A 72089-nucleotide genomic window follows, 5' to 3' on the forward strand; every position below is an offset into this window, starting at 1 on the left:
TTAAAAAACCAAATATTTTTTTACCAAAAAACTGCATGTAATCTACCTGTATATTTCGACATTGATACAGAAGGCTTGTAATGAAATTCCAATTCCAATTATGAAAATGGTTTTGATTTTCAAACATCGTAGATCACAAAGAGGGAACATGTATATAATATATATTTACATCAATGCACCTTAGTACTGTAAAGTCTGTACATTCTAAAATAATCTACCAATTTATGAAAGTGAGAAAAACGACCACTTACGGTAAATGCTGTACAAAATAAGAATAACAGTTAACATTTACATGATTCGGTCGATAATCTCCATTTACAAGGAGTATACTTAAAATATTACTTGGCAAGTTGATACTCTAAAAAAAAAAAAAAAAAAAAAAATTGATTTTTGACAGCAGAGGAATGAAAGACGACTCTATATTTGTTTATACAGAATGATAATGTTGGCTTTGGAAACTAATCCACTGAAAAAGCAGAACATTTTATGACAGGAATCTTTTGCACAATGTAAGCAGCAGCAATTTTCCTGGGCAAAAAAAACTTTTATGACTCACAAAAGTATGGTGTTGTACCATTTGGGATTCAATAGGACCGTTTTGGTAATGCTATCGAATTTAATCTTTTGTTAATCGTTGTTAAAGGTAAAGACCAGTATTGGAAACGCCCCAATTTCAAAAAATGAAATGGAAGCTCTCATTACCAATCATGTGAAAGAATATGTTTTGACTAATACATGATGATAAAAAATTTGCCGGGAAACCGCCTACTAATTCATATATTTGGTAAGTTTGTTTCTCTCATGGTCTGTGAGAGATATAGGGTAGTCCCATATACATCTTTCTGTGTATAGTGCTTGTAACTTTATGAAGAATGGGCCAAATTTCTTATCATTTTGATGATTCCAGAACCTTGCAGATGCTAGATGCTAGATGATAAACCTTTTCTGATCGATTCCACAACGTTTCTTTCACAATGCAATCGCATGACCATAACTGGTCTTTACCTTTAACAATTATTTCATTCACCCGTTGAAAATAATTAAATTTCAATGACAGAATGCAAATTGCATACATAACAAGTTGTTCGGTTGGAAAAGCCATAGGGTGGTATTCTCAAAAGCGGACTAACTTTAGTCCATGGTTTAATCCACCGACTAAGTATGGAATGCCAAGTGTCTATATGAATATGTTTTTGAATAATTTGATTTGTCCCTAAATCACCATGATAACATAATTATATTATAGTTATATTGTTGTTTATTAATTATGTTATTACATTTTATTTTAATTTAGTGACGGATTAAATTATAAAAAAACAATTCATATGGACACTTGGCATTCCATATTTAGTCGGTGGATTAAACCATGGACTAAAGTTAGTCTGCTTTTGAGAATACTACCCAAAATATTTGTCATACCTAGTACCTAGGATTCATAAAAGGTGAATGAAATAATTTTTAACATGGCACTTAACAAAGATTTATGCATAACATTTGATAATATTACCAAATTGGCCTATCACTTTCCAGCCTAAAACTGTAAACAATCTTCACCACCTGGGAAATTCTCGCAAATATTATGTGCGAGGGAATCATTGTATCTTAATATCCAACGAAGGACAATGCCAAGCGTTACGGAATGACATTTTCAGAGAATTCCCAATTTTTAATAAAGAAAGAATATTGTAGACATTTCAATAAAAATCCCCCAAATAAATGATATGATTACTAGATTAACTCATATTAGGTACTTTCTCAACATTAAAGGTACTTGGTAACATTGTTCAGATGAGAGAAAGTGGTGCTAAGGTAGTGACTTCAATGCTAGATGTACTATTAAAGATAATCTGAAAGATTGAGTGAAAACAGACCATTATTCATGATAAAAATTGGGAAAAACTGATCTGATCGATTCCTTGATTCTCCCAACTATATAATTACAATTTAATTAAATTTCAGGTGAATGTAAACCGTCATGAAGCAATGAATTGGCTCTATATATCACTCCAGACATTTAAGTGTTGACAGATTTTTAAAAGCCTGTCTTATGTCTTATTTTCATGGAAAAACTGTTGGGAAAACTCAAATATGGTTGGGAGAATTTACCGTTAGAGGGTGTCGCACAGTGACACCTTCAAAGAAAACCATAAATATCTTTGTGGTTTGAGAATTATTTTTCAGGATTTTTTGCATGTTAGAGGGTTAGTACAGTACAAGGGACATAATAAGTAACATTTCATCATACAAAAATGACATTTTTTTCATCAACCTTCAACAATGTTACTGAGTCCCTTTAAACAAAGCTATATGAAATTCAACGTTTTATTAATATGATGAATGGTTGATAAGAAACTCAGTGTTTGTAAAAGTACCTCATATTAGCTAATATATATCACATCATTCATTTGTAGATCATTATTGAAATGTCTATAATACTCTTTATACAAGTTTGAAAAACTTCTGGAAATGTCATTCCATAACACTTGGAATTAGCCTGAAGAAATATAGTTTGACAAAAACTGATAAACATGAGTGGGTAGACAACAAAAACATTATCACCCCCAAATGAACTTAATTACCCAAATATTTCAGGACAACCCACGCCTTTCAGGAAGCATACATATACCACAGAATTTGTTCAAACTTAAGACATGAACTTCATTTCATTTCATTTCAAGACAATCGTACAACTGTACAGATATTTTCGTTTTAAATAACAAAAGCCGTGAAAATCCCTGAACCATAATTATTCCATCGTTCACCAGCTTCAAATACTGGCGTGGTTTCCATCAATTTGATACATGTACGGGGACCCTGCATCCGCATCCCTTCATTGCAATATGATCCAAACTATATCTACCAAGCAACAGAGCCATATCTAAAAAGATTTACGCCAAGTACACATGTATGTACATGTAATAAATAAATGAAATACAGTTACCACACTTATTCAGAATATACACAAAATGGTTCTCCTTTTCATGTTATCAAAATTGGCAAGCCAAAGCTATTTTGTTCCATGCCTTACCGATCACACCTAATGTCTGAGTATATTTATAGTATAAAGATGATAGCCCTACAAGAGCTGGGTTCAGAAAAAAATAGCAAATCAAATGATATTCTTCTGTCAATCCATAATACAATTGAATAATGTGTGGTAGTGGAACGTACATTCTTTGCACTTTCCCTTGTATTTTAAGCCAGAAGGGCATAAACAGGGAAAAAATACATGGGGCTCGGGGCAAATTAGCCCCCAAAATGCCAAAAAGAGCCCACACTCAGGAGAAAAATGGAGACCTGGTAGGATAACGAGAGCCTAGGTGTTATAATTGTCATATGCCCTCATGGTGACCACATGGAGTGGAGATGGTACACATTATGCATGAATAAATTCAATGATCGGGGTAATAATATCTGTAAGCACTTAAGAGACAGTATTTTGCATTAAGCGCAGATAATAATTAACTCATTTAAAAGTATATGACTTGACGCCCTTCTGGCTCTGTACACATAACCTGTACATACGAGTGTGAAAAATGCAGCGATCGCAGACGTTAGCCAGACAGTCAGAGGTTTCGTGGTCTCGAGGATAACAGAGCAGACTGTGGGTCACAGGGTTCACGGTTCTAAATCCCTCCAAGGTACCAACATCCACTGGCTAGGCATTAATCTGCATTTGCCGCTTTCCGCCCAGTTGCAGTAAATGGCATTGCATGATCGAAGTGTTCAGAAATTGTGCCTTCTCTACAGAATGCGGGTAATCGAGCTGCATCTTGGAGTCTACTCGGCACAGTGTCAAATTAGCACAGCTCTAACGGAGCGATTGGAAATCAACGACTGGCCAGGCATTAATCTGCATTTGCCTCTTTCCGCCCAGGTGAAGTAAATGGCATTGCATGATCGAAGTGTGAAGAAATTGTGCTTCTACAGAATGCTGGCAATGGAGCTGCATCTTGAAGTCTACTCGGCACAGTGTCAAATTAGCACAGCTCTAACGGAGCGATTGGAAATCAACGACTGGCCAGGCATTAATCTGCATTTGTCGCTTTCCGCCTGGGTGAAGTAAATGGCATTTATTCTGTTCTGTTACCTTACAAAGAGATAGACTGCATCATTGCCGTAGCCAAAGGAGCACAGACACATCTCCACTGAATGAAAGACTGTCACCCTTTCTCAGGCATAGCGTGCATCATCGCCTGTAGCCGGGTGGTACGTGAGATGAGTTGAGAGAGTGGTAGCTCTGTGGGTGTGGCGCCTGCCCTGGAAAGTAGGAGTTGCTGCTACCAACCTACAAACAAAAAAACCATATGAAGAAGAAAAAAGGAAAAGACAAAAATAAAGGGCATGAATTAAACTGAATAAAACAAAGAACACTCAATAGATCACAACATATGTTTCAGAGCTCAACAAAACTCCTTTTCCAGGGCCCCGTTTCACAAAACTTGTCATCAGTGACAAATGACAGCTTTTGTTACAAGCTACTGAAATCCTTGCTTTTGATTGGCTATCAGCAGATTTGTCACTGATTTTTGTCATGTGCCATTGAAAAAAGGTTTTGTGAAACGGGTCCCTGGTTACACAACAGTAGAAATTTAAAATGTATCAGCTCACTGGTGAGGTTATATATACATATAATTCATGGAATCAGCAACGTGATCCGATCTTGTAACATTATGCATTTCTTGTAACTCTAATTTTGACATTGTGTTTTGTGTCGTCCTTTTGTTGCAATCCCCCCTATATAGAATCCTCTAGTAGCCTGCTAATGAAGCAAGCTGGAGTATATGGGGCCAAAATGTAGCCTAAATTTCCCATCAAAGACATAATGAAGTGAAAATACATTTAAATTTCCAAAAAAATTAACAGGTGTTACTGATTTTATAAACATTTCATACATAAGTATTTAAATGAGCTTTTAAAAAAAAATCATCATATTGGTTTCATGGTATTTTGCAAGGTTTACTTGTAGACATTTAAAAATTTTACAAACTTCAATTCTGATATTCATATGAACGAATTTATTTGTTATCGTAAAGTCCAAAATAATTCACAATGTATTTTTCATAATAGTACCCCCCCCCCCCCCCCCTCTTCGAAATTCCTGTTAGGTGATTGAAAATTCTGAGAATCTATTATTTGCGGTTTTTAATAGGATAGGGCTGTTGGAAATTTAAAGCGGGACTGCACTACTTGTAGCTATTTGTGCCCTCTACAAAGCTAACAATGCCTTAGCAGCTCCCATTGATCCCCCATGGTCCCCTTTTTTTAATGTTAATTGAGAGCTAATTTGATAAGATAACCAACCTGTCAGTGACCATGCATGGAGGTCTAATCCCTCCTGGCCAAACTAGTGCAGGTAGGCTTTAATGAGACCCTAAACACTGAAAATGGTCATGCGCTGAATCTTACCGGATATGGAACGCCGGATCCCATTGGCTGCTGTGTCATGCATGGGTTATACTGCTGAGAGTACATAGGAGAGTACCTGGGATCAATCCCAGGGGCAGCGCCATACGCTGACTGATCAAGGTACGGGTTCCTCTGCAGCATGCCGACATCGGTCTGGCCCACGCGAGCCATGGGGTCGGGAATAGATCCCTGACGCCCCTGCAGAAGGCTGCGCAAGTGAGATGGAGAGCTCAGACCGGGGTAAGACGATGGCAGCGTCTGACTGGCGGGTATGGTGTGGAGTTGGCTTGCGTACAGCGCTGACGTCTGTGGCTGGTTGAAGGCCGATGACCGGTGAGATGACAGCGACGGATGGATGCCTGCTCCAGGTGTCAGCCGGCCAGTTGCGTTGAAGATGTCCGGCGGCTTGGGGCCGGTTGTGGTCGGGAACGGAGAGGTATGTCCGGTTCTCATTGGATCAAAGAGGCCATCCTTGCGACTTGGAACCCCCTGTCCACTGTAGCCAGGGTAGGTGTTCGGATCCAATCCTGGAACTGGCGTTCCAAGATGTGGTGGCATACCTGGCGTTGGTACCCTCTGCATGGACATGTAGCCAGGGTAACCAGGCGGAATAGCATTTGGCATGGGGCTGTGCGATGGTAACTTGAAAGAACTGCCCGGTCTTGATGTATTGTCTGAGAGGGGATTTGATTGGGTACTCGAGGGATTGGAGACGTCTTGAGACGGCCTGGTAGGATTGGTCGCTACTTGAGTTGGAGATGCCATGCTGCGCAAGAGTTCTGTTGCTGTAGTACTGCTCCCATGGTGTGCGTTGGGGCTCCCTTGCGATGCTAATCGCTGCATTGTCTCTGACATGGGAGCACCCTGTGGTTGGGCAGACTGAGAGGGCGCTGTGCTCGGCTGACTTATACTCGGAGTAGTCTGAGGGTATTGAGGTGGACTCTGAGCTTTGTGCATCTGAGAGGTTTGCCCTTGGGTTGGGACTGAAGGAGAGTCTACTGCCAGAGGTCGCCAGAGTTTCGCAGGGAAAGGATCAACCTCTCTTGAAGGCACGCCCCACTGCGAGGGTGTTCCAGTGGTCTCTAGAGGACGTCCCATCCCATGGCTCCCAGGGTACGAAAGGTGACTTTGCGGATGAACTTGCGGATGACTTTGCGGATGACTATGCGGATGACTATGCGGATGACCTTGAGGATGACTTTGTGAATGACTCTGTGGATGACTTTGCGGATGATGACTTTGGAGATGACTTTGAGAGTTTCCTTGTGGATGATTCTGAGAGTGAGCCTGAAGGGGCCGCTGTTGCATATCCTCCGAATGAGGCATCGGAATGATTTCATGGGTTCTTTGTTCACTAGGGCCACTAGTTGGTGGCTGTTGCAGCATGGTTCCCTGAGTGCCTGCTCCATCCTGTATTAAGGGTGGAACAGCTTGTGTTGCACCAGATGATTTATTGCTTTGTTCTGAGTGTGTATTGTACCAAGGAGATTGCTGCAGGGGTGGAGGTCTCCTTGCATTAAGATCAATCATTTCCTGATAGGAACTACGATTGGGCTGAACAGCGGTGTTCCGTTCTATTATAGGTTGCACAGCCAGGGGTTCCGGTCCCTGTACAACCCCATGATGAACGACTCCCTTATGAAGCAACTGATCTCCTGAATACACAGTTTTGCCCACACCCCTATCAGCAATCGACTGTCCCGATATCTCCTGCACCGCAGGGTCCCTAGATGTCTTTGAGGTGGGCGAGAATTGCGCCTTCCTTTTATCGTTAGACGCAGAACTCTGTAACCGATTCTTATCTTCCCCACTGTTGCTGACCTGCAGCGGTTTCGGTTGATGGCTCGCGTTGGCAGAACTACTCTGTCGTAGTGGCGTTGCAACCATGGGCGGAACGTGCGCCCTTGGTTTATCAATATTATCAACGTAGCGGGTGGACGACATTGGCATGTAAGATGGACCTGGTCTCTGATCCGTCCCCGCGGGTTTCTCAGGGATACCAGAACCACTTATTGCACCACTCATGGAACCTTCTTTAAGAGCGTTTGTCTTATCACATTTCTTACTGGAGTCCTCATCCTCACTAAGAATTAATTCCCCCTTAGGAGGAGTTAATGTTGCCTTTTTTGTCTCATCACTACTTTGTTTTTCCACCACGCCCTTACTGGATGGTTTATCAATTTCAGCAATGTCGTCGTCATCGTCTTCCTCTTCATCATCCCCATCGTCATCATCTTCCTTCCATTTCTTAGGTGCTCCGAGATGTGATGATTTTGTACTCTTGAGCTCCACGTAATCCTCGGAATGGTACGAAGCCGGGCTGGGGCAAGGACTTGGGTCGGAGGAAATTGCTACTCTATCCTCACAACCTCCCTCCTCCTTCTTCTTCTCCTGCTCCTTCCCCTCCTGCTCCTCCTCCTTCTCCTCCTCCTCCTCCTCTTTCTCCGTCTCCTCCTCCTCCTCTTTCTCCGTCTCCTCTTCCTCCTCCTCCTCCTCCAGCTGGTCTTCGTCCTCCTCCTTCGGACCCATCTCCTTCTTGGAGAATCTGTTGGCTGTTCTGTTGTCCAATGAACTCTGCGAATCGGTCTCTCCCTCGTCCTGTGAGTCAGTGAAGACTGGTTTGGGCACAGGATGGTGGCAGTTGGCGTTCTTCTTGCGGAAGTTTGGGAACTGCTTCTTCAGGGCACGTCGGAAACAAGCCTCTACCTTGCGTGCCATCAGCGTGTATTCTAGGACAAAAACACAACATCAAAGAAAGAGGTTATCAATTTGATAGTGTAGAGATGTACATGTCAGTGTGCGTGGTCTTGGAAAACATCCCTTAAATCGGTTGGAAAGGCCCATGGGTCACATTTTTGTCATATTCCTTTTTTTTTTCTTTCTTCCACACAACTTCAGATAGCTCTTACTTTGCAATTATAATTAGGATACAGAAGATGAAAGATGAAACCAAATAAAGGAACAATCAACACAAATAGTTTTGTTCCACCAAAATCAATGGGTATTTTAAAAACAAGAAAGATAATCGAGGGATTATCAATTAAAATATTCTCTGTTGATAGTATAGAACTAATGCAAATTTATTCCCACAAAGGTAACTTTATATTTCAGGGGTTATAGTTAGCACTTTTCCTCAACCACCCCCTTGAGTAAAAAAGAAAAAAAAAGGATGGCACCTAACATCCCCCCTTTTTTTGAGAGAGAAAATTGGGAAACAATTTGGAAAAAATAGGGGAATATAGGGAAAATCAGGAAAAATCAGGGAGGGGGGAAGGAAAAAAATCAGGAAAAAAAATCGGGAAACCGATTTAAATCAGGTAATTATCAGGCCTGATATTTCAAATGTGCATTCATTCATTCAATTCATGAGAACAGCTTTCGCACAAAAAACAATTATTAATACCTGTCTATTATATTGGAATAACATACATATAGATCCATCTACCATTCTATACACATTAAAAAAAAAGCTGAAAATTAATTAATTTTTTTTTTAAACACATGTATGTGCCGTCACCAGTCAGCTGCATTGTTGACATTGCTGAAACGTTGTTATTCATGAATCTCGGTTTATTTGACTCTCGACTCATTCCCTTTCTCCATCATGCTGCTGATCTAACCTCCTTTTTCTAGAGCTTTTGCAATCATTCATTTCCTTTTTCTATCTTTTTTTGCCTACTACTCTTTTCCTCCATTTTTCCTTTCTCTTATTCTTTATATCTTCTCCCCAAGATTCATAATTTCTTTGCTACATATTTTTAATGATTAATTTTCTATGCACACTTTATTTTCAAGACGTATTGTAAAACAGCCTCTAAGGAATTAATACTCCAACAAGCTCTGCTTCTAGATAGTTCCTCTTTTCTTGTGCTAATACTTTTTTATTTGTTGTTTCATTGCATATTTTTTGTAACATACCTATTAATTGTATTTTGCTTTGCATGAGAAATAAAGTTATTTGAATTTGAATTAAATTTGTATTTTAATTTTCCATTGAATTTTCTGCACCTACGAAGTTAATTTTAAATTAAGTTGTTTTTACTTCTTTGGAAAAAGAAGTATAGCACTACGTACAAATGCTATGAATTATTTAACCTAAACAGAGAAAAAAAACATGATTTGGACTTGATTCTACTTGGAACAATCTTGGTCAAAAAAAAAACCCAGGGGGGGTGTTTCACAAAGATCCTTAGTGAAACTTATCTCTAAGTTGGACTTAACAATTATGGAAAGCTATTAACATATTTGAAAATATTTTTTAAATTTATTTTAAAAGGCATAAAAGTTGATTCAAATCATACATATTTTCTATTATCAAGGAGATTTCATGTTCTTCATGTGGAATTTATAAAAAGTCTAAAATAATTGATTTTTCGCTTTTGAATATATTTCATTTTAAGGCTACAAATGGCTCTCCATAATGTTTAAGTCTAACTTTAGAGTTAAGTTTGACTTTTGAAACACGCCCTAGATCTGAGAGAATATATGTACTCACCACTTTTCCTGCCATTGTATTGAACACAGTTCTGAAAAATCAGGTCCATGTCATTCACAAACTGCAGAGAAAAAGAGTAAAGCAAAAATATTTGCACCTGGAATAATTAATCAATTTAATAATGATAATGTGGATTTATATAGCACTTTAAGATAAAGTTGAGTTCTGGTCATGCGATTGCGTTATTAAGGAAACGTGGAATCGATCAGAAAAGGTTGATCATCTAGCATATAAGTATTGGTGTGTACTGCAAGGTTCTGGAATCATCGAAATGATAAGAGATTTGGCAGAGTCTTGGTAAAGTAACAAGCACTGTACACAGAAAGATGTATATGGGACTACACGAACATGTGGCGTAAAAATCTGTCCCGATTTTTAAGTTGTTACATGCCATATTTAGAATATTAAAGCATTTGAAGAGCCATGCTTTTCAAGGAACGTTTTTTATCTAATATACTTCCACACTTGCATGATACAATGATAACCCTCACAAATGATTTGTTCAACTCTTGCCAGAACTCAACCTTCTCTTTAATACAGAGTACTGTCTGTAAGAGCTTTACAGGTATTATAACCCCGGTCTATACAAAAATGTCTATTGCCAACATTTCCGCTGCTTTTCGTCATATTTCTAATACAAGGATACTTGAAAGCAATGATCCTTTTCAGGGGACATCTATATGGTGAAGTTCTTCAGAGCCGATGTTCAAAGAATTAGAAAGCTAACAAATTATTTTGACCATAACCAGAACCAAACCTACTCGTTTCGACATTTACGACAACTAACAATTTTTCACGTACAAAAAAGAATACAGCAAAAAATTAGAAATCTCTCAATGTAAATTAGGAATACAGGATAAGTTGCATATTTTTTCACATTGAATGTTTCAGAAAAAGAGAGGAATCTAGGTTTTAAACTAGATGGAATTCGACTGCGCGCAGTCGAAAATGATGCCTCCGTCATAGAGCAATTTTACAAACCAAAACAGAAGAAATTTTTCGGATTCAAGTTCAATTGTAATCCATTGACAGGTTCTCAGAATATCGTGATTACAAGCAATTTCTCATATACATATATGACCCTTTGATCTTTGACCTCATGACCCTAAAATCTACTCAGTTCATTGGCTCTGCAAGATGTCCTGAGTTAAATAGTAATCCATCTGTCAGTTCTAATGAGAATGCGTTCACAAGCTATGTTTGCATACATAATGAGCCCATGATCTTTGACCTTTGACCTTATGAACAAAGAATCTACTCAGTTCATTGGCTCTGCAAGTAACATACATGACCTAATTTTGGCAGGAATCCATCAATCGGTTCTTGAGATAACGCGATCACAAGCTGTTATTGCATACATAATGTGTGCTGTGGCCTTTGACCTTTGACCTCATGACCACTAAATCTAATCAGTTCATCGGCTCTGCAAGTAACATACATGACCTAAGTTTGGCAGCAATCCATCAATCGGTTCTTGAGATGACGCGATCACAAGCTGTTTATGCATACATAATAAGCCCTGTGACCTTTGACCTTTAACCTCATGACCCAAAATCTAATCAGTTCATTGGCTCTGCAAGATACATACATGACCAAAGTTTGGCAGGAATCCATCAATCGGTTCTTCAGATAACGCGATCACGAGCTGTTTTTGCATACCTAATGAGCCCTGTGACCTTTGACCTTTGACCTCGTGACCCCAAAATCTAATCAGTTCATCGGCTCTACAAGATACATACATGACCAAAGTTTGGCAGGAATCCATCGATCGGTTCTTCAGATAACGCGATCACAAGAACGGGACGTACGTACGTACGGACGGACAACCCGAAAACATAATGCCTCCGGCTACTTCGTAACGGAGGCATAAAAAAAGGAATGGTGGGCAGGTACTTGTATAGGTTCCTTTAGCACACGTTTCGATGAGAAACCGTTTCAAGGAATACCAAATAGTCTTTAAAGCCTATCTGTACTAGTTTGGCCAGGAGGGATTAGACCTCCCTACATGGTCACTGACAGGTGGTTATCTCATCAAATCAGCTCTCACTTAACATAAGAAAAAGGGGACCATGGGGGATCAACGTGCACCGCTAAGGCATTGTTGGCTGTATAGAGGGCGCAAGTAGCTACAAGTAGTGCAGTCCTGCACTAAAGACAGGTGATTATTCTATACAGTACAGACGGAAACGATCCAATATGATTCAAGTGTTCAGAATAATGCACCAGGTTGACAATCTTCAAGAAACAACACTTCTTCAGCAGAACAAAGTGCAGTCGCACCTGTGGTCACTCACTTAAGCTTTACAAGCTAAAATGCTGGAAGACACTTAGGAAAAACACATTCAGCCTGAGAATAATCAATGTGTGGAATGGTCTTCCAGGCGATGTTGTGGAGAGTACCATTATCAATCGCTTCAAATCTGGACTTGAGAAATGGTGGAAAGATGCCCCAGATAAATATGATGACAACCCCAACCAAAGGAAACCATGGATAGGAACAACAGTCTAAAGACTGAATAATCCTGGATCAAGTGAGTTACAAGTGAGTATACAGGTCTGAGCGTATCTTACGTCATTGATGGAGTGATACATCCTTTCCTCGACCTTGAGATCCATCGTGGCGATGTCCATGGGCACCTTGATGATACTGTAGTAGTTGGGTGCGTACGACTCCTGCACAGGGTCAATGAACGGCCATGCCTCGTAGTGGGTCTTTGTCGTGTCTAGCACTAGAAAGGTTAAGATAAGATAAGATAAGATATTTATTCTTCTTTCTTTTAAATGTCACATAGATCATAACATTAGATCATTACACATTTACAATGCAAAAAACAAATTAATAATTATAATAATAATAATTTAAGATTTGTAAAGCGCACATATCTGCCTATAATGGCACTCAAGGCGCACAAAAAAGATTCACTATTAACATGTCAAATACAAATAATAAACAAATTAAAGTTATCAAACTAATAATAAATCAACAAATCAAAAAACAAATGCAAATTACAGATTCAGTAAGAAATTGAAATGTTCATGAGACTTAATCATATTTTTCCTTCATAAGGTAGGTCTTTAGATTTTTGTGGCAATGATAAAAACAAACTTAACTAAAAGAAAGACGAGGAGACCCTGGTAGAAGCAGAGCTTGTAAGTTTTAGGGTCCCCTCTGGACCAAATAATTGGTTGGTGCATAAATAAGCAACAAGATAAACATGATGGAGTACATATTTGTGAATACCTAAAAACGGAGAGAGAGAAAGTATGAACTGTTGTAAGCTGTATGGAATAGGTGGGTTTCTAGTTGTCGTTTGATCATTTTTGAGTGATTAAGGATGGGGGGTTCCATATGACTAGGCTTATGACAGGGATATTGGTCTTCTAATGACAGTTGGGGTAATAATATGATTGCAGGGCCCTCAGGGAGAACAGTTTATATACTGAAGAGGCTACCTTGGGTAAACAAGACATATCATTATCAGTATCATGGCATTAAAACAACTTATTAACGTACAAAATATATTATATACCCTAACTTCCCTCACATTTAGCATAGCTTTTCAGCTCAGAGATTATTTCTATATATATATTTATATATATGGATTTTGAGTCCAGACTTGTCCAGACTCGCCTCTCACTAGCAATAAATGTTAAAGGGATATCAGTCTTCAATGACAGCTTGCTGGCATCAAAACAGATAATTTAAAGGGATTGGGTAACTGTCTCAGATTCTGAAACAAAATCGTGTATTTAGCTCATGCTACAATGATAATTATAAACATTTAGGTCAGTCAGGAACCCCATGACTTTTACAAGTCTAATTATTGTCTAATTATCAAGATATTTTTTACTAGAAATCTAAATCAAATTTTGTGTTTTTATAACACTACAGTCTATTGGGGAAAAATGAGAATGGTAAAAACCAGTCACTCAAAGATTTTTACTTTTTTGAGGCACTTCATGATAATTTTGAAGCGCAATTTTTTTAGGGCTTCAATATTACACCATACCACAGACACTGATAACACGTTGGGTCAAGCATCTCAGATTAACATTGTTAAATGATGCCTTTAATTGAAGATAGTGAGAATTTCTGGCATTAAAATTTTTTAAAGCTGAGCATACACAGTACACATAAGCTTTGTTTCCCCCACCTTTAGCAAAACTTTTCTTGAGCTTTTCTTTCTCTTGCTCGGCCTGCACTTGACTTCTGCTGCTTCTCGTTGTCCTGCCAAAGCCAAGGTCATAGGGCACGGAGCTCGACGAGGTCAGGTCGTCGGAGCTTGGTTCGGGAGAAGCATTCTTGGCACGTAGTCTGGCACGCAAACCTTGTTCTGCTAAAAGAAGAAAAAAAATGGGCAACAATGTCAAGGCAAACTATCATATGAAGGGAGGGCTGGGGGGGGGGGGGGGGAGGGTGTTGTTTTCAAGAATGTCACTGATCACAATCCGATATTTAACACAGGAGAAATATTGCTAAATGTACCCTTGCATTAAAAGTCAGTCTGCACTAGTTTGGCTAGGAGGGATTAGACCACCTAGGAAGGTCACTGACAGGTGGCTATCTCATCAACTCAGCTCTCAATTAACATAAGAAAAAGAGGATTGTGGGGGACCAATGGTCACCGATTAGGCATTGTCTTCTATATAGAGGGAGCAAGTAACTACAAGTAGTACGATGGGCCTTTAAGAGATTTTCCCTGTAGTGAGGTTTCCTCATTAAGCTTTAGAGATGCACTTTCCACATGTATAAGGTATCGGGTTTATTCATCAAAAGTTGCTGTATTTCCGTGCTATATAGTTTATATAATTTCTCTGTCTTCCATGCCAAGGTCGCAAAAGTGAAGGGGGGGGGGTTATCTGCCCTCCTAGCTGTTAAATCGCCAAAATCACGAGCCTTTCATGATTATTAAAAAAAAAAAAATCACCTCTTCATTCTATCTTTGTTTCTTTTTCTTCTCTATCATGTCCCCATCCCCCTATGTCTCTCTCTCTCTCCCTCTCTCTCCCCTCTTCCTCCTCCTCCCCCCTCCCCTCCTCCTCCTCCTCGTCCTCGTCCTCTTCCTCCCCTCCTCCTCCTCGTCCTCCTCCTCCTCTCCTCTTCTCTCCCTCCCCCTTCCCCCTCCCCCTGCCCCTCCACCTCCCCCTTCACCTCCTCTCCTCCTTCATCTGCCCCTTTTTCATCTTCCCCTATTTTTTCCTCTTTTGATAAGAATGAGAATTTAAGCTCATAGAGAAAAATACACTCACCTCTTTGTTGCTCCGCCTTCTTCTCTGTTTGTTCCTCGTCTCCCTCTCCCTCCTCTCCCTCGTCCTCTTCCTCTTTCTCTGTCTCCTCCTCGTCCTCTTCTTCTCCTTCCTCTTCCTTTATATCTTCATCTTCTACCTCATCCTCCTCTTCATCGTCGTCGTCCTCCTCCTCGACCTCCTCAGTATATTCTCCTTGTCTTCTGTTTCTTCTGCGTAGAGATATCTTTCTGACGGCCTCCTCTGCTTCCCTCTTCTGTGCTTCCTCGTACTCTGCCAGAGACTTCATATGCTCCTGAGATAGACAATGATTCGCAATTGTAATAATAATAATAATAATAATAATAACTCACATTTACCTACTTTTTTCAGCCATTATCGATCCACTGCAGGATGAAGGCCTCAGCATGCTGTCTCCAAATGACTCTGTTCAGCGCCTGTTGGTACCAATTAACCTTTCGCAAGTACTATTGCAGCTCATCTCTCCATCTTTTTCTTTGGAGTCCCCTGTTACCTTTTTCCTCATATGTTGTCCAGTGAGTGATTGCTGCACTCCAGCGATTATCATTTCTACGGCTGATGTGGCCCGCCCAATTCCATTTTCTTCTTTTCACTGTTTCAAGGATGTCCTGGACTTTTGTCTGCTCCCTGATCCATTTGTAATGCACCTAATCCTTTGTTTCTAGGCACAGCACATATAATTACCCCGGCCATCAGATTCAGGCTTACCCGCAACACAATGTATGCACATTTTACGAAATAAAGAAACTGCAACAAAGAATGTGAGTAGGGAGAAAGATATATAGAGAGATTATGATAGAGTGAGAGAGAGTAGGAAGGAGATACATATATATATATATAGATAGAGTGAGAGAGAGAGAAGGAGGGAGAGAGAGAAGGAGGGAAAGAGATATATAGATATATAGATATATAGAGAGAGATATATAGAGATAAAGTGAGAAAGAGAAGGAAGGAGAGAGGTATATATATATATAGAGAGAGAAAGAGAGAGAGATATATATATATAGAGATAGAGTGATAGAGAGAAGGAAGGAGATATAGAGAGAGAGAAAGAGAGAGAGAGAGTGAGAGAGAGAAGGAGGGAAAGAGCAAGAGGGGAGTGGAGAAAGAGAAAGTAAAGTACAGTTGACATCAGGAAGTATTAACCTTGTTTCAACTTACTTCTTCTTCCTGTCTGACCTTGATGTCAGCTATCCTCCCTGAAGTTCTCCTTGGAATCATGTCCTGCAGCTTCCGTCTTAGTGCTTGTTCCTGACGCGATTGAAAAGATATTCGTCAAATAAAAATAATATCATATTTATGCCTCATTGTGGAACGGTCTTCCCCAAATCCTTTGCTCTTGTCACCAGTTATCCACTTTCAGAACTCAACTATTAAAAGACATACCTATTTCAGATTGCTTACAATTAGTCACTGCTGTTTTGTCTTTCCGAGTTAGAATCATGAACAGACATTTTTGTGGTAGTTCCATCAGCGTCTTTGATTAGGCAACTAGATATTGGCGCTTTATAAATTCCTGGATTGGATTGGATTGGATCATTATTTTACATTTTTTGTAGTAGTAATATTCCTGACACGTATAGTCACTACTTACATAGGGTACATATATAATAATCATCAGGTGAATTTTGAACACGCCTTGTACTTTGCTTCTGGCGCCATGGTGCTATTGTCCTAGCAGCCATTAAAGATAAAGTTGAGTTCTGGTCATGCGATTGAATTTTGAAAGAAATGGATGTGGAATCGATCAGAAAAGGTTGATCATCTAGCATATAAGTATTCTTGTGTATTGCAAGCTTCTGGAATCATCAAAATGATAAGAAATTTGGCCCAGTCTTGGTAAAGTTACAAGCACTGTACACAGAACGATGTATATGGGACTACGCGATATCTATCCAGGCTGGATCGATATGATAATTTACCAAATATATCAATTAGTAGGTCGTTTCCCGGCACAATTTTTATCATCACGTATTAGTCCAAACATATTCTTTCAAATGATGATTGGTAACAAGAGCTTCCATTTCATTTTTTGAATGGGGGGCATTTCCAAAACTGGTCTATACCTTTAAGCCTTGCTGCATTAAGATGTTGGAAGTATTCAGGGAAGCATGCTTTATGGTATAGAGAGACCATGTCTCTAAATATGTCTGTAAGGACCACATATTTTGTTTCCCTTAAAATGTTGTTCCTCATCGATATTTGTTAAAGGAAACCTGTATATAAAGACCAAATGTTGTGTCCCCCTGGCATGGCTTCTCCACAGAGGTTTGACTGTACACACGTGTATGTATAATTCATTATCATTATTATTATCATTTATTCCGCAAAAACAAAGAAAATCATTGAATACAAAACAAGAGTACATTTGAAAAAGAGTCACATGGATGTCGGGAAAAGAAAAAGATGAACTAAATAACTATAAGTAAAAGCAGGTTTACCTTTGCAGCAAAGATTTTGTGAATCTCGGTTAAGAAGTCTTCCTTGAGGACAAGATACAGCGCCCTCTCAGCCTTGTTCCTGACTCGCTTGAAGGATTCGGTCAACCTCTCCCAGTCCTCTTCGGTGTGGCAAATCAGGTGCCATCGAGCCGTCTCTGGCTCCTCCTCGCTGGAGGTATCACTGGAGCTGTCGTCAGAGGCCACCTTCAGCATGTTCTCCATCAGAAGAAGAGACTGAAGCTCCTTCAAGGCCTCCCTCTCATCCAGGTCACTCTGCTCAGGGGCAGGTGCCTTTGAGGATTTCTTAGCAGGGGTCTGCTTCTTTCCCGGCGGAGCTGTTCTGCCCTTCTTTGCCGGACTGTCATTGGACGTCGGCTCTTCGCCGCAACCGCTTTCGTCGTCTTGGCCAGACTTCCTTGATGCCTTGTTTCCCTTTGTGGCTTTTGATGCTTGCCCGCTCTTAGCAAGCTTCTTGGAAGGGGAGACGGTGCTTTCTTCCGTCTCGCACCCTTCTTCTTGGCTCTCTTGAGATCCATCATTCCCTGATTTCTTGGAAGATTTCTTCAGCGTTTGCTTGGCAGTTTTCTGCCCCGCCTTGCTTCCTTTCTTAGATTTCAATCCGTTATCGTCCTCACTCTGTGAGCTAGCAGCATCCAGGACATTCTTTGCTTTTCCCTTAACAGCCTTCTTCCCTTTTGGCGTAGTACCCTTATCTTTGTTCTTGTCCTTTCGTGCCTGTTCTTTCTCAGCCTTTGTAGGCGTCACTCTCCTTGTCGCCCGACCTGGACTTGTCGACCTCTGGCCTTTCTTGTTGCCTTGACCAGGTTTGGACGTCTCTGGTTCAGCTTCTGTATCACTTTCTGTCGCAGTGATGATCTCCTTGCTCTTAATCTCTTTCTTTTTCCTTCTCTTCTTCTTGATCTTTCCATCTCCTGGTCCTTCATTCTCCGTCAAGTCCGTCATCTCCTGCTTAATTTTTGGCTTGCTTTTCGACTGATCTTCCTGGCTCTCATCTTGGGACGAGGCATCCGTCTTGACTTTCTTTTTCTTCGCTTTTAATTTCTTCCTGGTCTTACTGTCCAAATCACTCCCACTCTGAAGGTCTACAGACGATTCTTTCTTCAGCTTCTGCAACTTGCTCTTCTTTTTTCCTTTCCCTTTCAGCTCCTCTTTCCCTTCATCCACGTCGCAGGCTTCACTCTCCGTAGCGGTGTCTTTCCCTTTCTTACCCTTCCTTTTCTTGATTTTCTTCCCCTTCTTGTGCTCAGCGTCAGTCTCTTCCTGACTCTCTTCGCCTTTCTTTTTTCTCTTCTTCTTCCCAGCCCCTTTTCCCTTCTTACTTTTTGCCTCAGCCATGTCCATTTCACTCTCTGCACTGGTTGCCGTTTCCTCCTTCATCTTTTTAAGAAGACCTTTCCCCTTCTTCATTTTCCCACTTTTACCCTTCTTCCCGACATCGCTTTCTTCCTGGCTAGTATCCATGCTGACTTCTTCTTTCTTTTTTCCTTTCCCTCGCGGACTTGAAGGCTTCCTTCTTTTCTTATCCTCCTCCTCTTCGCACTCGGTCTCCGTCTCTAACTCCTCTTTCTTAATCATCTTTCTCGTTTTCTTCTCCTTCTTCTTCTTCTTACTCTTCATATTGTCGTCTTCCTCGCTCTCTGAATCCGCATCACTTCCTTGTTCCTCCTTCTTCAACTCCTCTTTCTTCACTTTCTTGGCAGTCTTCTTAACCGGCATCTTCTTCTTCCGTTTTCCATTCTCGTTGAGCTCTTCTGGCTCGTCGATCTTCTCCTCCTCCACCTCCATCTTCCGTTTTCCTTTGCCTCTCCCCGAGGGTGTGTCTTCCTTTTTGCACTCCTCAGCCTTCTTCTTGCACAGTTGTCTCAGAGGTATGTTGTCATCACTGCAGGTTTCACTATTAAAAGAAAAACAAAGGGAGATTCTCAGCATGAAAGAAGAGTCATCCGTCGTCAACTTATCTTTTTTTAAATCACAAGCTTTAAAGGCATCTTTTAAACAATGTTAAATCTGAGATGCATGGCCCTACGTGTTATCAGTGTCTTTGATATGGTGTAATATTGAAGCCCTACAAAAATTGCGCTTCAAAAAGTATTTCTTGATGGGACTACAGGTTTGTTGTGTGCGAGATTTTAACACCCATCAATAGCATGTCAATTGGCATTGGCGAATTATTGCTACTGCAAATGGAAACCGACAACCAGCTCCTATAAGGGGCTTTTTTTAGCAAGGCTATAAGGACTTGTTGTCACTAATATGTATAATACATATATATATATATATATATATATATATATATATATACATATACAGTGCGTCCTAGTAAAAACGAAACCGAGAAGTATCAATGTTTTATCATAACTTAATCACAACCATAATTAATGAATGACACATATTTAGAAAGCTTAGAGTCTCTTCTTTCAGTTGCTACTCAGATGATGCATATTTCATAATTCATAATTTCCATAATTTTAACAAACAAATTTGTTTTCACCGGGTGCCTGCCGTAGCAAAAAGCAGAGTTGACAAAAGACTTAACTCCGTTTCGTTGACAATCAGCCATGCATGAAGACTCTCGTCTACGGCTGATTGTCAACGAAACGGAGTGAAGTCTTTTGTTAATTTCGTTTATTGATACGGCAGGCAGCCAGTGAAAAAGAATTTGTTTAATAAAATTATGGAAATGCAAGCACTACTTTAAACAAACAGAACTTTGTTATTCCTCGCTCATTTTTCGTGAATGAGGTGTCATATGAAAGGGCAGAACCTCAGCTCCTCAGCGGAGAAAGGGAAGAGAAGAGATGAAAAAAGAAGATAAAATAGGGGGAAACACAGCAGTCATATGCTTACTTATCACTTTTGAGTGGCTTCATAAGTTTCTTTGCTTTCGATGGTTTCTTCTTGGCAAGTCGTTTCTCCAAGGCCTTTCTGGCCTTCACGGTTTCCTGGAGTCTCTTTTTTCGAGCCACTTCTTTCTCTTTCTTCTTCTTTATTTTCTCCTTTTCCCTAAAAAAAACACCAAAATACATAAAAGGAATCTCCCTTATCGAAGAGAATAATACGCCATGAATATTGGCTGCATCTGATAACGAGATGCCATTGTTACCAACCGGTTAAAAATTTCATTTCAATTCTTTGACAGAGCATCAAAATATTTGTCACTGTGAGGTGTTTTTTTTTTAAGAGTGGGAATAGTTGAAAGTTTTTTATAAATTTACTTCAATTTCTTTTTTGCTACCAGTAATAGCGATTATTATCTCTATAAGGCTTCCAAGTTATATAATAAATCAGTGTATTCAATATCTGTAGCACAGTACCCGGATGACTAACCAATGTTGTTTTTGTATTGCTCAGTCATCCAGGAACTTCAACTATCGATATTGATATCGAAATCGATATCACACACACAAAAATATACAAGAATATATTGCTCTCGCTATGAAATATTGGACTCATCTCCGACTTGTTCAATATTGCCATAGCTCGAGCAATATCACATTCAAAGCCATCCAATAAATAACTTATCATATAAATATAGCCAGCAAGTGTTTAAAAAAAAAAGACTGCCAATAGATAAATAATGAAGTCAAACCTGCAAGACACGCTGCATAAAATATATAAATGTTTCATACCCCTTGTAAATTTAATGTTTTTGTGTTTTCGGTAACTCAAGAATGAAAGGTGGAGTGATTAAATAGGGCCTTGATGTACATGTAAGCTTTAATATGTCATGTTCTCAAGAAACCTAAATGGGGACAAATAAATTGTTCACATACTAAAAATTTACAAACTAAGTAAGGGCATGAACTATCAAGCTGACTGACCTAAAGGTTTATAATTATGATTGCAGCATGAGCTAAATCTAGGATTTTGGGTAAAATCTGAGGCAAAGATACCCAATCCCTTTAAGACTTACATCTTCTTTCGTTTGGCTTCTTTTTCCTCCACAGTTTGGGTGGGGTCCTCCTTGTACAGTCTCGTGCTGTAGAAATACCAGTATTTGGCCCCTTTAGAGTCCACTCCCAGTGGTTCTACGCGCAGCTGCTCTCCGTGATATTCCTAAACGATAGCAACGCAAAGGTAAAGAGGAAGAAAGTTAGACTATGAATAATGTTCTATTAACCCTAGAGGTACATGTATGAGTATCTCTAGAAACTTTTCCTCCTCCTCATCATCATCATCATGATCAACATCATCTTTAATATCATATCACCATCTTCATCACCTTCATCATGCTCATGCCCATCCTCCTCATTGTTATCATCATCTTCGTCATCATCCTCATCAGCCTAATCATCATCGTCAATATTTTCATCCTTATCGTTCTATCAAGATAGTTATTATCATTATTACCAAAATTAATATCACTCTCACCCACATCGTCATCATAATCATCAATTCACCATCATCAGCATCGTAATTATCTCTATCACCACCAGCCAGCCTCCTCCTTCACTTCCTCATCATCATCACCATCCTTGGTTCCTCCCTCATCCCATCACCCCTATTCCCCTCCTTCTTATTATCATTATCTTCATCCTCCCATATCCCATCATCGTCAATCCTCCCCCCTCCTCCTCCTCCCTCCCCCTCCCCTTCCTCCTCCTCCTCCTCCTCCCCCCTCCCCCTCCCCTCCCCCTCCCCCTCCCCCTCCTCCTCCTCCTCCTCCTCCTCCTCCTCCTCCTCCTCCTCCTCAACAGCATCATCACAATCACCACCATCAACATAATCATCACCCCCTTCATCATCACCATCGTTACTTCTATTTACCTTCAACAGTGTAACATCTGCAGCATCGAGCCTGAAATCGCACAGCGAATGAAGAATCTCTACTTTGATCAGAGTTGGCAACCCCTTGAAGGTAGCGTCCTCAAGATTCAGTGGATTCACTCGCCCCTCCACCAACTCCCACTGTCGTTTCATGAAGGTTTGGAGACACTGATGATGGTTCCCTGATCTGCTGATCAAAATTAAGAGCAAACATTTAAAAAGCTAAATGTATACCTTACCTGTATATCATTGGCATATTATTAGCACTCCAGATTTCTTGTTCGTCCTAAGCCTTATATTACAATGTGGATAGGAATCTTCGCTGCGAAATGCTCTCCCTCTCAAGATTTGTTAATGTTAAAAAATAATTAAACAAATATTCCCCTTTTATATGGCATATAACTAAACGTTCATTTTTTAATGTTCCCTCTTACTTCTGCTCCTTTGTGGGGGGAGGGGGTTCACAAGTGTGCCTTGCAATGGCTACATGTATATACATGTACATACATACATGTACACTGCAGGGTCTACACTAAACTCATCTACATGTACTTGACTATCTGATAAAGTAATTTGAAGCTAAAACTAGTGAATCAGAATTCTAATGGATCATTATTCAAAGTTTTAAACTGTTTTAGTTACTTTTTTCAATACATCTATATACAGTACATTTACTGTACATGATAGTTGATACAGTATGTAAATAATGTATAGAGAAAATGTTCTTTTTTTTCTTTCTTTTGTTATATTTTAAATTGTCCAATGGAAATTCACTTTGTTAACATTTTTCATACAACAGTAGTGCTCCATACACCCAGTTATTGTTGGGTCAACAAACTTTCAGAACATGCAAGATATCGGCATTTCCTTCTTTCATTTGTATCGGCATTTCCTTCTTGTCTTGTAAATTACATGGACACGCATATTTTAAGTCACCTCGCACCTGCGATAGACATTCGTGGTCTCCATGGTTTGTTTTTCCTAGACGTCCAATCACAGCGTTCCATAGTTTCTTGTTTTTGGCTAGGTGAGTGTTTTTTGCCACTCTTCCGTTAGGTACTCATTAGAGACACACGTATACTACAGGATAGTCATTGTCAATGCATCATTCCGTCCTTACTTCATAGCGTACGACTTTTGCAACTATTTATTTTCGGCTTGTTAAATCGTCCGTGTTTGGATTTTCTTCTTCGCTGGATTGGCCACGGGTCTTTATTTGTTTAACACGCCAAGTAGGCTATATTCTTATTTTCTTTGGTTCACGCTTGGGCTAGCCAAAGGCAGCCATTTTGTTTCTGGACACATCGCGTTGTACATATATTTCCGGTAGATTCGTCGAAGCCTCCGACAAGATTTAGTATTGCTTTGTTGTATATATAGATACATGTAGTGTATTTTCTCGCTGAACATTTTCCTCGACGAAACAACATAGTTTTGGAACAAGTTAGTTCTTTTCAGCTACGTTCGTCGAGAAGACAACTTCTAGTTTGAATCACTTCCACTTTCCTACCTTATCGACGAGTTCAAACTAGATTCTACAACTTTCTTTTTTCTCCCGTCTTGATAATTGAACCTACACTTGGGTTCTAAACAACTTTATATAACATATACACTGTACATAGTATGTACATAAAAACATCATTAGATACTATAATAAGATTAAACAGAAATAATAATTCAGTATTTTCTTGTACTTGCAGAGCAGCATCATTTAGATATAATGCAGTTGCCGCTTGAGTTCCCTTTTGACTAGAAAAATTTGTTTTATCAGTATCACTCCATCGAGCGAGTACAAAAAAAGCTGCTTGTTTTGATAGGGTTTTCTAAAAGGGAGAGTCTGGGAGACAAGAAACAAGAATCTTTAAATTAATATTTTTAAATGGGATGTAGCATGGAAAATACTGGTTAAGGCCATCTACGACTTCTTTTGAACTATTGCACGTGAACGAATGGACTTGACTATAACGGTCAGCGCCCGCTAGCCTTTGCGAAAAAGACGTCACGCTTCGGTTTCGCATATGTTACACACAGGTGAATACTGCGGTCGCGTCGTCCGTAGTCGTATTATAACCGATTGGCCCAAAGTCAGGCCACATGAAAAACACATGGTCTCGTCATGCTACACCCCTTTTAAGATATTTGTACAAGTTTTACGAACTGTCGTCCTAGTACTTACGTAATGTCTTTACGTGAGAAGCATCCTTTCAACAGCGCCACCAACAGGTCTGGAAGAAATGGGACCGCTTCTTGACCGGCATCAAGGAAAAGGGCTTCCTCAAGATCCTGCAATACAAAACAGATAATAAACAAGTTCATAAATAATAATAATAATAGCTAATTCTTACATAGCGCTTTTCAGGACCAAAGGCCCTCTCAAAGCGCTTTACAGGTATTATTACCCTGGTTATCGGATTCAGACTTACCCGCACACAATGTATGCACATTCTCTACTCCCTGGGGAGCATTCCAGCCAGGCGTCATTTTTACAAGCGCACACTTGCTAATCTAAGCACATTAGCTTTCGCATCCTACCGGGTACCCATATAACACCTGGGTGGAGAGTAGCAAATGTAGATCAATGTCTTGCCAAAGGACGTTAGTGCCGCGGTGGGACTTGAACCACGGAATTTGTGATCCACAGTCCGGTGACATATCCACTCGTCCACAACACCTCTACAACAACTTTACAACTTTAAACATTGTTTAAACATATTTGTCGCTTACACCCAGTAAATAAAGATTGATGATCGATCTGTAAAGTGTAATTGAAAAACAAATCAGACAAAATCTTGGATCCAGCAGGATTTGAACCTGCATCTACTGCTTGCCGGGCAGCGACTCTTAAGATTTTTACTGAATCATTTTTCAATTTCAGATCGATTAATCTTTATTAGCTGGGTGTAAACCACAAATGTGTTTAAACAATTTAAATTTCTCCCCGGAAGCATTACATTTGTAAAAAAAAACTCTAAACATATACATCTAGCTATCTAACTTTAAGATTGTCGTTTTCAATCTCTCTCTCTCTCTCTCTTTTGCTTGTTGTCAGATGGTGCCCATAACATAGGCACTAATGTGGCCTTTACTAAAGCTATCTCTAGCTATATTTGTAGCTCTTCCCACACAATGTACTTCCACCTGACCATGACCAGGGACCCGTTGCACAAAGCCTTTTTTTAATGACAAATGACAATTATCAGAGACAAATCTGCTGATAGCCACTCAGGAGCAAGGATTTTAGTAGCTTATAACAAAAACTGTCATTTGTCACTGATGACAAGTTTTGGGAAACGTCCCCAGACCTTTATTTCATCTGTCTTAATTGATGCCTACCTTGAGGTCTTTCCACGGCCACGGCACCCTTAACAATTTGCTTCTCAATGCTCTTTTCCCTCCTCATGATGTGCCCATGATGTGCCCAAAGGGCCATAATCATGACACAAGGATACAGCCCCGGCCATGCAGGTCTAGACTAGAATCATTTATTGATTTAAAGGCAATAATTAATTAACAAAAGGTCCTATTCTTACACTCTTGACTTGTATGAAAGATTCATTTGTCTTTGCAGTTCTCACCCAGTATCTGAATCTATGATTATGATGACATATTGATGTTATTGATAGATTGGTAATAATTAATGTCGACAAAAACATGTCAACAGGGTCAATGCGACAGTGATCCCAAATCCATGACTTCTTTGTCCTAACGCCTTAACCAGGTTAACAGAAAGTTGTTTAACTTAGGCTCGAGTTTGACTCTGTCTGAAATAAAACCTCAAACTGTAATGGTTATTCTCACCTCGATTTCATAGTCTGGTAGGGCAAAAGTCGATCTGAAAAGCGAACAGAAGTGTGCTATGGCCGGTACCTTCCACCAGCTCCTTATGTCTTCAATAGAGACGGCAGCCGAGCCGCCGGGCTCAGTTTCTTCCCGTTTTAGCATGCCGACTGATTAGGGATTCCACCTTGTTTTCAAACGATTCTGTCCCTGAATTTGACGGCGATTGTACTTAGGAGTCTTACAGAACGTTGGTGTGATCACTTGCGACGAGAATGTCTCCCAAAAGGTGCTGACAATCTATCATTTTGGGGTGTACTATTATTAATTAATCCCAATCAAACGGCACTGCTCGGCATCATTATTTATACACACATACTTCAACACAGTACGTCCGCGTATACCCGCATAGTATACACCGTAATTGCATGTACTGTACAGCGCGGCGGCGCGCCTGGATTGCGCTCTGGATTGTGGCTGGCCTCGCGTTCGCTTCGGTGTCTGATATATGCGGGCATGCTCTAACACACTGCAAGTAAAACATATGAATCATTCAACGAAAACCACCGGCATCGCCTACTCTACAAGGCCTCTGCCGTATGGCACAGCTTAGCGGTCGCGGGCAGCCCCAACTTGCAGTGGTGATAAACGTGGCTATAATACACACACACAAGCCGCGTACAAATACACATACACACACACCACTGTGACCCCAGCATAGCTTGCTACATGCAGCGCGATTAGATGATAGATTTTAACTGCAAGCGCAAGCGGCATAATTTTTAAGACTAGATAAGGATTATTGGTACAGTGCTTAACAATTAGACCTAGACTAGACCCCTATGTCATTTTATTATATTTTTATTAAAATTTAATTATACTTATTTTTTACTTCATAATGTCCATGATACCATATAGACTAGCCTATAAATAATTTTCTCAAATATGCTTTTGGAAAAAAGTAAAGTTCAAGAGTTTGTATTTAAATTGGCAAAGTTGAATAAACATGATAAAACTTTTGACCTATCGGATGTAATCTTCACCCTTAGCCAAGGTCAGGTGATATCGGACAAAGCGCGCGCTTTCAAATCAGCTGTTACATAATTCCCCGAGCTTTGTTTACATGACTAACCTGAATCAAGCGCTGCGTGCATATGCGTGCTTTAGGCGGCTTGTTTAGCTTCCTGTAATTCCTGACGCACTCACCCTAACGTGTAAGGTCAGATCTAGATCTCAGCTCTGTCAGAGTACGATTAATTTACTGTGTGCTAGTGGAGCTGCCCTACCCTGCACTGCCACTGCATGCTGCACTGCTCACAATATATTCTCAGTTTCTCACTGCTCTGAACTACTGAAGTGCTTTGTCTGGATTTTTTTTTGCCGGGTGAACGTGAGTAGACTTAGTAAAATAGTTTTTAGAAGGCACTTGGCCAGCTAAAAATTACATCAATTTCTGCATGAGTATTGTAATCTTCTTCTTCTTCTTTGGGCCTCTACCTCCTTCACAGTTGTAGATTCTTGTAGACTGATGAGTGTGTGTGTGTGCTTACGAGAGCAAATTGTAAATGTAATATGTATTGCCTGTTGTCTTTGAATTAGTATTATTAATTTGCAAAGTAGATCTAAATGCTAGAAATCTAATACATCAACTGATGTAGCCTAGGTCTAGATCAAGTAAATATATAACTATAAAGTTGATAAAAATTCCCAACTATACCCCTACCGTACCATATGCCTACATCAAAATTGAATTCTGTCGGCTTGTATTTCTCTTTCTCAAGTACTATCTTTACCTTTACCTTTACCGCAAATACTGGAAGAATGCTGAGACAGCAGTCGAGCTTCCAGGTCTATCTTCTTGGTCTATCTTTGCCTTTCAGTTTCAGCCAATCCTCAGGGAGGTCATTGCAGGCTCAGGCAAGAGTGTAATTGTGTAGGGATTCACTAATTACAAACATGAATGACCAGAGATCAGACAGGAAATGGAGATTAAAACACCTTTAATCAGGCGACAACGGCCTCCAAAAACCACGACAACAATATCACAGACAACTGTCCATTTTACAACTCCCAATCACGATCATATCAGTATTGGCTGATGATAACAATCCCTATAAATCAATAACTCATCAATGGCTTTGATTTTTGAATATGAGAGGTTCCCCAATTATATTCTATAGAAGTTAACCTAAAATCAATAGTAAAAGTTTAGATTTTTAAGACTTTTCTTCATATGTTAAACATCAGAGAGGAGTTAAAGCTGTCATATTCCCCTGATTGCTTTCTTACAAGCATGCTTTCTAATTAGCAGCCCGGTAATATAAACCTTCAAATTAGCACATTTTGAGTTGAGAAACAATGTTCATTTTGTTGGTATCATAACATTTCGTATTATTCAGGAGTCTGTGATTTTTGAAGACGTTAAAAAAGGATGGAGATTCTTAATCAACAATCCTGGGGCACTCTCCTACTAGCCTGTGTGATAGGACTATTAATCTACTCGATGGAAGTTGATGGTGAACCCGTTGCAACGTACCTTGGCCAAAGGAACCAGTTCCTGAAGAGCGAAATCGGGGAGGGCGTTGGAGCCAAACTGGTCCTTAATGAGAAAGAGAAGAGAGTGGACGATATTTTGCTAGCAGCGAAGAGGAAAGAGGTCGCACAGGGTTTTTCAGAGACTTTTCCACCGACAGTGAACTTCTTAACAGGAAAACCGTTGGTTGAAAAAAGTGCTGTATTTGACATCATCAAGAGGATGCCAAAAGGTGAAGCTTTGTTTTATTTTGGGATTTTTTTTTCCCCCTCTTTTTATTATTGTATATGTATGGAATGATTCTTATTAGTAATGGAGTACTACCGGTAAAGGTAATGGAGTACTAAAGGTGTTTAAAGATAAAGACTAGTTATGGTCATGCGATTGCATTGTGAAAGAAACGGTGTGAAATCGATCAGAAAAGGTTATCATCTAGCATAAGTATTGGTGTGTACTGCAAGGTTCTGGAATCATCAAAATGATAAGAAATTTGGCCCAGTCTTCGTAAAGTTACAAGCACTGTACACAGAAAGATGTATATGGGACTAGGCACATGTGCGCGATGCATGCGTTTATCTCTCACATACCAATAGATAAACTAATTTACCAAATATATCAATTAGTAGGCAGTTTCCCGGCAAAATTGTTATCATGTATTAGTCAAAACATATTCTTTCGCATGATTGGTAGTAAGAGCTTCCATTTCATTTTATGAAATTGGGGCGTTTCCAATACTGGTCTTTACCTTTAACACGTTGCCTTCAAAAAACCAGAAATGCAAATGAGAGAATTCAAGAGTCAAAGGGTTAAGCTAAATTGATGGAGAAAGGGGAAGAAAAGATACGATCAGTTGATTCAGGAAGAAAAGGCTTTTTATATCAAGTGAAACATTGTTTTACTCTATAATGCTTCATACTTAAGAGATTAATTCCCCTTTCATGAGACATTTAATAATTTGCTGAATTGTCTAGATTACATCTAGCTGCTCAATACAGATCTATCTTAAAGATACTATGTCCCTTTTGCAGCCAACATCAAATTCTGTAGAACTTTGCAGGAATTATGAATATATATGCCATGTATGTCCTTTCTGTGAAATTTAAATGTTAGCAGTGTCCTAATATTCAAAGGATGCAAGGAAGCCTGTTAATACTTGGTAGACGTCACTGTCAGACACTATTGAGTGACTGACTGGGTTCTTTTCTTCTTTGGTAATAACATACATGTACATAAAATGAGCTGTAAAGGGTACATGTACATGAGCATTTGTCTGCATCAATAACCCACTAATTGTAATAGCCAAAATTAAACTGATTGAATCTTTGCGCAGCATAAAACGTACGACCATTCGGTACAATGGTCTGAAAATCCAGACTTTTACTTATTGGCTCTATAGCTCCTAACTAAGTCGATTTGACAACTAATAGTCATTATTTTCCCACTTAAAGACATTTTCAAGCCCCCTTTTTTTAGGGAAGTTTTAAATTAGTATTGTCTTTCAAATGCCGTTGGAATTTAACCTTTTCATTTTTTGGGCCTGCAAATGGAACATAATACCTTTAAAAAGGAAGCTCCAATGTAATGTTTATTCCAAAGGTAAAGTGAACCCTAATTTAACTATGAAACAAGCATTTTAACTCCAGAATTGAACACCTGAAAGTTCCTTTTTTTATAGTAGTTAGTATTGATTGATCCTGTCATGTGTAATTCTATTGTATTCATGTTCGTGTGCACAGTGACTGTACATTCAACAATGATGTGTAATCGTCCATGACCTAGCACTGTTTATCCATCCATGAATGAACCTGCATTTGATCAGCAGATGTATTAGATTTATTGTATTATTACCAACGCTCCTTCTCTCCCTTTTCCTTTTCTTCTCTGCAAGTCACTCTTTTTTATTGTTATTTTTAATTGTTGTATCTAAGTTGAGGGCTGCGGGCACGTCATGCTACTTTGCTTATTTCTGTAGCCCTCCTGCATCTAATGTATGTTAATTATGCATTCAATATATTTGTTTAATTTCGTTTATTATCTGTATAAAATTATATACACTTAAAATATTGTATCAAACCATATTATGTTCATGAAAATGTATGATGAAAAAAAGAATAAAGATGCAGAAACCAATCCAATCCAATCAAATCAAATCAAACAGAAGGTTTTAAAATCATGAATTATTTCTGTTGCAACTCTAGGGGGCATCCTTCACATCCACGAAATATCGATAGCCGACCCTTGGTGGGTGGTTCAGACCATCACCTATCTCCCGCACCTATACTACTGCGTCTCGGATGATTATTTCTCGTCCCTCCGCTTCAAGTTTGCCGGGACCGTGCCGCAGGAAAAGCCGGTAGCATGCAAGACGGAATGGGCCCTCGTCTCTGAGTCGAGAGCAGCACTGGGTTCCTCTTATTTTGATCAGTTGTGAGTCGATCTGTATGAATGCTCTCATCACCTTGTTTACTCAATGAAAGAAATACATAAGTATGACAATATGAATTTTCTTTTTCATTTTTCATTTAATGTAAACAAATATTTTTGTTTATGTGGGTTTTAGACAAATAGATTTACAGTAACTTACTTTGTTACTCAGTTGTAGTGATTTATTTAGATCTTTATGCACTGGGTATTCAATTCAATTCATATTTATTGCATTTCCAACAGAAAGATAAACAAAGATATTACATCATACATAATTCATTTTTTCTGGTAACTATACAACAAAACACTTTGCACATAATCAAATTATTACAAGAAGTATTGGAACCAAGTGTTTAGTGAATTAGAAATGTATAGTAGTGGGCTCTTATGGGGAATTTTATACCATTCAGGCATTTTCCCAATATTACAGATATTGTCAATCACCAGGATTAGCCTTCAGTTTTTTTCACCCCATATGGAAAGATTTTTTTGCCATATGTTCGTGTAGCCCCTTATAAATCTTTCTGTGTACAGTGTTTGTAACTTTACCAAGGCTGGGCCAAATTCCTTATCATTTTGATGATTCCAGAACCTTGCAGTACACACCATCATTATGCTAGATGATCAACCTTTTCTGATCGTTTCCACAACATTTCTTTCACAATGCAATCGCATGAGCAGAACTCAACTTTATCTTTAAACCTCTTGCGTACCCTACTTAATTGTTATCATTGCTTCCTCTGTAGACTGTACCACAACCTGACAATGGTTACCGATCAACCCGACGAGGTGTACCCTAACACCACCATGTCCTGGCTTCGGTTCCAGCAAGCTCTTTTATCTTTGACAGACCTGTACTTCAGCGTGACCTCGTTTGACCTCTTCGTGAAGCAGAGCCTTCTGCAGATGATCCAGGACAACGTCCAGTACGTGGAGATCAGAACGGTGCTATTTCCGGTAGGTTGGGCCATCTCGGAAAATGGGGACGTGCGGGTGGACTGACAGCCTGCAAGAATGTATCAAAAGATATATATATATATATATATATATATATATATATATATATATATATATATATATATATGCACAAGATCATTTGGTATTCTATCCATGATTTCCTGTGAATTGAACATGAGATTTAGTTTGGACTCAAAATAAGGCCCATTTTTTCACAATTTTCAGGTGTTTTCCAAAAAAAATTGGAAATTTTGAAAATACTGACCCAGTTTAAATGGTATTTTGGTTAAAAATGGGACCCATGTTTAGGGATTTTGGGGAAAAAGTAACCCATTAGAGCGGCACACCCCTGTATATCTTGATATGTGAGTACCCCACCTCTGGGTCTAAATTATTTTCAACCTGTCATTTGCTTGAATTAAAAGAAATTTAAAAAGTCCATCATTACTATTAACTTCCTATTTATCATCAAAAATTAAAGAAATTTGACAAAAACTATGTGAGATCTTATTGAATCTGTACAAGACCCTTAACCCTTACTGTACTGGGCTATTTTGAGCACCTCCTGACTGGGGGGGGGGCCTGGGAGGCCCCCCCCCCCTATGATCTCGGCCGTCGGATGTCCGATGAACACGAAAATTTGCATGTTTGTAGATATTTACGTAACGAACAAGATGGTCTAATTAGTTTTTTGCGAATATGCAAATTTTTGTCGTTATAGCCTAATTAATTATGCAAAATGCTAATTTTATGCATTTTACAGAAAACGTGTCAAACTTCACTTTTTGAACGTTGAAACTCTTTATTCATATGAAACTTCTTTTCTAACACAAAATATTTATTTGGATGTAATTAATAATGATAATTTATGCAAATTTGATGCGATTTTCAAATATTTGTTTTCTTATGTATTTTATTGTTTTTTTATTTCTTATTATATCTATTGTTTTTATTTCTTATGTATTCTTTTGTTCTGGAATACATCAAGTTACTTTGAGAAACATATAAAAGCAATTCGATATCAATTCATATCACCCACTTAGGAAGGAATACATCTAAACCTGTATTCACATTTCTGCTTGTACATGAATATATGCAATGATAGCATATTTTTGATGACATGCGCATACTAATTGTTATGTAACACCTCACAGGTATATCCGATTGCGACGAAAATGGTATCAAAATGTGCGTAAGACTTGAGGGAAAAAAGTCATGAAACGACAATTCAAAATTTCAAGCGGTTGCGGCGCAATCTCTGAAAATGTCGAGGGGGGGGGCCTCCCAGGCCCCCCCCCCAGTACAGTAAGGGTTAAGCATTAAAAATTGTATTTCTTTCATTTCTTTTTTTGATTTTGTTTTCAGCTTCAGGAATTGGATGGGACAATTCACCCACCCGAGTACACCTTACAGCAGTATATCCGGATTGCTGAAGAGTTCAAGCAGCAATACCCAAATGATTTTGCAGGACTCAAAATAATATCATCTTCCATCAGGTAGAGAACTTAATATAATAATAATAATAATTCCGCTTTTATATAGTGCTTAATACATCTATGATGTCTTTAAGCACTTTACGTATAATCCCGGTCATTGGAATCAATACTTGCCCATACACACTGTGTGCACAAGCTCCACTTCCTGGGGAGCATTCCAGCCAGGCGTTACTTGGCGCTAAAAAACTGTTTGACCAACAATGATGGTCGCACCCTACCGGGTCCCCTTTCAACACCTGGGTAGAGAGTAGCAAGTACACGTAAGGGATATTAGTGCCGTGTAGCCAGGGAGGACCAGGGAGAATGGGTACACATATTTCCAACAAATTTTGGCGCTTCTCCCCCAACAGATTCAGTATGCCATTTTCGTAATGTAATCAAATTTAGTTGATTATTACTTTACAGACATCCGGTGAATAGAACTTTTATCGTAGAGCAAGTCCAGCTTGCTATTTGACTTGTGTAAGAAGTACCCAGATTTCTTTGCTAACTATGACATGGTAGTATATTATTATTATTACAATAGTCACGGTCCTGATATTTATGTTTGGTTTTGTTACAACCCTATTATACATGCACCTGATACATTATACACACTGATGATTAAAGGCATCATTTAACAATGTTAAATCTGATATGCATGGCCCTACATGTTATTAGTGTCTGTGATATGGTGTATCATTGAAGCCCTAAACAAATTGCGCTTCAAAATGATCATGAAGTGCCTCTAAAAAGTAAATCCTTGAGTGACCGGTTTTACCGTACTCATTTTCCCCAAAAGACTGTAGTGTTATGAAAACGCTAATGAAATTTCGATTTTTAATCATAAATATCTTGATCATCATACAGGCGATCGGCTTGTAAAAGTCATGGAGTTCCTGACTGACCTAAAGGTTTATAATTATGATTGCAGCATGAGCTAAATCAAGGATTTTGTTAAAGCATCTGATACAAAGTTACCGGATCCCTTTAATGGCTTCATTCTATTTTGCAGACACCCAGTCAATAGACCTCTCATCAAGGCCCAGGTCCAGCTTGCTATGGACCTACGTAAGAAGTACCCAAACTACTTTGCTGGTTATGACCTGGTTGCGCAGGAGGATGGCGGTGGACCTTTGGTAGACTACCTCAACGAGCTTCTTTATCCATTAGAGGTTGGATCTGACCTACCATTCTTTTTCCATGCCGGTGAAACAAGTATGCACCTGTTTCAATTTGGGGCTCTATTCTGAAAACGATGTTATGTTCTATGTTTAGGAAAACAATGTTAATTTTCAAAACAAAATGAAATTGCACGGAAAAAAACAACACTTACCATTGGTGTTTGGCACTGCTTGCACAGATGTCTCTTTTGATTTCACATTGTGCAGACATTAACCAATGCAATGACTAGACATCATTTTGATTTTTTTTTTTAATTACTATTGTTTTACTATTACATAAAAGATTGTTTTCTGAATAGCAGGATTGATTTTTTCTTTCTTTTTTTCTTTTCTCTTCTTTAAATAACCAAGTAAGTCGCTACCAGTTGACTCAATCCCTCTACCCTTCCTTAATGTATGGTTTATTTAATCATTTATTTCTTTGATTAATTTTTTTTGTTTGTTCATTGTTTTGTTGTTCGTTTGCTGTTGTTTTTTCTTTGTCTCAGGCATTTACTGACATCGTCTATAAGCTTTCCTTTTTCAACTGAAACTGGTCTAATCATAATGACATGGATAAATGTTGTGCTTATAATTTTAATGTGCTGCAATGGAGATTTTTTGAGATTTAGTAGCCAATACAATACAATAATAATACATAAACCTCACTCTGATAAACAGAGGGCTTACTGTAATTCGAATAATCTGGCCCTCCAGTCCAGTCAGGTGCTTGCATTCCACAACCTTTCGAGAAACGAAAGTGGAAGATCATGTGAAGATACACGTTCAGGATGCAACTTTTGTAGATTTGCTGTGTGGTTCTTTTCACAAAGTGTCTGGTAAATTGGACCAGACCATTTGTAGATGAGAGGGGTTCATTTCATAAACATTACCTCCGACATTTCGTGAATAAAGTGGCATGTTTTCACAATAGTTCGGGTAACGCAACCACCTGACCGGATGCGATTTGAAGTAAGCCCTAACTTAAGGATTCTGCTGTTGCTGTTCCAGCTTGCTTGGCCATATCAGTCGAAGCTTGGGGTGTAAGGGATGGGATCAGTACTGTACTAAATCTGTGGCTTTACTGTGCAGGCCAGAAGCTTATCCATGTACTCGTATTAAAGGGAGAGGGTTGTCGGTTTCCATGTGCAGGAGATGCAAATGTCAGATAATGACTTTACCATATGGGGAAAAGGCGAGCATTACATATATTACATAAATCCTATTGGTCATAAAACTGAAGGCTGATCCTGGTGACTGACATCACCTTTTATTGGGTTAACACACGAGCGGTGTCAAATTTTTCATGAGAGAGCACTTCCATGTGTCTTTAAGATAGCAATAATTAAAATAGACTTCATATTCCTTATTCATTGACAGTTGACCTTTCTGTCACTCAGCATTCTTCAAAACTCTCAGGCAGGCTCATTTCTATGCTTCCGTTACGAAGATCGAAGGATACATGTATATGAAAAATTGCTTGTAATCAGGATGCTCTGAGAACCTGTTAATGGATTACAAACAACAACAACAAAATTGCTCTGTTTTGGTTTGTAAAATCGCTCTATGGCGAAGGCATCATTTTTGACTGAGTGCAGTCAAAGTTCCATCTAGTTTTCTTATATTCTAAGCCAAGACAATTCAAATAATGTCACACATTTTACAACGCCCAAGTACATTTTTCTTTATTTATTTTTCTTTGTGAGTGGCTAAACGGATTTCTATCATTATTGAAACCTTGATTTTTATTATTATTATTATTTTGTCTCTGCAGATTGGCAGGGTACGTTTGTGGATGACAATCTTATTGATGCGGTTCTCCTCAATACAACTCGTATTGGACATGGCTATGCCATCAATAAACATCCTGCTGTCCTGGAGGTCGTGAGGTCAAGGGGCATTGCCATAGAGCTAAACCCAATATCAAATCAGGTATGTGACATCCATGTCGATGTGCTGTGAGAATTTATTAATGTACAGGGGCCCCCATTGCATACAACTTACCATTGATGGTAACTTTGCCATCAATGGCAACTACCATGGTAACAGGGCTCAACAGCCAATCAAAATCAAGGTTTCCATGGTAGTTACCATAGATGGCAGAGTTACCATCAATGGTAAGTTTTGTGCAACAGGGCCCAGAAACGGTATGAAGACTGTAAGTGCAGGAAGTTCAAGCTCAAAAATTGATTGATTTATTTTATTTATCTCTGAAATTAAGTATATTTTCACCTAAAGTGGTGAGACTCGGTTTGGTAACAACAAAATGCAATAACAATCATAAAATCTAAAATCATAACAGTAACATTATTGAAAAAAAAAAAAAAAATAGTATACACATGCATACAAATTTGTTGGTATCGTAATAAATATGGACTTTTTCAACAAAATACTTTTGCTTATTATTGTATTGCATTTATAGACTTTAAAAACAAAATTAATCACATGATAATCATATTGTAGAACCCTCCATGTAAAATTGGCTTTTGTGATCCTGACTGGCATTTAAAGGGGAAGTCCATCCTCATAATTAGCGGGTATTCATCTAAGTATAAAACTCGAGAAACAAATTGGTGAAGGTTTGAACAATATCCGATTAAAAAAAGAAAAGTTTTCAATTTTAAAAGTTCTCATCAACGATACACATATTTCAATTGGATGTCGGTGAACTTGAACTTCTGACAGTTTCGTGAAAGGTTGCTTATATCTAATAACTGTTATGTCACTCTGCCTTCACTTTTGTAGTTGCTTCAGTTGGTGCATGATCTTAAGAATGATTAACATGCATCCAATCATTTTTACCTTTGTTGCTTTTATCCTCACTTTTGTAGTTGGTGCGTGATCTGAAGAAACACATAGTTTATTGTCTGATGCTTTAGGACTATCAATGTCCTGAGGGCATTGGCTCTTTAAAAATAAATGCAGAAAGTTATGAACATACATAATTTTGAACTATGACCTTATATAACTATCATGTAGGTTTATCATCACTTCTATAGGTACCTCAATTGGTGCATGATCTGAAGAACCACATTGTTCATTGTCTAACACTCTGGGACTATCAGTATCCTGAGGTCGTTGGCTCTTTAGAAGAAGAAAACAATGATTAACATGCATGTAATCATTTTGACCTTTGACCTTTGACCTTGTAACTATCTTGTCGCTTTATCCTCACTTTTGCAGGTGCTTCACTTGGTGCATGATTTGAGGAACCACATAGGAGCTAGTCTTATTGCCGAGGACTACCCAGTGGTCGTCAGCTCGGATGACCCCGCAGCCTGGGGGTCGTTGCCCCTGTCACATGACTATTACATGGCTTTCATGGCCATGTCCAGAGAAACTACAGGGTTGACGCTTCTCAAGCAGCTAGCTTTGAACACGTTCAAGTAAGGAATCAGATTTTTTTATGTCATTCAATATAAGTTCGAAAACAGCATTTCATAGTACATTCTAATTGTTGTATAGACTTGAACAATGTATGGTTCAGATACATGTATAATGATTTTGTTTGAACCATACATTAAAGGGATCGTTTAACAATATTAAATCCGAGATGCACGGCCCTACGTGTTATTAGTGTCTGTGATATAGTGTTATATTGAAGCCCTAAAAAAATTTGCGATTCAAAATATCAAGAAGTGCCTCAAAAAAGTGACCGGTTTTACCACACTCGTTTTTCCCAATAGACCGTAGCGTTATGAAAACCGTTTGGCAAACGCAAAATTTGATTTCGATTTTCAATCATAAATATCTTGATAATCAGACAGGCGATCGGCTGGTAAAAGTCATGGGGTTCCTGACTGACCTAAAGGTTTATAATTATCATTGCAGCATGAGCTAAATCAAGGAATTTTTGTAAAGGATCTAAGACAAAGTTGCAGGATCCCTTTAAGAAATATTGTTGCAGCTTCACTTCCCACCGGCAAGAATTGTAATGGTTATAGTATGAAATGATTTCAAAGACTGTTAAACCTGTTGCCTCTGGAACAGGGTGGTTCCTGTATTATAGCTTTAAGAAACCTACCTAAGCGCAATTTGAATATTAATGTTCTTTGCCTATTGCAATGTGTGAACTTGACCATAGGTATATAGGCCCTAATCCAAACATTTTTTGTAAGGAACTACAATAGTGACATTGAATTATACTTGAGTGGATTTTTTTTACAACCAGGATTTTGTTGATGCATTGACAATAAATTTGTATAATATATTCCTCTTCATGTATACTTTGGACTGCAGTGCCTGTGTTTTGCTCCCCACTGCTTGTTTTTCCGATTATGTCTCTGTAGGAGCAAAGCCTGCTGTAAAATGAGAAACTGCACATGCTGTTAAAACTGTCATGTTCAATAAAATGTGAATTTGGACATGTCCCATTGCATAACAATTCCATGCCTTAAAATAACCGAATCCCAAAACTAAATTTTTGCAATCCACAAAAGTTTTTTCCTGTAAAAAGAAGCTGTCGTTAGGAAGGAAGGCATAAAGTTTCATCTTGTGACCTTTCTTGTGTTGTGAATGAAAACCTGGGGGGGGGGGGGGGGTATTTCGCAAAGATCCTAACTGAAACATTATGGAGAGCCATTTGTAGCCTTAAACTAAAATATATTCAAAACCAAAAGTATTTTAGACTTTTCATAAATTCCACATCAAGAACATATAATCTCCTTAGAAATAACAAATATTAATTAAATGATTTCAATCAACATTTAATGCCTTTTAAAATAAATGTTATAAAATATTTTCAAAGATGCTTACGGCTTTCCATAATTGTTAAGTCCAACTTAGAGATAAGTTCAAATTAGGATCTTTGTGAAACACTCCTCAAGTCTGGTATCTTTCTGTGATCTTGTAGGTACAGTGCCATGACAGCATCTGAGAAGGAAGCAGCCAATGATTTATGGCAAGCCAAATGGAATATCTTTCTGGATGAGACACTTGCTAAGTATGTTTAATATTGATTTGCTGAATGATTATTGTTTGGCTAAGCTCTCTATGCACCCTCTTCCTCAAGTCTTAAGTCAAAATAAAATAAATCAATTCATACTTAGCTTCATTTAATTCTGAAATAATCAGAAAAGGATCTAGTTCTTGATCATGAAAATGCATACAGTCATATGTACAAAAAGATGGTTTCTAGAGAACAATATACACTGCATATATGTACATGTACATAGTCAGATTTTGATCAGATTATTAAGTCCAGGTTAAGGAATATCCCCTGTATAAATTTTACCAATCAATAAGGTAAGCCTAAGCATATTTTTTATGCCTCCATTACGAAGTAGCCGAAGGCATTATGTTTTCGGGTTGTCCGTCCGTACGTTGTACCGTACGTCTGTACGTCCGTACGTCCCGTTCTCGTGATCGCGTTATCTGAAGAACCGATTGATGGATTCCTGCCAAACTTTGGTCATGTATGTATCTTGCAGAGCCGATGAACTGATTAGATTTTGGGGTCACGAGGTCAAAGGTCACAGGGCTCATTATGTATGCAAAACAGCTCGTGATCGCGTTATCTCAAGAACCAATTGATGGATTCCTGCCAAACTTAGGTCATGTATGTTACTTGCAGAGCCGATGAACTGATTAGATTTTGAGGTCATGAGGTCAAGGTCAAAGGTCATGCGGCTCATTATGTATGCAAAAATAGCTTGTGATCGCATTATCATTAGAGCAGACTGATGGATTCCTGCCAAACTTAGATCATGTATGTATCTTGCAGAGCCAATGAACTGAGTAGATTCTTGGGTCATGAGGTCAAAGGTCAAAGGTCATGGGCTCATTATGTATGCGAAAATAGCTTGTGAACACATTCTCATTAGAACTGACAGATGGATTACTATTTAACTCAGGACATCTTGCAGAGCCAATGAACTGAGTAGATTTTAGGGTCATGAGGTCAAAGATCAAAGGCTCATATATGTATATGAGAAATTGCTTGTAATCACGATATTCTGAGAACCTGTTAATGGATTACAATTAAACTTGAATTTTAATTTTTTTTTCTGTTTTGGTTTGTTAAATTGCTTTATGACGGGGGCATCATTTTCTACTGCGCGCATCTGGTTTCATTTCAATGAGCCGAAGTTATTGAGGTGCTTCATGAATACTTTTTGTTTGCCTCTTGAAGAGAATACTTCCACCTGTGTATCAGATAAATGTACTGTCGGTGCATGAATGAATACTGATAACATAACTTTCTTGAGCATGATACCAGTATTTGTCTCGATGGGTTTTACAATTTGCGAACAAATGAGCTTTATCTGCCCATGCGTAGATAGTATTTATGAACTGGCTCATTTCATGTTGCTCCTTACGTATACAAATGTTCACGACCCTTATGTAATTTCATCTTATAGAAGGTGAGTTGTAAATAATGCAATCAATGTTGTTGTAAATAAATTCTTGGCTTGCACCTAGTAGATAAAGATCCATCGCATGCTCGATCTCGTAATTGAAGACAAGTCAGAAAAAATCTTGGAACCAGTAAGATGTGAGCCTGCCATGGCACACTTGCCGGGCAGCGACTCTACCACCAGGGGGGTGTTTCACAAAGACTAAGATCAACTGTAAGTTGGACTTAACTATGGCTGACCTGTTATGCCACGAGTTCCTCTAAAATTATGTGGCATTGATTTCTCAAGGGATGTACAAATCGTGGTCAAAAATCTACCGAGTTTACATTTTTTAATAGTTCATTAATGAAAGAAAAAATATTATCTAAAGATCATAATTAAGAGACCAATGGCAAGAGTAACCGGTGGCATGAAAGGCCTGCCATAGTTAAGTCCAACTTAAAGTCGATCTTAGTCTTTGTGAAACACTCCCCTGGCCATCACTGGTCATGATGAACCTAAAATAAATACCTCAGATCCCCAAGATTTTTTCTGACTTAGTCTTCAATAACAAGATCGAGCACGCCATCTTTATCTGTTGGATGCAAGCCCCCCAAAATGCTTTACAGAAATTGAAATTTCCCCCGACAGCCTAACATTCAAAATACAATCAATGTTTTTATTTTGTTCTTCTTTTGCAGGTATGAACTTACTGAGACTATGCCAAAAGAGGAGCTGTGAGTATAGAGAGTAAGGTTGATGCATTGGTGCTAATGTTTAGTCAATTAGTCTTAAAATATTTGAAAGTGGAGGTGCTAATATTTAGCTGTTAAAGTACATGCAAGTATCAGGTATCTAGTTTATTTGTTGTCTTCCAGAAATTACATGTAACAAAATATAACAGAGTATAATCATAACAGTACAATATAGAATAAAGAAAGACGAGGAGACCTTGGTTGAGGCACAGCTTGTCAACTTAAGGCCCCCTCACGTGATGTGACAAAGATAACTAATTCATGAATACAACAACAAATAATACATGGAATATATAAAGCTATTTACAAAATACACTCAGAAAACAACTTCCCAATGATGCATTGACCACAACAAGTATAACAGAAGATGAATCCATCTTTAGCTCTTATAGTTTCTAAATCATTTTTTAAATCATTTTTATTGAACACCCTGTATATATGATTCCCCTTCATTTATTATGATTATTAGCTATCAGTGATTTGGTATCGCCTATGCCTGGGAAGGGAAAAGCAACCTGAATTACAAATTTGCAATGGCCCTCGGGTCACTCCTCCTCAGGGAAAAAATCAATATTTATTTCTCGGGGGCTACTTTTCAAGCTTGCCTGCATAAAAATAACACTCTAAAATTTGTTTTGCATTGAACTCTATGCAAATTTACGAGGACTCTTTTGGGCATTTCGGGGGCAAATTCGCCTCGAGCCCCCTTGTATTTTTTCACTGCTCCTCCTGGTATAAAAGCTGTATTTGAAAGGCCTGGGACGAATAGCAATTTTACTATTCAAACATTCATGCAATTTCATGCAAACTGCCATCTGCACACAGGTATTAAAATATTTAAAATATTTGAAATACCAAATACCAAATTGAATGCATAAATCTTTGTTTAGCACCATGTTACAAATTATTTCATTCACCTGTTAATTATAACTGTATCCCGATAGTCGGAATACGAATTGCATACAATGCAAGTTGTTAGGCAAGACAAGCTATAATGTTTGTCCTACCTAGCAACAATTAATGTAACGAGGCACTTAACAAAGATTTGTGAATTAAATTTGATTGCATTACGAAAATGGCCTATAAAGTGTTATCTATTTTGTAAAACTTACGGTATCCAATATCATGTTTGCAAGGTGTCGATAAGGAGCTTTTGTAGTGAGATATTGTTATATCATGAAAAATATGAGAAAAATTTGGATATATACTGTTAAAACCTCTGCCAACAAGTAATTTTTTTTTACACAAGATCATGTAAACAATGATGCAGTAGTTGAAATATAATATGAATGCATAAATGTAAAAATGTTATCAAATTTTATTATGAAGTTGGATTGAATATGCAAAACGAGCTATCATAAAATGATGGGCATTTTTATTATGTATTAAATTGACTTGGTAACATTGTTGAGGGTTGATGAAAAAAATGCGTAATTTCTTCATTTCAATGAGCCGAAGTGATTGAGGTGCTTCATGAATACTTTTTGTTTGCCTCTTGAGGAGAATACTTCCACCTGTGTATCAGATAAATGTACTGTCGGTGCATGAATGAAAACTGATTACATAACTTTCATGAGCACGATACCAGTATTTGTCTCGATGGGTTTTACAATTTGCGAACAAATGACCTTTATCTGCCCATGCGCAGATAGTATCATACATGCCAACATTTGAAAATCAGAAATCTGTACAAATTATGCTATTTTCAAAAAAAAAGAGGAACAATACTAACTCTCCTATTCAATACTACAGACAAATTTGTACGGGAAGAGGAACACCTGCATTAAAATGATAATTATCTTCTCCCAAAAAGAGGAATGTTCCTCTTTAATCTGAACAGTTGGCATGTATGTAGTATTCACGAACTGGCTCATTTCATGTTGCTCCTTATGTATACAAATGTTCACGACCCTTTTGTAATTTCATCTTATAGAAGGTGAGTTGTAAATAATGCAATCAATGTTGTTGTAAATAAATTCTTGGCTTGCACCTGGTAGATAAAGATCCATCGCGTGCTCGATCTCGTAATTAAAGACAAGTCAGAGAAAATCTTGGAACCAGTAGGATGTGAGCCTGCCATGGTACACTTGCCAGGCAGCGACTCTACCACCAGGGGGGTGTTTCGCAAAGACTAAGATCAACTGTAAGTTGGACTTGACTATGGCTGGCCTGTTATGCCACGAGTTCCTCTAAAATTATCTGGCATTGATTTCTCAAGGGATGTACAAATCGTGGTCAAAAATCTACAGTTTACATTTTTTGATAGTTCATTAATGAAGGAAAAAATATTATCTAAACATCATAATTAAGAGACCAATGGCGAGAGTAACCAGTGGCATGAAAGGCCTACCATAGTTAAGTCCAACTTAAAGTCGATCTTAGTCTTTGTGAAACACCCCCCAGGCCATCACTTGTCATGATGAACCTGAAATAAATACCTCAGTTCCCCAAGATTTTTTCTGATTTAGTCTTCAATAACAAGATCGAGCACGAAAATGGCCTATAAAGTGTTATCTATTTTGTAAAACATACAGTATCCAATATCATGTTTGCAAGGTATCGATAAGGAGCTTTTGTAGTGAGATATTGTTATATCATGAAAAATAAGAGAAAAATTTGGATATATACTGTTAAAACCTCTGCCAACAAGTAATATTTTTATACAAGATCATGGAGACAATGATGCAGTAGTTGAAATATAATATGAATGCATAAATGTAAAAATGTTATCGAAATTTTGTTATGAAGTTGGATTGAATATGCAAAACGAGCCGTCATAAAATGATGAGCATTAAAAAAAACCTGGGCATTTTTATTATGTATTAAAGTGACTTGGTAACATTGTTGAGGGTTGATGAAAAATATGCGTAATTTTTGTATGAAATGTTACTTATAGTCCGGCAGCCATCTCGATATACCTTGTTTTAGGGTCTATAGTTTTTTTTTCTTCGGATTATAGTTCCTTAGACCATCAATTTGAAGAATTCGATTGCTGACACTCTGTCAGCATTGAGCAATTTGAGATATGTGACGTCATACAAAATGGCCGCCAAAATCCCCTTTTTTTACCAAAATTAATGATATAAAAAGTTTTAACAGCATTTTACTACATTAAATGGCAGTCAAATATCTTGATTTTTTTCTAGAATCATCACTAAATAAAAATTGCGATGCTGTATGATCACAAATGATATGCAAATTTGCATGATTCGGAATGGCGCCCTCTACAGACACATTAACTTGCATAGGTCAAAATGATGGCCAAATACCAATTTCTAACATGAGATTATCATATGTCATGAGTCAGATGCACTGGATACAGTGAGTAAAGATTGTGCTGCACATTTATTTTTATTTTGTAATTTGATATTCGAAGAAAACACGGTTGAATTTTATGCTCTCTGTCCCATAGATATGAGGTGGCATATGGTGATAAATGCCCATTTTCAGTGACAGCGTTAAGAAACTAGATTTGTATCCTAAGGTACTAGATTCTTTTAAATTAACCTAAAAATTACGAACTACCACTACGATACAGGACTATATCTGTTTATAAGTTTGCTTCAAGATCTTGAAATTTGTTTAAAAGCCCTCTAAAGTGTTGGGAACCCTAAAATATTCCATGTGGAAGAGGGTGTCATTTAACACTTAATTCTGCAAAGTAAGGTCGTGACTGTAATGCGTGCTTCCACACGCATGTTTGCAAATGAGTTCTCTTAACGTTTTCTACAAACGCTTCAGTAGTTTGAGGTAGTGAGGCAAGGTTTGGGGGTATTTGGAGCTCCTAGTCTTCGGACCCTTGATAGCCACACGTTGATACGAGCCTCTGACATTCAGTTGGTTGTTGACTGTCCATAACATGAAGCAAAGCATTGAGTAGGTTGAGTGATGACATATGACCATGCTGCATCAACATTGCCAACTCAGTCCTAAGGGAGTCGAATCTTCTGCTTCATCACTTTCAGCATTGTACCCTATCCAATGCCAAAGTATGCCCCAAGAGTGTCGCATCCCGTCAACGCATGTCCTGCCAACATCGATGGAATGATATCTCCTAACTTGTCTACATTGGCAGGAACATCAATAACAGTTCGATTTGTGAAGGGGCGTCTCCATGGTCATTGACGTTTTATAAGTCCGTCATGTAGATAATGATGCAAAAGTAGTACGTAGACGTCTGTGTCATCCACTAGGACCCTAACATACATCTTCTCATTAGCATCAACTCCAATCACTTGCTGTTGTTTGATGTTGCCTGCTTCATCATAACTATGTTGTGGACAGACCTTTCCTTGGCATGACATCACTGCCTGGAATCACTTCAACAAGAACCTCATCTTGACGGTAAAGGCCTGCTTGTGCTTTTGCCTATTTCTGAGCACCCAATCATCCTGCAGACTCGCGCATATAATTATGATGTCGATCAACTGTAGTTTGTTGTCATGAAAAGATAGTGAAATTAGCAACACTAGAGACACGTTTCAACAACTTCTCTCCCTAGCTTTATTGATCTTTCCAAAGCTTTTGACTGCGTACAACATAAACGCCTATGGAAAATTATGAGCTAGATGGGCTTTCCAGCACATATAATTCAACTCATCCAGTCGCTCTACCAATACCAAGAAGCAACAGTAAGAGCAGAGAATGGCGACACTGAAAGGTTCACTATTGGTCAAGTTGTCCGTCAAGGCTGCAACCTATCACCATAAATTTTCAACATCTATGCTGAATTCATCATGAGAAAGGCATTTTATGGTCAAGTTTTTGTTGGTGGACGAACGATCACCAACCTAAGATACGCCGACAATACAACACTCTCTGGCGTATTAATGGGGAAGGGGATGGGGGGGGGGGACAGTTGAACCCCCAAACAAAATTCAAACTGTTTTTTTTTTTATATATTCGATACCAGTGATTTACAAATGTTGCTGAAATGACATGATTTTCCTGGGTTTTTTCTCACTTTTTAGTAAATTATTATTTGTTAAGCGTATGTTGGAAAATGACAAATCCTAAATCCACAGTCAAGCAAAAAATATGCTTATTTAAAAGCCTACATGTCAGGGTCCGCAGAACAGCGGGGCTCAGGGGACTCGAGCCCCCCTCACTTTTTGTATAAAGTATGTTAAAGAGAACTAGAAAGAAAGTGACCCGAGGTGAAATGAGGTATCAAAATATGTTCATCTTACAGTTAATAAATGCCTGAAACCCTTGAGCTTCCCGGGGCTGTGCCCCTTGAACACCACGCCAATTTGCGCTCCTCTCTTCCTGATCGTAAATACTTCAACCCCCCCCCCACCCCGCTTTAAAAAAAAGTTCCGCGGGGCCTGCAAGTAACATGTATGAGTGGTGGTGATGCAGATTGTTTTTCTGCCCCTCTAAGTGTTTTTGCTCAGTATGCCACTGACAACACTTATAACAAGAACATCAGAAGATCTACTAGAACTCCTTAAAAAAGAGTGAAGGATGCAAGTGAATAATTTGGACCCTACCTCAATGTGAAAAAGACCAAGATTATGATTGGTGGAAATTAACTACATGCAACAGAGCATGGTGGTTGATGGAGAAGAAGTTGATCAAGTGGACAAATTTATATAATGTTCTTGGGTCAATGATTGGCAAGGAGGGTGGAAGCTCGGCAATATCTGCCTTTGAAATGTGGTGTTGGAGGAAGCTACTTGGGATATCATGAAGAGATTACAACACCAATGTACACAATTAATGTCCATCATCGGAGATCAACCGCTACTTGCTACCAGGATTGACAAGTACAAGCTACAATAGTTTGGTCACGTTAGCAGAAGATCAGGAGACAACCTTGACAAATTATCATTCAAGGTACCTTTGAAGAAACACGTAACAAAGGAAGACACAAGCTCAGATGGACTGACGACCTTAGGGAAATCACTAGCCACCCTCTAAATACTAAAGACACTCTACCGGATTGCAGGAGACAGATGCCAATCAAAAGGTCTCATCAAACGGGTCACAAGGGTGAGCCATGATCTATATGACAACGATGACGACGACGAACAGTAAGAGATAGTTTCTTAGAGGGCAGCAGTGACGCGGGACTCAGTTGGAAGACTCTCGACCCGTTATGACCTCTAAATATACTCTCGGATCTGTCAAACACCAAGCAAACATCATCAGATTTTCATCCACAGCAGAGCACAACCATCAATGACTGTACAAGGTTGTTCCAGTGTCTCATGCCTGGCTGACATCTCAACTTTTGTCACATTATATAAGTCCGTCTTTGACATGGGAGTGCTCTTTTCCAGAATCATCAAAAAGTGCAGTTGGGACTGGTGAAAGCTCTTATGACAAAATGTCCTTGACATTGACCTCTCTTGAACTTGTCTGCAGTCCTATTACTCTGGAGTAGATCAACTTTTCATAGACTTTCGTACCCCAACATTGACTTCTTCATGGCTGCCACGGTTTGAACATTCTTGGAAATTGTGACATAGAATCCACCAGGTAATTTCTTTTGAAAATCATGCATCTGTCTAGTATAGATGTCAACTGCTTTATCCACATTCACTGACGTTGGAGCAATGCTGGTCTAAATAAAGCCTATTAATTGAATAATCACCGATTTGTTGAAAAATAAATTCTTTCATAGCCATTTTTTTCTTGACATATGTAGGGTAGGTGTAGGGAATTGGAGACCACCAATCTTGAACCCGTCACTGTCTGTCCGTGTTGGCTCCAATATTGATATAGCGACATATGTGGCCTTCAACAACACTACTGCATATATCCAATTCATTTCGAAGACTACAGTGCGTTCTCTCTACGAGAAAATTGGCAAAATTGACCAAGATAAGCAATTTTGATCGTAAAATTTTGCTCTGATATAAAAACACAATTTTCACTGAATGTTGTGGTGTATGCAGATATTTAGGGGTGGCTCTTAAAAAAATAGTTTTAAAAGGAAGTTTATGAAATGTGCCAACCATCACAGAAAGCTTATGGCCACTGTGTGTTGTGAATGGGTGTTGCAATTCACATTATGAATGGTGTCTGATCAGAAATGTGTGTAGGTAATGGGGGACACCAGGTCCAAGATGGGGGCCTACTTCTCCCCAGTTGTCCATTTCATGTTGAAAGGCACTATCATGAAACATATTTGGTTGTACGTGTCACCATTCTAATTGGAATGCATTTAATTTTAAGAAGTTGTTTCTATGCTGTGAGTTTGATAAATGTAAAATTCATATTGCCAGAACATTATTCTGAAAGTATTTTAACATATTTGAGAGCACCTTTACTACTGTAAACAAAAAACTACAGAAATATTTTGGGCCCCATTGTTTTAAAATCGTTTCAAAATTACAGTAAGTTCATTGGCTGCATGTATATCATTCAAAAAGTGTTTGAACTAACTATAACAATCCCATTTCATTCAAATTGTATTTAAAATGTCTTGATTTTTAACTGTCCCTTATTACCTACACATGTAGGTAATGAGAGACCTTTGGTGATGACGTCATTAATCATTGTTATCTTATTAATCAGTTACATCATCACCACAATTTCGTTACCAAATAAAGAGAAAAAATACTAAAGAGAATACAAAAATGTCTGTATGTGTAACATTGTTCATGTTTATGTAAATTATGCAAATGTGCTTAAAGGTCTTCCATTCCCCACACCTACTCTATCTAAATTTGTACCAAACACGATGAAAGATTAATGCAGCACAACTGCAATTGTTTCCCCAAAAAAGCATTTAATATGATTTCAACGTGACATAGATTTAAGAAATTGGCATTAGGCTGGCACACATATTTTATTCAAATTAATATGTTTATAGAGGGCGCTATTTCAAAATATGCAAATAAGCTGGTCATCTCTGGCCATGCAACACCACGAAACATATTTTTAGTGATGGTCCTAGAGAGATACAGACATTTGGCTGCCAAAAATTGTAGAAAAAAATCCTTATTATATATTTATTATTCATTTTTAAAGGAAAATCATATACTTTGGCGGCCATTTTGTATGACGTCATATATCTTAAATTGCTCAAGGCTGACAGAGTGTCAGCAATCGGATTCTTGAAATAGAAGGTCTAAGCAATCAAAATCCATTGAAAAAAAAACTATAGACCATAAAACAAGGTTAGGCCAATAATCTGGATTTGGCTGCCGGACTATTATAATACTCCCTCAATCGTACATACACTCTAGCATGCAAGAAATCCTGAAAAAAATTCTCAAACCACAAAAATATTTGTGGTTTTCTTTGAAGGCGTCACTGTGCGACACCCTCTAACACTAAATTCTCCCAACCATTTTTGAATTTTCCCCAACAGTTTTTTTTCTATGAAAATAAGACATATTCGACAGGCTTTTAAAAATCTTTCAACACTTGAATGTCTGGAATGGTATTAAGTTAAATGGTATATAGAGCCAATTTATTGCTTTATGACGATATACATTCACCTAAAATGTAATTAAAGTGTAATAATTATAGTTAGGCAAATTAAGGAATCGATCAGATCAGTTTTTCCCAATTTTTATCATTTATAATGGTCCTTTTTCACTCAAACTTTCAGATTATCTTTAATTGCACATCTAGCATTGAAGTCACTACCTAAGCACCATTTTCTCTCATCTGAACAATGTTACCAAGTCTCTTTAAAGTAGTATTAGTTTAAATGTTTAACCATTCTGTAGAATCTCAGTTGTATGATATTTTTCAAGAAAGAATATAGCTTTTGTAAACAACTGTGTAGTGAGTGTAGTAATGTATAGGTGAATAATTATGTTATGAATTTTAATGTACATGTACGTGCTGTTTAATGGATGCGCTAATGAAGCATTTTTTATCATGTGAAAATATTATTCAGTATAAATTCTGTTAAACAGGATTATTTATATATCATCTGAAATTTGATTTTTTTTTTTTTTTTTTAATCTTTTGTAAAAGGATGTTAATTATGTAGAGAATCATGCTTTGGATATAATAAAAGAGTGATCAAACAGGAAAATGGTCTGATGTATTCGTAAGAATGATAGTCTATTCTTGTGCATGGGCTTACATGTATGTGTGTGTGTGTTTAAGAAATGTGTGTTGCTGAATATTAACGTATCAATGCACATATCTATTGGTGTTGGCTTTTTGATACTTTGTATGTGAAATGTGAATAATGTCACCTTGAATAATTATTGATTTTTTTTAAATCTAGCTAAACTGATTTGGTGATATATTTAAATAAATACTTCTTGGAGACGAAATTAACTTGTCCAAAAGATGTTCTGCATGTTTTACTAGCTTAAGGATAGGAGACTTGCGATTGATTTGGACCAACCAAGATATAATTCATTAAATTATTGGTTCACAGCGAGGCATAAAGCCAGTTTATCCAGCCCCTTAACCAATATTATCTTTAATTTGGGTAATGTTAGGGACGATTCCTCTCTCAAATACTCTCTTTCTCACTTGTGTTCTGCTTATTACAAGACAAAGTCACTGATACATAGGAGAAGTAAACTTTCACCTGGTTTAATGATACATAATTATGATACATACAACAAAAATGAGAACATTTTAATCAATAGTACAAAATTGCATGTAAAGGTGATGAAGAATGGATCTGAGTGCACTTCACCAATATTCTAACTTGTCCTAATTGCTCAATAAATCTATACTTCAAAGTTTATTACAAAACACTAAATGAAATAAATAACGCCTAGTAAATACGTCATATTTGGTGCAGCCAAATCAAATAATTACAGTCAATGAAAGAAGCGTACAGGAGAAAGTTTAAATTTTAACAAATAATTATAACCCGATATCATGCATCTTTTATTATTCTGGTTAACATCACAAAGCCTAAGAAAACAATATTCCATTCATCTTTAATAGTTGTAACAATTTTTGTTTTCAAGTTTCAAAACTACTGTAGCACAAGTGGCTTAATCAATTTCAAAGCAAATAGCCTTGCTTTCAAAGTTGTGCACTTATGAAAAGGTGCGTACAGGAGACAGTTTATACAGCTTTGTTTCCATTTCAACGAAAAATGTAACCCGATATCGCACATCTAATTCATGTTTGTATAACCCATCTTTTTCCTTCCTCAAAACAAATAGTCCAGGCTATTTTCCTTCTGCGGAAAGATATGCTTTTTATGTTATCACATATTCAAACAATCAACTTTCCATGAATAAGATTATTTTGTGGGCACACATGAGTACTAAAACCTGATCGCAATTACTTTCCATAAAAATCAACTCAATGCCAATTTAAATGCACTTCTGCATTTCCCATACAAATCATGTTCAGATTGCCTAATTCATTTTGGTGATATTCGCACACTTTAAAACGCGGCAAGGCCACTTTACCTTAGGTTGATTTTTGAAAAGCAGGTGCGATCGTGTAAAAATATGATTCTAAAATCCTATCATAGATGGAGTTCCTAAAACTTGAATGGTCCTAGAATGTTCCCTTGCGGAACGTCACATGTTAGGTCATACGCTAGGAATTTGATCTTCCTTTTTATATGCCACGATGAGTAGGAACGATTTCCATCGAAATACTAGCACCAATAAGACCATACGCAATTGTTAATTTTCAGAAAACGACTCGTTGGGAATAATATATATATATATATATATATATATATATATATATATATATATTTGCGTACACGCAGGTAATTTAAGAGTTACGACTCGTAAAATGACATGTCAACAGAGAAAGGGCACAAAGTGTGCACACAAGCATATAATATGCAAATTAACTGGTTTCAATTGGATCCAGTTGGGTAACTGGAAATATTTCCAATTGGAACCAATTGGGTAACTGGAAATGAATTCTAACTGGAACCAGTTGGGTAACTGGAAATTATTTCTAACTGGAAATGAATGCTAACTGGAACCAGTTGGGTAACTGGAAATGAACTGGAACCAGTTGGGTAACTGGAAATGACTTCTAACTGGAAATGAATGCTAACTGGAACCAGTTGGGTTACTGGAAATGAATTCTAACTGGAACCAGTTGGGTAACTGGAAATGAATTCTAACTGGAACCAGTTGGGTAACTGGAACCAATTGGGTAATTGGAAATGAATGCTAACTGGAACCAGTTGGGTAACTGGAAATGACTTCTAACTGGAAATGAATGCTAACTGGAACCAGTTGGGTAACTGGAAATGACTTCTAGCTAACTGGAACCAATTGGGTAATTGGAAATGAATTCTAACTGGAACCAGTTGGGTAACTGGAAATGACTTCTAACTGGAAATGAATGCTAACTGGAACCAGTTGGGTAACTGGAAATGAATTCTAATGGAACCAATTGAGTAACAGGAAAATCATCTTACTGTTTCCAGTTGAACTTCTAACTGGAACCAGTTGGGTAACTGGAAATGACTTCTAACTGGAACCAATTGAGTAACTTGAAAAATTACCTTACTGGTTCCAGTTGCACTTCTTATTGGTTTGAACTGGAAATGAGTACCCATAACAATATTTTCCAGTTCGGCAATTGTTTCAACTGGAAATGTTCTATTCCAATTGAAATCAATTGAAACCAATTGAAACCAGTTGAAACCAATTGAAACCAGTTGGAGATTTCAACTGGTTTCAATTGGATTTTGGTCCTGGGATAGGAAAATTGAAGCAAAACAAATTAACATATAATAAATAATAATAATAGCTAGTTCTTTACAGATATATATATATATTATTACCCCGGTCATCGGATTCAGGCTTACCCGCACACAATGTATGCACATTCTCCACTCCCTGGGGAGCATTCCAGCCAGGAATGTGTCCATGCATAAAGGAATGATCCATCTTTTAAAGTCCACTCCAAATTTTATTAAACCGAAACGGAAATTCTTTTTGATTGATGGTGAGCCCGGCAGCCACTGAGCAGCGCCAGATCGACGTTGCTCTTTCCCTTATTGAACGCCAAACAAGGTAGCAACAACTCTCATCTTTTAACGTCTTTTGGTATGACGCGGCTGGGGTTAGAACCCACGACCTTCCGGTTGTGAGGCGGACGCTCTACACTCCAACACTCCGGTGATATTCTTTTGATCATAAATGGGTGACATCTCTTGAGAAATATAATCTTACACTGATTTCTAAAAAATGCACACTAGCATGAAAAATCAATTTCATTCCATCTTTTTTTCATAAATATAATTGCTACAAAAATGAAATTCAGTTTCCAAGTGGAAGTAGGCATAGTTATGATACACACACGCACGTACCCACAGATAAATAGAAGTCATTGCCTTTGCATATGGCACTGGTTTTTTTAACTTATACCAAATGTGTCCACAAATGGGTCCAAAATGAAATTATGTTTACTCATTTCAAACTTGTATTTTTAGGAACAGGACTAATCATATTTTTGAGAAATGCAAATTCTGGACCTTAATCTATCTCCTTATTTATTCACCAGATATGAATACTTTGAGTTTTTACAATTTTATTGTGAACTATAGCATAACTTATAACTGTGATATAAAACTCATTTGCTATTAACTACACCTTTAAATATGTTGGGTCTTTAAGAATATGTTTCAGAGATTATTCATGCAAATTTTTGAGTTTCTATCTTGAAAAATACAGATTTTGTATCCCTTGAAAGTGAAAAATAGCTCTAAATTAGGGTTTTGACAATAACAAGTTTTTAATTCAATAGGTAAAATGCTTTTTTCTTAGGTCAAACTTATTTTATTATAACTACTGATGATATAAGGTAAATACTTGCGAAAAACTTGGGAACTAGTGCATTGCCTAATAATTTTCAATGTCACACCACTGATGTTTCGGACGTTACACACTGTTAACATTATAACTCTATTCAAGTTAATTGCTTTTCTTTAGGTATTACTGACCTCAGTTACTTTAATTGTTTGCAGAAAAATACTTCTGTAACATTTATGGAAAAAAATTGTGCAGTTTTAATTAGTTTAGCACATACATGTATACCAAGTTTGTCTTCATCGACCACTCAATTTATGTAAGGTATATTATTCATTTCAAGAATGTGTACCGGTAGTTAAAATGTTTATGTGATCTAACAGAGTGAAATATAAAGCTAATAGCAATTTTAGGCATCAAAACTCCTGAGAAAATTCACTTAGAAACATACTCTTTATTGCATGTTAGGAACAACTATGGTTTGTTTCGGATGTTACACGATGTTAACATTTCAATGAGATCATCAATTTCTACAATCTCTACAATATAGATGTTTAATCAGCTTGCTAATGTTCTTTGCCTTCAACTATATAGTGTGTCATTCAATAATATCACTAACACATACATGTATGTAAGCAAAACATTGAAAAATCTTTTTTAAAATAAAACTATAAAAAAAGTACCCCCAGTCACGTAAGTACGGTAATAAGAAATAAGTGAATCCTAATGTTTGTACATCTCGAGAATGAGACATTTTAGATGTATTTTAAAATTGTGTATGATTTAGGTTATAATACTACTGTAGTAACAATCATCCTTTACCACTATTTGTATTAGGAGGCTGTTTCAAACGACAACATTTTTTAATGCTCTTAAATAAGTATTTATTTATTTATTTAATTGATGACCGATTGATGAATGGATGGATTGATTGGTTGGTCGGTTGGTTGGTTGATAGATCTTAACTCTTGCTGTGCCGATATCACAGGTGACAAACAATATACAGTATAGGTTAAACATGTACCGTTTTTTGCCGGCGATAAGGCCGCAGCGCCGCACCCCCAACTTTGACATTTCGTAGAGGAAAAAAACAAAACAAACGGACAGCCCATTTATATTTCACACTAGTGTCGGGTTGCGGTTCTAACAGATAATTCCTAGCACTCTTAACACAGAGGCAGCCCAGCAGATATGTTGTAGGATTGATAACTACTGGCTAACTGACCAGGTTTTAATGTGTAAAAGCATTACAGCATTCTATGTAGCATTCCACATATATTCCATGCAAAGTAGAAGAAATCAATAAATATTCATATAGTCCGATACAAGTATAAATCAACATCACAAAGTATTCCTGAATATTCAAACATAAACCAAGATTATATATTGAATATTCATAGTATATGCAAATCATACTATATAAGCTCGACTGCATCAGGTGAACATTGAAACCAATGAGAGAGAGAGAGAGAGAGAGATAGACAGATGAAAGGATGGTGGATGAAAAGGGTGAATGAAAATGAGGGATGACCTATTAATATGAAAGGGATGAATCATGGATATGAAGGGGAGTTTCAGAAGTTCGAAATAAATCCCTACACTAGCTTATACATTTTGTATGTATGCATACATTTGAGGAAGATACTACTTGTATATGTTAAGGATCATTAAATAAGGTATTACTGGTAATGCCCTTTTCTTTTATACATGTATGTACTTTCTACACAGATTAGTTACGTGTACTAAGTGCCCTTTTTAAAAGGTATTTTCAAATGAAAATCCATATTTCCCATAATTTAAAAAAAAAACATTTTAATTTGCTTGATTTTATTAACTTTATATACCTGTATCATACCCGTGTAATGTACATGTACACTGGGTATTGCTTAAGTGGATGATTTTTAGCTTTTGTAACCTACCAAATAGTTTAGATTGACCATACAATTTTTGGTTATATGACATAATTTGGAAAAACCTCTGTAAAAATAAAAACCTGATGATTTGCAAACACACAGCAATGTAAATAGCAAGAGGAGAGGTTGAAAAATTGAAATTTGCTATTCTCACATCTATCTTTGCCCCTCATTTGAACTAGATAAATTATGAAAATGTCTGTTAACAGTTTAATGTAACATCCGAAACGTGCTAACAGCATACCAGAAAGTGCTGTTAAAATGGCTGAATATTTTGTATGAGTCACTTTTATTAAGATTTTTTCTGATAAATTACAAATAAGGATATATTAAAGCAGCCAGCCATGCCTTGCATCACAATGAGTGGCTTTAATATTTTATGTTTTATAAGCCAATTTTGCAGAAAATTCAGATATTTAACGTAAATTTGGTTTCTCGCATCATATTTCTTCATATTTTTATATTTAGATCTAAATGAAATTATCAAAATAGTGTTTTCAACAGGATTGTGCATTGTGAAATCGTAACTTGCACATATGATCGAAAATAAGTTGAAATTTGCAAACTATGTGTTAACAATCAAATAGTGTAACGTCCGAAACACCTTTCTTGAGCTTACACAATATTATTGGATTTGAAATACCTGATTTGTGTTTTGACTTGAGTTAACACTTATAATAACTTCTTTCATAATTATTTATTCACTCCAGATACCCTCAAATATGGATTATCATCATTTATTTGGTATTTTTTGTTTCGGACGTTACATTTGTTTCGGACGTTACAACTGTTAACAGAAAATTGTTTTTAACTATAAAATAGTATTGCAATGATGTATTGCAAATTTCTTTTTTTTGGTGGGTAGCCGCCATGAAATGTTTAAAAAAAATTACGAAAGATAGGTCCTGCAGTTCATATATTTTCTGCTACTTCAAATTGAAAGTTGTTTCGGACGTTACAAAATTGTTTACGGAAAATGAGACAACTTTTTCAAATTTTGAGTATGTTTCTAATATAAGCGCTACTACAATAAAATTATATTTTCTTTTAATTTAATGACTTGGAGTAACTAATAAGCTTATTCAAACCATAAACAGTCTCATTAATTTATTGTTCTGGTGGGTTAAATGAGGGTCTACATTGTTTACGGAAAATGTAACGTCCGAAACACCATTTTTAATTGCACTGTTCCATCAAAATACAGGAGTTAATTCAGATTACTGTTAACTTTCTTTAAGATCCACACATGCTCATCAAACATCAATAGAAAAAAAACATATTGTTTGTGGGTATATATTTTTTTCGGCTCCAACCAAAAAGGTATGTCAATTTTGTTACAAAATTCCGTAAACAATTGGCTGTTTAGGGATACCTCATGCACATAAAGCAATGTTGAAATTTTTTCATTAAGCTATGGGAGGTCAATCTAGGTCCATGCTACAAGAAAAAGTTGTAATTGATTTCTAATTCTTTATCTTTGAAAAGTTTCAGGCTCTCAAAGGGCCATTTAGCTATTTGGTCATAGTTTAAAAAAACCAGTGCCATATGACTTCGAAATGTTCATGGGTCGTTGTGCATGAGGCGTCAATTTGGTTGCGTCTTTGCCTGCGCTAATAAGCCCTTTCGTCAGTATTTATCAAGTTTGTTTGTTTATTTTATATATTCACCATGTAAAATAATTGTTTACAGATAATAAAATTCAGTGGGTTACATCGAGATATAATACTTAGTAGAAATGTTTGAAGCGCAACGTCCCTAAGATAACATAGCTGATAATTATTAGGTTTAGATAGAACATGGCTTAAAATAATTACCTCTTCCTGACAAAAATAGCACTATTATAATGTACCTCAAAAGTTAACAAGCATATATGGAGAGAAATGTTCTTCAGTTTCTTTTTAAATAAGAAAAGATTATTACAAGTTCGTATTTCAAGTAGAAAATCGATCTGTGGGCTAACCTACTTGGCGTAAACGATTAAGGAGTCGATCAGATCATTTTTTCCCAATTTTCTATCATTTATAATGGTCCTTTTCACTCAAACTTTCAGATTAGCTTTAATTGCACATCTAGCATTGAAGTCACTACCTTAGCACCATTTTCTCTCATCTCAGTGAATAATGTTACCAATTAAGTCCATTTAAAGTAGTATTAGTTTGTAGCAAAGCGTTCCAAATGTCAGGACCTACAAACCTACATATCTAATCGATCTGTGGGCTAACCTACTTGGCGTAAACAAATGGAAATCAGAAGCTCTATACAAAGGCCACCTGTATAATAGTGGTCACCTACTATATTGTCTCCCTCAAGGAGGAATTGCAAATTCAAAATTCAATTTATTCATGTTTCCAACAAAACATTACATATCAATTATCAGCATTTAAAACAAATTTAAGAAATACATGTTGGAAACAGAGGGGTCCTCTAAAAAGCAATGCTTGTACAAGTGTGAACACCTCAAATGAAACTTAGGAATAATGAGTAATTAAATTAACTAATCTGTAACTACAAGAGGAACTACAAAATAGGGGAAAGAAAAGAACCTGTATAGAAGGCCACTTAATAATGTCTATAGTGGCCATTTTTGTGTTTCCCTTCGTTGACCGTAATAGACATGTTTGACTGTATACAAGCAATATCCACATCGTACACTTCGCATTTCTAGATACCATAGGAAAGTCACTCTTATATTGAGCGTCATTATAGGCTGCGTCAGTCGTAGACGCAGTCATGCGTCACAGGCGCGGATCCAGGGGGGGGGGGCCGAGCGGGCCTTGCCCCCCCCCCCCGCAAAAAAAAAAAAAAAAAAGGAGAGAGAGAGAAGGAAAGAAGGGAAAGGGAAAGAGGAGAGAAAGGGAAAAAAGAAGAGGAAAAGAAAAGAAAAGAGGGAAGAAGTAGATGGGGGGGGGAGCAAAAGGACTTGCCTCCCAGGCTGTTGCCCCCCCCCCCCCAATCAACAAATAAAAGAGAAGGAAGGAAAGGGAAAGAAAAAAGGAAAAGAGGAGATACAAGAAAGGAAAAAAGAGGAAGAAGAAAAGAAAAAAAAGAGGATAACGACACAACAAATCGTCTTCTTTCTCTAATGATTTAATGAAACGTAAGCTTCCGCTTAGCGCGGGAGGGGGGAAACTCAATTCAGACGAGGTCTATTTTTTGGGAACGGTACAACATATCGTCTTCTTTCTCTAATAATTTATTGAAATGTCAAAGCTTCCGCGTTTCGCGGAGGAGGGAGGGGGAAACTCGCCCCTCCATGCACCCGCCCACCCCCAATTACGTCACTGCTGGTCACCATTACGAACCAATATTTGGCTCGCATAATTTCAAATTTTGCCCCCCCCCCCCTAAGAAATCCTGGATCCGCGCCTGATGTATATACAACGGCAACAGTTTCAATATAAAATGTAAGTTCTTCTTACTTAAATCATTGGTCTGGAAACAATTATTTGCCCATTGTTGTGTATTGTATTACATTTTCACTGACAATGAATTCACATTGTAATGCAATTTTCAAGTTTCCCAGGCTTATTTAGGAGAACAGAAGATTGATATTGTTTAGTTGTACGATAACATCACTCAGTTTGATTTAATTTGTTGGAGATATATCTCATTAAAAACAGAGTAAAGGCTATACAGTTTCAAAAAACCTACACCATTAAACTTCAAGCTCACTCACACATGATTTATTGCGACACTTTCAAGGCTACTTATTATTTCAAGTTCATGTATATACAAAGGGCAACAGCTTCAATATTAAACGTAATTAAATCAATGGTCTGGAAAATGTTAATGCCCATTGTTGTATATTATACAACATTTTCCATAACGATGAATATACATTGTATGATGCAATTTTCAGGAAAACCATACTTGTCATTACTGTTATATTTGTTATATGATACTAAAGCAAATCGTTTCGCTTATCGATAAGATAAATCAATGTGAAGTACGTGTCAAATAATGAAATCATTACGTGCTATTTTTAACCGGACTAGACATTTGAAACGTATAAAAAATGTATACACTATTGACAGCAAGCAAGTTTTTTAAACAAAGAATTCAGAAATTGAACAACATTACACATTTTAGTCTACACGGCATGCTCTACACCCTCAGTTGGACTGTAAACAGTTGTCTTCTTAAGACACCACTTTCGTAAGGTTGACACATCAATATATATTGTGCACACATGTAACAATGTGATAATATTTTTTCTTGGGGGGGGGAGGGACGGGAGGAGGGCAATCCAAAAAGGGACTGATATGTGAACATTAATATTGATAGGTCGCTTCACAAAAGGGGCATACATAGTCCTTTTTGTGGATAGTTTTTTGAGCAAAACACAAAATAGGTGGAAGGACGGGGTACACGTCTTCCTTCAATTTTCTGAGGGGGGTCGTCCCCCATGGATAATTTGAAAAAGTGCACACCAACAAAATGTATAGCAAATACTGACTAAAGACTGCAACACGCTTTAAGTCTCTGGTGGGCCCAAGAGTACAGCATTTAGACTAATAGAAATGCTAAAATCTTCTCGCTCGGTCGCTACGCTCCTTCGCATAATATCCTAAAAATATACAAGTAAATATTGAAGAAAATATGTATTCTGTTGGTATCACGTATGTACAAATTACACTGTATGTTAACAAGATTAAAAGTTATAGAAATAGATCAGTGTTCCAAAAATGAATATTCAGCTTGCTCTTTTAAGAAGTCCCTTCCTGCTCAGTCAAACTAAAATTTATCTAGTAAATATTTACAAACCTTCGGACTGCACACTAAATATCGGTAAAGTAAAAGTGAAGCGTGAAAAAAGTATATTGCTTGTTTTTATGCTGTAGTTTTGCTAAAGAATGTAATTTTGTAACACAACAAAACTTCAAAAACCTGTGAGGGGTTTACATATAAGAATTATCATACAGCTTTATGGGGGTAGTCCCTTCCGTCACCTCCGCCTCTTTCACTGGCGTACTGATTGGGGGGGCGCAGTAATCCCCCCCCCCAATACAATTTAAACATGGGTTATTTTTAATTTGATACCAGTGATTTACAAGTATTACTAAAATGGCAGTATTTTTCCATGAGCTCCCGGGGGCTCTACCCCCTGGAACCCACCAAGGGCCCTAAGGCGGGCCCTGTTTGCTCATCTGGCCGTAATTAAATGCCTAAAGTCCTTGAGCTTTCGGGGGCTCTGCCCTCTGGACTCAACCAAGGGGCCTAAGGCGGGTCCCTAGATGCGTAATTTGGTGCCTAAAAGCCCTTCCGTTATGTATTTCTTATGTATTTCGTTGTCTTTCTTTCTCCATATCCTCTGCACTCTCCTTATGTATTTTTTGTTTTCCCTTTTCTATTACCTTCTCTTCCCTGGGTATACGTGCTTGCACATGAACTATATATGGCTAAACAGTTTTGTAAAAAAAAATATGCGCGAACGGTCAAGGAGTAAGAAGAAGGCAGAAAGAGAACAAAGACGGCATCCATGGAAGCCATGTGAGAGTGTCCACTTTTTTCGCTTTTACTTTCACCCTTGCATTTTTTCCTGAATCAGAGTTTTCTCACACCTTGTAGACTCGTGCAGGTTATGATCTTGTGTGTGTGTGTGTGTGTGTGTGTGCGTGCGTGCGTGTGTTTGTGTGTGTTCGTGTAACGAAATAACGTATACAATAGCTTGGCAATTCTCATGGTTATGAGATACAATGTGAAAGGAAATGAGAGAATAATGGTCGCGTAGCTTAAATCAAAGTTCCCCAATGCAGTCCTCTCTTTTTGGATATTTTTGCATTTTGTTTTTGTAAGAGTTGTAGCGCCAGAAGAAAGAAAAGGAAGAAGAAAAGAAACGGGTGAAGAAGGAGATGGGGGGGGGGGAGGCGAAAGGGCCTTGCCTCCCAGGCTGTTGCACCCCCCCCCCCCCCATCCAATAAAAAAAAGAGAGAGAAGGAAGGAAAGGGAAAGGGTAAGAGGAGATAAAGGGAAGGAAAAAGAAGAAAAAAAAAGAAAGGGGATATCATTTGCAATTTTCCCGCCGGTGGATCGAGGAGGGGCAAAAGGCCCTTACCTCCCCCCGCCCCCGCTATAACAAAGAGAGAAAGAAGGAAAAGGGAAAGAGGAGAGCTAAAAGGGAACAAAAAAGAGGAAGAAGAAAAGAAAAGGGTGAAAAGAACGGGAGATCAGTTCCGGTTAATCCCGCCAACAACGTGTGGATCGGGGTGGGGACCGAAAGGCCCTTGCCCCCCCCCCCCCTCGGCAAACCTTAAGGAGGAGAGAAAGGGAAAGAAGAAAAAAGAGAAAGAAGAAAAGGGGGGCACTGGCGTACTGATAGGGGGGGGGGCTTGGGGGAATTCAAATTCAAACGTGGTTTATTTCTAATTCCATAACGGTGGCTTACAAATAATGCTAAATTCTTTCCGAGATTTTTCCTCAGTTTTTAGTAAATTATACTTTTGTATGCGTTTGTTGGAAAATGACAAATTCCTAAATTTACAGCCAGGCAAGAAATATGATTCTTGAGAAAAGTTAGGACCCGGGGATCGGCTGGAATCGCAAACCTCGAGCTCCCCCCCCCCCCTCCACTTTTTTTTGAAAAGGTATAGTAAAGAGAAATAGAAATAAAGAGAGCAAGAAAGAAAGAATAGTTAACTAGCTGCTCATCTGACCGAAATTAAACGCCTAAAAACCCCTGAGCTTCCGGGGTTCCGTCCCTTGCACCCCGCCTAGGGCCCTAGACTCCCCTGGATGCTAATCTGACGGAAATGTAATGCCTAAAACCCCTGTTTTCTGGGGGCTTCGCCCGCTGGACCTCACGCCAATTAGTGTCCTGCCAGTGTCACAAATAAGGTATAAAAATATGTTCATCTGACCGTAATCAAATGCCTAAAACCCCTGAGCTTCTCGGGTCGGACAATTTATCAAAATTTGTTTACCTAAAAAATAGAGAGGAGAGGAAAGGAAGAGGACGTAGGGAGAAAAAGGAGCAGACAAAAAACATCTTTGAAATTCAGACAAGAATTAAGAGTATAGAGAACGGTACAACGAATCGTCTTCTATCTCTAATAATTTAATGAATCGTCAAAGCGTCCGCGCTTCGCGGAGGGGGGTGGACTGAATTAAGACAAGGATTAAGAGTATAGAGAACGGTACAACGAATCGTCTTCTATCTCTAATAATTTAATGAAACGTCCAAGCTTCCGCGCTTCGCGGAGGGGGGGGGGCTGAATTAAGACAAGGATTAAGAGTCGAGAACGATACAACGAATCGTTTTCTTTCGTCAATGAGTTAATGAAACGTCCAAGCTTCCGCGCTTCGCGGAGGGGGGGGGGGCTGAATTAAGACAAGGATTAAGAGTCGAGAACGATACAACGAATCGTTTTCTTTCGTCGATGATTTAATGAAACGTAAAAGCTTCGGCACTTCGCGCGAGACGGGGGGGGGGGGGGGGGGGGGGCTGAATTAAGACAAGGATTAAGAGTCGAGAACGGTACAACGAATCGTTTTCTTTCGTTAATGATTTAATGAAACGTCAAAGCTTCCGCGCTGCGCGGAGGGGGGGGGGTTAATTAAGAGAAGGATTAAGAGTCGAGAACGGTACAACGAATTGTCTTCTTTCTCTAATACTTTAATGAAACGTCATATATAGCTTCCGCGCTTTGCAGAGGAGGGAGGGGGAAACTCGCCCCTCCCTACATCCCTCTGCATTACGTCACTGCTGGTCACCATAACGTACCAATATTTGGCTCGCATAATTTCAAAATTGGGCCCCCCCCCCTAAGAAATCCTGGATCCGCGCCTGATGCGTCAGGCAAATAACGAATCGTGTGCAAAAGTTTGTTTCCTCAGTCTTCGGAGTGATTTTTATCATTATTTCGAAAATAATCAATATCAGTAAACAAATATCAGTTGCTGTACTTATTGTCGGGTCTTTTTTGAGCATCGACAGAGTTCAATTCATCATGCAGACGCTTTTCGTTGCTGTACTCCGCTACCATCTCGGTTACAAATTTGTCCCACTTTGCCTGCCATAGCGCCATCGCTGTGGTCTGCTCTGCTTTGGCCATTGCGCTGTATCTGCAGATGAAGGAACAAAATGGAATCAATTTTTCATGATATCAACTTATTTGTTGTTTTCATAGGTTTTTATTCTCTTCTCTCATAAAGAAAATTGTACATAATTTATAATATTGTATACAAAATTACAAAATAATCTTCACATAGGCTAGCTGTTTGCGAACATCTTTGCCATTCGTATAGAAAAGAAATCATGTTTCATTTACATCATGGTTTTATGGACAAACTTTGAGAAAAGTGCGCTGGCCTGGTGTCAACTAGAAAAGGAACTCTGATTCTATATACTTGATCATGTTTAAAGCTAGCTGTTTGCGAACATCTTTGCCATTTGTATAGAAAAGAAATCATGTTTCATTTACATTATAGTTTTATAGACAAACTTTGAGAAAAGTGCGTTGGCCTGGTGTCATCTAGAAAAGGAACACTGATTCTATATACTTGATCATGTTTAAAGCTAGCTGTTTGAGAACATCTTTGCCATTTGTATAGAAAAGAAATCAGGTTTCATTTACATTATGGTTTTATGGACAAGCTTTGAGAAAAGTGCGTTGGCCTGGTGTCATCTAGGAAAGGAACTCTGATTCTACTTGATCATGTTTAGAGCTAGCTGTTTGCGAACATCTTTGCCATTTGTATAGAAAAGAAATCATGTTTCATTTACATTATGGTTTTATAGACAAACTTTGAGAAAAGTGCGTTGGCCTGGTGTCATCTAGAAAAGGAACACTGATTCCCTATACTTGATCATGTTTAAAGCTAGCTGTTTGAGAACATCTTTGCCATTTGTATAGAAAAGAAATCAGGTTTCATTTACATTATGGTTTTATGGACAAGCTTTGAGAAAAGTGCGTTGGCCTGGTGTCATCTAGGAAAGAAACTCTGATTCTACTTGGTGGCGTTTAAAGCTATAGCTGATTGAGAAAAGTTGATATGATGTAGTCTAAAATAGAAATATTGAATGGTGTTCAAAGCTAGCTGTTTGATGAACGTAAGCTTGATGTAGTCTAGGAAATAAGACCGGTTTGTTTATTTATTTATTTTATTTTATTTTTTTATTATTTTATTTAGTTGCTTTAAAAACACCAACACGTAAAGTTAAGGAACTTATAATGTTTCATTTACAATGAAATTAAATGGTGTAGACAAAATTGAACCAAAATATATACACTCGGGACAAACATTTTGTTTTTAAGCACATGAAAATATGGTAACAATACAATATTCAACGAGTATAGCCAGTCTGGCTACATGTAGCAAGACCAAAGCGAGAGATGACGAGCAAATCGAGAAGGAGTGAGAGAAAGAGAGGAACTGAAAATATTCATTTACTTGATGGTGTTCAACGCCAGCTGTTTGAGGAGCTTCAATCCCGTGGTCTCTCCCGCCATGCCCATGAAAGCCATGTAGAAGTCGTGTGACAGGGGCAAGGCCTCCCACGCTCCAGGGTCATCGGAGCTGATGATCACCGGGTAGTCGTCGGCGATCAGGCTTGCGCCCACGTGGTCTCGGATGTCGTGCACCAGATGGAGGACCTGAGAAGTGAGAAGTGAGAAGTGAGAAGTGAGAAGTAAGACGAACTTTAAATCCCCACTGCACTACTTATAGCTACTTGCACCCTCTATATAGCAAACAATACATAATCGATGACCCTTGGTCCTCCATTACCCTCTCTTTCTTATGTTAATTGAGACCTGATTTAATGAGATAACCAACTGTCAGTGACCATGCAGGGAGGTCTAATCCCTCCCGGTCAAATTTACTAATGCAGTGGGGCTTTAATTGCAGTGATAATAAGGGCCAATAATTACAGCTCTCCGAATTAAAACCTCAAAATTGCATGTAAATCTTTTTTTAAAGTAATAGTTGTGTAGCTATAAAGGGTACAAAGAGGCACGTACCACACCCACTATTTTCGGAAGAAATTAAAGAGATCTCGCAAAACAAATGAGAGGGGGAATCGAGGAATTTTGAAAGTCCATGATATACGACGCCCTCCCCTGGGAAGAGTCTACATGATTTAATAATCATATCCCATCCTAAACTAAACAGTGTTCATTCAGCTTTCCCTTGAACAGATATGAAAATGTGATCGGATGAGGTCTTTAATATTTGGACCCGGCCTTGCTACGCGTTACTGAATGTCGACAATCTAGAATATTGAAAGTGAAATATATTTCACAATATAGAATATTGAATTAAAGCAAATACTATTATTCCAAACCTGATTAGATATCGGGTTGATCTCAATCGCGACGCCTTTTGATTTGATCGTTTCCATGACAACAGGATGTTTACCGATTGCGTAACCATGCCCGATACGAGAGGTGTTGAGAAGGACTGCATCAATGAGATTCTTATCCACAAACTCTCCTTCCCAATCTATGAAAAAACATGTTGATAATATTTTGTAATACGCGTTAGGCCTAGGTGGAAAAATGATAGCCGTTCATCTTCTTAAATTCCCACATAGATATAACTACATAGACAGAGACGAATCTGTTTAACTCGGCAGATAATTAATTGTTCTGTCATTTCTCTTTCTTCTGTTCTTTTCATTATAATGTAAGGGGAAGGGAACATCCATTCCCAGCTGCAATGGTGCGAGAAGCTCAATGATATAATCTTATCATATCGATCCTGCTGATATATATATATATATATATATATATATGGATATATATGTATTCGTGTCTATGCGTGTATGTATGTGCGTGGTGTTTGCGCCAGCGTGTGCCTATACACATATGCATAAATGAATGTACACACACAGTATTTTTCACTAAGTGTGGGTTGCGGGGATGTGGGTGTGTTTAACGGGTGCGAACATTCGTCTGCCAGCTCCAATGTCATTTGTGTATGGATAATTACCTGTTTCGCCAGCATGAAAAAAGTAAGGAAGATCCATTCCCAGCTTTGTCGGGATGAGCAGCTCATCGATATAATCGATCAGAGGTCCTCCACTATCTTCTTCTCCTACAAGGTCATACCCTGCAAAGAATTCTGGGTACTTCTTTCGGAAATCCATTCCTAAATAAACCTGATCTCTTACGAGCGTTTTGTTGAGAGGATATCTGAAAAACATTGATAGAATATTCTTATTATCTTTTTGGTTGTTTGCCTCTTCACGTTATGTCTTTTTGTACGAAATAATCCCATCTTAAAATGGTCATACAAAAACATCCTCTTAACATTGTCAAAATCCTAACTACATTACACCTAAAACATTGCAATATCTCAAACTTGACCCTAAACCTAACCTTTGGAATCCAGTTGCAACCATATTCCTAAATCTATATCTTGACAACGTACATAAAGCCCGGAGCTATTGTGGACGGAGCAAATGTTGGAACATCTTTAAATTTAATGGGAGGGAGGCTGCTTGAATATTTTGTTTGCCTTTCCCTCCCCCCCCCCCCCCACTTTCCTTAGTTTCACAAATTCAGTTATGAATCTATTTTTTTTAATACATATTACAGCTACTGCTCCTCTAAGTTGAACAACTATCATCGGTGTTGTGGCCGATGATTAATGTAGTATTTATATCAAGATCGAGACTGGACTTCCTTCCTACATCACTGACTAGTCACAGAGAATAAGATTACAATTTCATCAATAAAATTAGGAACCATATCACATATTTCTTTTCTGCTGACGGACGTTTGTGTGTGTTTTGAATAATTATTTAACACGACCGCTAATATTTTTAAAATAAAAAGTTTGGGCAATTTCCACATCCTTGTGCTGTGTAAATGTACAAGAATGACTATAAAAAATGTAATATATATATATATATATATATATATATATATATATATATATGTATATATAGTCCAAACACGATTTTCTACAGGCAGTGCATTGAGGTTTTACTGGGCCCCAGAACTTCTCGAAAGTCTTTGCGATCGTGTACAAATAGTGTTGTAATTAAAGGCCTAACACTTACCTGAGTGATGATGAAATGATTTTGCCTCCCACAAAGTCATTTGGGTATTGGTCGGTGAAGTCCTTTAATACTCTGATATACTCCTGAAGAGTGTGTTCTTGAGAGCTTTTCGTACCGTTAAGATATTGGAGCTGGAAAAGATAGAAGTATGTGGACCTATTTTACTAATATTTTTAATAGACCATTTTCGTAATATATCCAAATTTTTACTTGCGTGCCTCGAGACGAAATTATTTCATTCACCTGTTACGAATAATTATATATATTTCAATGCAAATTGCATATCTAACGTGTTGATAGGTTGGGCAAGCCATAATGTTTGTCCAACCTAGCTACAACTAATGTATGAAATTCAAATTATTTGTTCGTAACAGGTGAATGACATAATTCCGTATCGAGGCGCTTCATATAAGGGCATAAGTATAATTGTAGTTACGAGTTTTTTTTAATGGCCTATTTAAGCAAGTATGTCTTCAGAACCCCTGGTTACCAGGCATTTGATTCACTGGATATGTGGTATCTCTATCGATGGAATTTACTTTGCATGCATCATTTGTTGCTATTCCGGGTCCATCCCATAGAAAGCCATTTAGTTATCAAGAGAATTATCAAGAGAACATTTGGTTCAAATTGTACGCAGACAATGGGTATAAACAAGTACTTTATACCCTACGACCCGTTAAAATCTACTTTATCATGGGTTCCTTATATTAAGAGCATACAAATATTTTCTTGAATATAAAAGGTTAATATCATGTCGCCGAGATCAGACTTTTGTGTTTTTGTTTTTTACTTTTATGGTTTTTGTTGTTGTTATAATCATACACTGTCCCCCCCCCCCCCCCCCCCAATGCTTGTAATTAACTTCATCCCAAGGGGTGATTGGGGTGGGTAATTTGAGTGAAGCGTATTACCGGGTTGGTGGTTGGATGGGTGGTTTAATTTGGATGGTCGATTTGGGTGGGTGATTTGGGTGGGTGATTTGGGTGGGTGATTTGGGTGGTTTAATTTGGATGGTCGATTCGGGTGGGTTATTGGGTGTGTGATTGGGGTGGGTGATTGGGATGGGTTATTGGGGTGGGTGATTGGGGTGGGTGATTGGGGTGGGTGATGGGGGTGGGTAATTGGGTTGGGTGATTGAGGTGGGTGATGGGGTGGGTGATTGGGGTGGGTGATGGGGGTGGGTGATGGGGTGGGTGATGGGGTGGGTGATTGGGGTGGTTGATTGAGGTGGGTGTTTGGGGTGGGTGATTGGGTGGGTGATTGGGGTGGGTGGGTGATGGGGGTGTGTGATTGGGGTGGGTGATTGAGGTGGGTGTTTGGGGTGGTTGATTGGGTGGGTTGGTGATGGGTGTGGGTGATGGGGTGGGTGTTGGGGTGGGTTATTGGGGTGGGTGATTGGGGTGGGTTATTGGGGTGGGTGATTGGGTGGGTGATTAGGGTTGGTGATTTGGGGTGGTTGATTGGGTGGGTTGGTGATGGGGGTGGGTGATGGGGTGGGTGTTGGGGTGGGTTATTGGGGTGGGTGATTGGGGTGGGTTATTGGGGTGGGTGATTGGGGTGGGTGATTAGGGTTGGTGATTTGGGTTGGTGGGTGATTGGGTGGGTGATTGGGGTGGGTGATTGGGTGGGTGTTGAGGTGGGTGATTGGGACGGGTGATTGGGGTGGGTGGGTGATTGGGGTGGGGGATCGGAGTGGGTGGATAATTGGGATGGGTGGGTAATTGGGATGGGTGGGTAATTGGGGTGGGTGGGTGATTTGGTGGGTAATTGGTGGGTGATTTGGCTGGGTGATTGGGGTGGGTGATTGGGGTGGGTGGGTGGTTTGTGTGGATGGGTGATTTGGGTAGCTCGGTGATTTGGATGGGTGATATGGGTGGGTGATTTGGGTGGGTTATTTGGGTGGGTTGGTGGGTAATTTGTTTGGGTGGGTGATTTGGGTGGGTGGGTGATTGTGGTGGGTGATTTGGGTGAGTGGGTAATTTGGGAGGGTGATTTGGGTGGGGGTTGGGGTGGGTGATTGGGGTGTATGATTCGGCTGGGTGGGTGATTCGGGTGGGGGATTTGGATAGGTAAATGTGATTATGCTCGTTGAAAGCATGCCTTCATATATTAATTACCCTCGTCGGGAGGATTTGCATTTTTTTGGGGGGGGGGGGGAATACCCCGTATTTATGCTAATAGTTATGCACTTAATGTTAAATCACCTTTTTAAAAGGCACAGGAGTGACCACTTTTTTCAAAAAGTCGGATTAACAATTTTAACATTCTAATTTCAACTTTTAAAATGTTGGATCCAGCATGTTCAAAGTGTTCATCTACCGCTTAAAAAAGAAAGAAACCAGTGGTCATTCGATCACCGATATTCTTAAATGATGATTTTGAGATTTGACGTTTTTAGAGTGAAGCGTATTACCGGCTTTAAGAGCGTTCGTATCTCGACGTACTGAACATTGTCCTGTACCATCCGTTCAAGGCTGTGCCACATGAACAGTCTGAACGCCGAGGTCGTGAAGAACAGATCTGTCAAGGGGCTAAGAGCGAGGGCAAATCTCATCCAGGACATCGTAATGTTTGGGTAGGCCACGTCAGGATTTTGAGCAGCCATGGTGATGTTATGATGTAATCTGCAATAAACAGTTATAATAATCCACGATAACAGCTACATTTTTTAAAATAATAATAATAATGATAATACTGGATTCTTTAATGCAGTCACTAGAAGCACGTATCGACCATGCAAAGTCTTCAGGGCGCTCCAATATTACCCGGCTATGCTAGGCTGCCGATTTCGACACACAGCATTTTAAGGAATTCTTTCCTACCGGTACCCATTTAACCCCCAACCCCCACCCCCCCCCCTCCCACCCACCCAACACCCACACACACACACACTCCGATATGCCTAACCTTCAAATTGCCTTTACTGGACACTGCTAGTACAAAATGGGCTTTTGGGTTTGATTTTTGTCATATCAAAATGTTAATATTTTGTTATAATCCTGAAGATAAATTATGTATTTAAATTGAAAGAAGATAATAAGAAAATAGATAATGACTATTTTTTAAGCAAAGAAGTTCACGAGTCATCTTCTGAAAATTCAATTATTAAAAACATTCTTTACGATGTGAGGCCTCCATCCATGACTCACATTTGGTCGAAAATGTCGGCACCCATCTGCGCACGCGCACTGGCCACGGACACCCAATCTGTTACGCAATCCGGCGGGCTCTGCGTGAGGGGCGTGGTCGAGAAGTTGAATCGGAGAGATGAATAGTAGTCGTTTTTGACACAGTAGAATAGATGGGGGAGGTACGTAATGTTCTTCACGACCCAGCTGGCATTGGCCATGGATACCTCGTGGATGTGGAGAATACCCCCTTAAATATTAAACAAAATTTGTATTAAAAATCAGTACATGCATTAAAAAAATACGGCCCATTACTTTATTTCTCCGGTCTTATTTTGATTTATCCTTCTCCCCATCTCTCTCTCTCTCTCTCTCTCTTACTCTCTTTTTCTCTCTTATTCTCTCTCTCTCTCTATCCCTCTCTCCCTTTCTACCTCTCTTCAAACTACTTTCAAACTATTTTCTCTTCCAATGCTCATTCTTTCCCCTAATACCTTTCCTGAGTCCTATCTCTAATCTTGCATCTAAGGCGCCCCCATCTATATTTGAA

The 72089-nt window shown here is 38.3% G+C and overlaps 3 protein-coding genes across 4 annotated transcripts in view; 1 reads left to right on the top strand and 2 right to left on the bottom strand.

Moving 5' to 3' along the window:
* Positions 1 to 2360: 2360 nt before the first annotated feature.
* LOC105442181 (remodeling and spacing factor 1) lies at positions 2361 to 26855 on the bottom strand. Of its 2 annotated transcripts, none has more exons than XM_030989323.1 (13): positions 26200 to 26855; positions 24578 to 24684; positions 22402 to 22588; positions 21548 to 21690; positions 20482 to 20637; positions 17614 to 19528; positions 16334 to 16423; positions 15155 to 15446; positions 14059 to 14238; positions 12476 to 12633; positions 9905 to 9965; positions 5410 to 8138; positions 2361 to 4288 (listed from the first exon to the last, which is right to left on the bottom strand). In XM_030989323.1, the coding sequence occupies exons 1-13, from the start codon at positions 26341 to 26343 to the stop codon at positions 4190 to 4192; spliced, it is 6261 nt and encodes a 2086-aa protein (XP_030845183.1). In that variant the 5' UTR covers positions 26344 to 26855; the 3' UTR covers positions 2361 to 4189. The 2 variants fall into 2 exon arrangements, with proteins under 2 accessions (XP_030845183.1, XP_030845182.1); XM_030989322.1 differs by having other exon boundaries at positions 14059 to 14241.
* A 254-nt stretch (positions 26856 to 27109) lies between these two features.
* On the top strand, positions 27110 to 43194 carry LOC100894124 (adenosine deaminase AGSA). Its single transcript, XM_030989324.1, has 10 exons — positions 27110 to 27568; positions 28578 to 28943; positions 30910 to 31138; positions 31882 to 32092; positions 33458 to 33588; positions 34583 to 34785; positions 36505 to 36662; positions 37914 to 38116; positions 39583 to 39672; positions 41767 to 43194. Exons 2-10 carry the CDS (start codon positions 28610 to 28612, stop codon positions 41804 to 41806), a joined length of 1599 nt encoding a protein of 532 aa, XP_030845184.1. The 5' UTR covers positions 27110 to 27568; positions 28578 to 28609; the 3' UTR covers positions 41807 to 43194.
* A 20931-nt stretch (positions 43195 to 64125) lies between these two features.
* The window catches only part of LOC583310 (adenosine deaminase AGSA), a 15531-nt gene continuing 7567 nt past the window's right edge, over positions 64126 to 72089 (bottom strand). The window contains exons 3-9 of the mRNA XM_030989325.1: positions 71561 to 71789; positions 70825 to 71035; positions 68409 to 68539; positions 67334 to 67536; positions 66687 to 66844; positions 65795 to 65997; positions 64126 to 64465 (exon numbers count right to left, since the gene is read on the bottom strand). Of these exons, the coding sequence (XP_030845185.1) occupies positions 64294 to 64465; positions 65795 to 65997; positions 66687 to 66844; positions 67334 to 67536; positions 68409 to 68539; positions 70825 to 71035; positions 71561 to 71789 (1307 nt within the window). The 3' untranslated portion in view covers positions 64126 to 64293. The remainder of the gene's footprint in view (positions 64466 to 65794; positions 65998 to 66686; positions 66845 to 67333; positions 67537 to 68408; positions 68540 to 70824; positions 71036 to 71560; positions 71790 to 72089) is intronic.

Source organism: Strongylocentrotus purpuratus, unplaced genomic scaffold (genome assembly GCF_000002235.5).
Source record: "Strongylocentrotus purpuratus isolate Spur 01 unplaced genomic scaffold, Spur_5.0 spur5_scaffold_18, whole genome shotgun sequence".
Lineage (NCBI taxonomy): Eukaryota > Metazoa > Echinodermata > Echinoidea > Camarodonta > Strongylocentrotidae > Strongylocentrotus > Strongylocentrotus purpuratus.

Bases quoted from the DNA above. Each gene is read 5' to 3' on its own strand.
- LOC105442181 (XM_030989322.1), bottom strand. From the start codon at position 26,343: ATGCTAAAACGGGAAGAAACTGAGCCCGGCGGCTCGGCTGCCGTCTCT. The intron at 19,529-20,481 runs GTAAGCATATGA...TTCTTTTAATAG, and splicing joins AAGCCACTCAAAAGTGATAA to TGAAACCTGCAGTGATGACA. The intron at 14,242-15,154 runs GTGAGTGTATTT...TTCTTCTTTTAG, and splicing joins GAAGGCGGAGCAACAAAGAG to CAGAACAAGGTTTGCGTGCC.
- LOC100894124 (XM_030989324.1), top strand. From the start codon at position 28,610: ATGGAGATTCTTAATCAACAATCCTGGGGCACTCTCCTACTAGCCTGT. The intron at 32,093-33,457 runs GTAGGTTGGGCC...TTTTGTTTTCAG, and splicing joins TCAGAACGGTGCTATTTCCG to CTTCAGGAATTGGATGGGAC. The intron at 38,117-39,582 runs GTAAGGAATCAG...GTGATCTTGTAG, and splicing joins CTAGCTTTGAACACGTTCAA to GTACAGTGCCATGACAGCAT.